The 72089-nt window shown below is 30.4% G+C and overlaps 6 protein-coding genes and 1 long non-coding RNA gene across 11 annotated transcripts; 2 read left to right on the top strand and 5 right to left on the bottom strand.

Annotated features, from left to right (window-relative positions):
- Positions 1–21271: 21271 nt before the first annotated feature.
- Positions 21272–22071, bottom strand: LOC128294074 (uncharacterized). Its single transcript, XR_008284274.1, has 2 exons — positions 21957–22071; positions 21272–21631 (listed from the first exon to the last, which is right to left on the bottom strand). It is a non-coding gene; the product is annotated as an uncharacterized LOC128294074 (long non-coding RNA).
- LOC108465440 (cytokinin dehydrogenase 5-like) lies at positions 21626–26107 on the top strand. Its single transcript, XM_017765764.2, has 5 exons — positions 21626–22492; positions 22620–22747; positions 23178–23450; positions 23873–24135; positions 25614–26107. The coding sequence occupies exons 1-5, from the start codon at positions 21934–21936 to the stop codon at positions 25951–25953; spliced, it is 1563 nt and encodes a 520-aa protein (XP_017621253.1). The 5' UTR covers positions 21626–21933; the 3' UTR covers positions 25954–26107.
- Positions 25835–31464, bottom strand: LOC108465441 (uncharacterized). 4 transcript variants are annotated; one of them, XM_053029815.1, is made up of 12 exons: positions 31210–31464; positions 31051–31118; positions 30155–30251; positions 29932–30060; positions 29732–29840; positions 29497–29641; positions 28887–28929; positions 28410–28583; positions 28157–28311; positions 28006–28069; positions 27196–27264; positions 25835–26273 (listed from the first exon to the last, which is right to left on the bottom strand). In XM_053029815.1, exons 1-9 carry the CDS (start codon positions 31393–31395, stop codon positions 28207–28209), a joined length of 1056 nt encoding a protein of 351 aa, XP_052885775.1. In that variant the 5' UTR covers positions 31396–31464; the 3' UTR covers positions 25835–26273; positions 27196–27264; positions 28006–28069; positions 28157–28206. The 4 variants fall into 4 exon arrangements, with proteins under 4 accessions (XP_052885775.1, XP_052885773.1, XP_017621255.1 ...); XM_053029813.1 differs by having other exon boundaries at positions 25835–26285; positions 27196–28069; XM_017765766.2 differs by having other exon boundaries at positions 27196–28069.
- A 1540-nt stretch (positions 31465–33004) lies between these two features.
- On the bottom strand, positions 33005–36117 carry LOC108465443 (BEL1-like homeodomain protein 11). Its single transcript, XM_017765768.2, has 4 exons — positions 35533–36117; positions 35089–35447; positions 33213–33273; positions 33005–33124 (listed from the first exon to the last, which is right to left on the bottom strand). Exons 1-4 carry the CDS (start codon positions 35965–35967, stop codon positions 33005–33007), a joined length of 975 nt encoding a protein of 324 aa, XP_017621257.1. The 5' UTR covers positions 35968–36117.
- Positions 36118–37187: 1070 nt separating this feature from the next.
- Positions 37188–40586, bottom strand: LOC108465435 (BEL1-like homeodomain protein 7). Its single transcript, XM_017765758.2, has 5 exons — positions 39981–40586; positions 38778–39359; positions 38318–38694; positions 38174–38234; positions 37188–38105 (listed from the first exon to the last, which is right to left on the bottom strand). Exons 2-5 carry the CDS (start codon positions 39318–39320, stop codon positions 37506–37508), a joined length of 1581 nt encoding a protein of 526 aa, XP_017621247.1. The 5' UTR covers positions 39321–39359; positions 39981–40586; the 3' UTR covers positions 37188–37505.
- Positions 40587–45052: 4466 nt separating this feature from the next.
- Positions 45053–47065, top strand: LOC108465436 (protein TIC 20-I, chloroplastic-like). Of its 2 annotated transcripts, XM_017765761.2 has the most exons (4): positions 45053–45215; positions 45923–46078; positions 46200–46434; positions 46646–47065. In XM_017765761.2, the coding sequence occupies exons 2-4, from the start codon at positions 45934–45936 to the stop codon at positions 46647–46649; spliced, it is 384 nt and encodes a 127-aa protein (XP_017621250.1). In that variant the 5' UTR covers positions 45053–45215; positions 45923–45933; the 3' UTR covers positions 46650–47065. The 2 variants fall into 2 exon arrangements, with proteins under 2 accessions (XP_017621250.1, XP_017621248.1); XM_017765759.2 differs by having other exon boundaries at positions 45058–45215; positions 46200–47065.
- Positions 47066–53211: 6146 nt separating this feature from the next.
- On the bottom strand, positions 53212–54414 carry LOC108465438 (bZIP transcription factor 11-like). The gene has a single exon (XM_017765762.2). It carries the CDS (start codon positions 53912–53914, stop codon positions 53429–53431), a length of 486 nt encoding a protein of 161 aa, XP_017621251.1. The 5' UTR covers positions 53915–54414; the 3' UTR covers positions 53212–53428.
- Positions 54415–72089: the final 17675 nt, after the last annotated feature.

Here is a 72089-nt window from a genome sequence, read left to right as displayed (position 1 = left end):
GTATTAAGGTTGATCCGAGCAAGATTTCAGCCATTGTTGATTGGAAGCCTCCTAGAAATGTATCAAAAGTTAAAAGTTTTCTTGGTCTTCTTTGGATATTATAGGCGATTTGTAGAGGATTTTCCATGATAGCTACCCGTGACAAGATTGCTGCGAAAGGATGTTAAGTTTGAATGGATGAGAAGTGTCAACGAGTTTTGACAAGTTAAAAGCATTGTTGACTAAAGCTCTGTTTAGTGCAACTAGAACCGGTAAGGAGTTTGTGATTCTGATGATCGTCCATGAATGGACTTGGTTGTGTACTTATGCAGGAAGGGAAGGTAATTGCTTATGCCTCTAGACAACTAAAGCCACATGAGAAGAACTATCCGACACATGATTTAGAGCTAGCTGCCATTGTTTTTGCGCTGAAGATTTGGAGACATCATTTGTACGGTGAGAAGTGCCACATATTCACTGATCACAAAAGTTTGAAATATTTGATGACTCAAAAAGATTTGAATTTGAGGCAAAGAAGATGGTTAGAGTTGATTAAAGATTATGAGCTAGTGATCGATTATCACCCAAGTAAGGCAAACGTTGTTGCTGATGCTTTGAGTAGGAAATCTTTATTTGCATTAAGAGCTTTGAACACTAGTCTAGCCTTATCAGATGATGGTTTTATCTTAGCTGAGTTGAGAGCTAAACCGATGTTTCTTGAAGAAATTTGTGAAGCTCAAAAAAAAAATGACAGTGAGTTGTTAACCAAAAGAGATCAGTGCGAGTCGGATGTAGAGTCAGATTTTCAGATCAGTTCTGACGGTTGTTTGATGTTCCGAGACAGGTATGCATACCAAGAATGATGAGCTTATTCGAAAGATTTTACAGAAGCACATAGTAGTTCTTTGTCTATTCATCCGGTAGTATAAAGATGTATAATGATTTAAAAAAAATGTCTTGGTGGGTAGGAATGAAAAGGGACATTTGAGTTTGTTTTAGATGTTTGATCTGTCGGTGGGTAAAGGCGAACATCGGTACCTTCGAGTTTATTGCACTGTGCTAGTCCACGAGTGGAAATGGGATCGAGTTACTATGGATTTTGTGACAGGATTGCCGTTTACAGAGAAAGAAAGATGCGATATAGGTTGTGATTGATAAGTTAACGAAGTCGGCTCATTTTATCCCGATTCGTATGGATTATTCACTTGACAAGTTGGCGAGTTGTATATGTCGAGATAGTCAAACTACACAGGTACCATTATCGATCATTTCGACGAGATCCAAGATTTACTTCACGGTTTTGGAAGAAATTACGAAGGCTTTGGGCACAAAGTTGAGTTTTAGTCTGACTTTCCACCCTCAAACCGACGGTCGATCGAGAGAGTTATTCAGTACTTGAAGATATGCTTAGATGTTGTGTATTAGAATTTCAAGGTAGTTGGGAAAAATATTTACCATTAGTAGAGTTTGCCTACAATAATAGTTATCGATCGAGTTTGAATATGGCACCTTATGAAGCTTTGTATGGACGTAAATGTCGCACACCTTTATATTGAATGAGCTTAAAGAAAGCGGATTCTGAGGTTGATCTAGTTAAAGAAAGAAGAAAAAGTGAAAGTTATCGAAATTGTTTAAAAGCGACAGACGGTGCGGAAGTCATATCAGATTTAAAAGAAAAGAGATCGAATATCAAGTTGGTGACAAAGTTTTTTTTTTTTGAAAGTATCCCCGTGGAAGAAAGTTCTCAGATTTGGCAAGAAAGGCAAACTAAGTCCATGTTTTATTGGACCGTTTGAAGTGATTGAGAGAGTCGGACCATTAGCATATTGGTTAGCTTTCCCGATTGAGTTAGAGAAGATTCAAAATGTATTTCATGTGTCTATGCTACGTCGTTATCATTCAGATCCGTCACATGTGATTTCTTAGACAAAGGTTGAGATTCAACCAGACATGACTTACGGTGAAGAACCGATAAAGATTCTAGCTCGAGAGGTAAAGCAATTAAGGAATAAAAGTATTGCACTTGTGAAAGTACTATGGAATAGACACGGGGTAGATGAGGCTACATGGGAACTCGAAGAGGCTATGCGAAAATAGTACCAAAATCTCTTCACAGGTAAGATTTTCGGGACGAAAATCCCTAAAGGGGGGGAGAAATGTAACATCCCGAAATAGGGCCTAAATGGAACAGTGGTTGCGAAACCACAAATCCGAGGTAGAATGTAACGGCCTAATTTTCAGTGGTGTCAAAAATGGTGATTTCAGATCACTAAATCGGACAAATAAGATTGAACAAGATAGTAACTTAATATTTATGAGTCAAGTAAGAATTTAGAAGAATTTGTGAAATGGTGAAATTAGTGAATTAAAATAATTTATTAGGTCAGACGGGTCAAAAACGAGGTATCGAGACCTCGAATTTGAAAATCGAGCTATAAATATTTTTATAAATATTTATGAAGTGTCATTGAGTTAGTATTAAAGTTTCGTTAGAAAATTTTGATGTTTGGATAGCTAATTAATTAAAAAGGACTAAACTGAAAATAACTCAAAATTTATTAAATTGTGAGTAAATAGCTTAAGTATTTAAAAAGATGGATTTAAAGAGCAATTAGACCCAAAGGTTAATGGCTGGACGGTTTGGGTATGAAATAAGCAAGAAAACAATGTGAACAAGGGACAAAATTGGAATTAGCATAAAAGTTAATAGTTAAAAAATGATGTGATTGAAAATCTAGACATTTCTTCATCTTTCTCAGCCGAAACACCGTAATAGGTCTCCTATGCTGGTTTTTCATATTTTTGCACCATGTAAGTTCAATTTTACTATTTCTTAGTAATTTTATGTTTTTGTGACTTTTACAATTAGGTCCAATTATCTAATTCATTAGTTTTTGATTTGGTGGGTGAAATTGGAAGTTACCCTGGCTGAGTAAGGGTAGTTTATGATGAATTATTATGAAATTGAAGTTCTAATTTCATATTAAGATTGTTTTATTAAGTCATTTTGATAGAAAATGGTATTTAGGACCTAATTGTGAGCAAAATTGTGAATTAGATGTTGGTGTTGAAATTCAGAATATCAAAGGCTGTGAAATAGTTTATAATGATAAAATAAAAGTGTTAATTTAGAAAAATTAGTTAAATTGATGGGTGAATTGAGTAGGGACTAAATTGTAAAAGCTGTAAATTTTGGGGTAAAAGTGCAATTTCAAATTTTGAACAGCATAAATTGTGAAGTGAAATAGAAATCAAATAAATGCTAATGGGTAGAAATATTTTATATTATAGATCAAGAATCCAAAGAAGAACGAGGAAAAGAAAAGTAAAGGACTAAAGTGTAAGGTTTAGTCACATTTTGTATCAAGGTAAGTTTACAGTAAATAAATGCAATATTCTTTTATTTTACATTATTATTGTCAATTTCAGCATTTATATATTTATGTTATGAAAATATTTAAAGTCGAATTTAAGGTGAAGTGACAGAGGAAAAGTGTTAGAAAGCCGGTTGAACCCTAGGAATGTTAGGATATTAGGGTTGATAGGACGAAACGAAATGAGCCATGTAAGTCCATATTAGAAATATGGCTTTGGAGACAGGATTGAGCCATGTAAGTCCATATTATATATGGCATTGGAGCAGGAATAATTCATGTAAGTCCATGTTAAAGACATGGCATTGGCGGATATTGATAGAGCGAAGCGGCCCTAGTATCCTTAGTATTCCGAGTGGTTCAACGGGTCAGGATCTGAGTTAAATTACAGTGAATTAACAGCAAAGGAAAAGTAGATTATACTTATGAAAAGGAAAGGTCGGGTAAGAAAGAAGGTAAGGGAATAAAGAATAAGATAGAAATTGAGAAGTAAAGAAATTTATGATGTTAGATGATATTATGCATAATTATCCATTATGTTGAATGTTGTGATTTATTTGCTTGTAAGCTTACTAAGCCTAGTGCTTAATCTCTTTATTTTCTTCTTCTTATAGTACTTATCTAGTCACTCGGGGATCGAAGGAAATGTCGGAGGCCGATCACACTATCAAAGAAATAACTTCGGTATAACTAGTCGTTTTGTTTTGGGTATGGCATGTATAGAAACTTAGCTACTTTTGGTATAATATGAATAATGAATGATGTGTAAATACTTGCTAGTGATTAGCTAAGAAAATAGCTGATGATATACATGTTTATTAATATGTATGATTGAATGATGATTATCACATGAAAATTATGAAAATGTGAAAGTAACCTAAAACAGATTCAAGTAATGAAATGATGTAACTTTGAAAAATCACTGAAAATTGTAAAACATAGTTTGAAGATGAATAATATAAGAAATTAAAGCTTATTATGTATATTTTCTTATGGAATAAGCAAAACAGGTAAAAGTATTATATTTTATGATATATCTGAGTTTTAGTAAAACAGGGTCAGAGCGATTTCTGGATCCCCTATTTCAACTTTGGAAATTCACCATAAATTGTACAAAACTAATTAGAAGGTATAATTTATATGGTTAGAATGCTTGTTGAATCTAGTTTTGAGAGAAACAAACGACTTAGTCATATGAATTTTGTACAGGAAGAAAAATGGTTCGTAGTAAGAAGAGGTCAGTGCAGTCGAGTTTTGAAACAGGGAAAAATTTAACTAATAAACTGTACTAATTGGCTAAGTCAAAAATTCTAGAAAAAAATTAGTAGATATATATATGAGTCTAGTTTCATGAAAAATTTACGGATCTTAATTTCGAGTTTTGAAACTCGAGAAATGAATTTTTAAGTAACCATGATGCAGAAAAACAGTTTATTCCGAAAATTAAAATAAGTGATTTAGAGTTGTTTAAAAGGTAAGATAAGTTTAGTAACACCTCAAGCTTGACTCCGGTGACGGTTTCGGGCGTGGGGGCGTTACATTGGGTCGCATTGGTTGGTAAGTTGAGCGATAAATCGGGCGATGTAGTTTAATCTCCCTAAAAATCCTCTAACTTCCTTTTGCGTGCTCGGAGGTGGTAATTCTTGGATGGCTTTTATTTTATCTGGATCAACTTCGATACCTCTTTCACTGACAATGAAGCCTAGCAACTTTCCGAGGTAGCCCCAAACGTACATTTGGCGGATTAAGCCTTAGCTGGAACTTTCTCGGTCGTCGAACAATTTCTTGAGTTCACTACATGCTCTTCCTCCCTGGGATTTAGCAATCATATCGTAGACGTAGACCTCTATTTCCTTATCGTCATGTCATGGAATAACGTTACCATAGCCCTCGATATGTTGCCCCAGCATTCTTTAACCCAAATGGCATCACCTTGTAGCAGAATGTTCCCCACATTATTACGAAGGTAGTTTTCTCCATATCCTCAGGGGCCATCTTGATCTGATTATACCCCGAGAATCCGTCCATGAAAGAAAACAATGAATGTTTTGTGTGTTATCCACCAACGTATCAATGAGTGGTAAGGGAAAATTATCTTTAGGACTTGCTCGATTCAGGTCACGATAATCCACGCACATTCGTACTTTGCCATCTTTCTTTGGTATCGGGACTATGTTAGCCACCCATTCTGGATATTTGGAGGCTTGTAGGAAGCCAGCATCAAATTGCTTCTTGACTTCCACTTTTATCTTCAACAACATCTCAAACCTCATTCGTCTTAGCTTTTGTTGAATGGGCTTGCATTCTGGCTTTAATGGGAGCTTATGGACCGCTATATCTTCATCCAATCCTGGCATGTCCTGATATGACCATACGAATACATCTTTGTATTCGCGGAGCAAAGCAATCAAATTATGTCTGGTGCCCCCTGAAATAGAAGTTCCAATCTTCACTTCTTGCTTCCTTTCTTCAGTTCCCAAATTTATTGTTTCAACAGATTCTTGATGAGGCAAAATCTGTTTATCCTCTTGTTTCACCATTCTTAGCAAGTCAGGGGACGAAACATAGTCTTCAGCATTTTCTTCGACTTCAAATTCTCCTAAACAAACAGCCTTCTCAAAATCGATTTCAGGACTCGTAACGGGTTTGTTCATGTTGTTGATATCCGAGCACCTGAAAGTTGAATGGAAAAGGAAACTATAGAGGGGCATCCAAGTATTGGAACCAACAAACGAAATGTTATGGCATGGTATGAGGCAAATGTATAGATAGGCTATGAAATGAGGAGATGATTATGAAATTAGTGATAATGCGAAAGATCGTGATAAAATACATCTTCATTGATATTCATTTAAATGATAAAGAGTGAATGCAAGCTCTTACAAAAGAATTCTATTATATCTAAGGACACAATAGAATGTTAATGTTTGAGCATTACTCTGAAGACTTATAAACTACAAGAAGGTCCTCGGCAGTCCAATTGTTCAACATAAAACCCGGAGAACAATGGCGTATCGTTGAAACATCTTTAATAGCCTCACTTCCTTTGTCAATAACATTTATACTGACATTCTGAAGACCCCTTTCAATTAATAACAACGTGCTTTGTATATTATCCTGTCAGGATATATCATTCCCACGATGTAAATGTTTTTGACAAAGGAGGGTATGTTATGGGCTCCCATTCTACTTCTCGGCCCAAAGTTCTCGCAATCCTTCTCTCCTGATCTTTTTCCCACTGTTTTCTTCTTTGACGCATGTCCGGCTGGAACCCCAAACCGTATCGGGCCTTGTGGTGCACTGGATTTAGAGCCCTGACTATTCCTTGCAAATATCTCCCTAAACCTTTTCTCGCTCGAGCTCGCCTTCCTACAGTCAGTTTGACACCCATCCTGGTATTTCTTGACAATTTTGGCGCGGAAATTCTGTTTCCCTCAGCGACGAATGTGGCATTGACAAATTCAAGAGATTGGAAGGAACATTCCATAGCGTCTTTACTCACTTCAATATATGGTACGTCGGCAGAAATAGATGCTACAATGTCTTCTTCTCCCTCGATAGTGACCAAACAGCCATCCATGATAAATTTCACCTTTTGATGGAGTGATGATGGGACTGCTCCAGCAGAATGGATCCAAGGTCTTCCCAAGAGAAAATTGTATGATGGTGTAATGTCCATGACTTGAAACTCAACATCATATATGTAGGGACCCACTTCAGAGGATCTCGATTTTTTCCCATAACTTCTCGTCTTGTTCCATCGAATGCCCTTCTGTAGAATGGCAGGGCTTTAGATAGGACAAATCTATCGGCATCCTGGAAAGTGTGGCCAATGGCATAACATTTAACGCTGACCCATTATCGATGAGCACGTTCGGTATTATGTAGCCCTTGCGTGAGTCGTGATATGCGCGCTTTCAATCGAGCCTCTACCATTGGGCGATATTTCATCATCACTAAAAGAAATGAAATTATCCGCATTCAAGTTGTTCATCCATCTAGCCGGTTTTCAACGGATACATTGTTTGCCACATAAGCTTGATTTAACACTTTCAGCAGCGTTTGGTGTGGTTCGAATTCAACAAAGAGAGATATCTTGAGGTTCGCCTGGTCGCTTACTCAATTATTCTACCACTATGCTTGATAAATTTTAAGAATTCCTGTGCTTCTTCCTCGTCCACAGGATTTTTAGCTTCTTATTCAGGCGCAGTTTCATGCTCATCATCAGTCACATGCATCGGTGCTTTTCCTTTCTGTTTCAAGTCACTGTTCTTCTTTATCTCCTTCGAATAACATCTTCCACTAAGAGTGAAATGACCTACTTCCCCGACGTTTCCAGTCATGGCTTTGGGCTTTTCATCTTCAGGTGTGACAATATTAACGTCATATTTCCATGGTACTGCTTTATTGTCCTTGTAAGGGAAAGGAGACGGTACTTTGATTATCATTTTTGGTTTCACCAGCTCTTTCGTCGCATCGTAATAAATTACTAACAGGTCGATCAGCGCTATAAGGGGGACCTGATGACTGGCTATCAGAGGCGCATACTTCTCTTTCATTAGTCTCTTCCCTTTTGTTAAGGACCTTAATCTCCTTATTATCCATCCGGTCTTGAAGCAACCTTTTAAATTCCTCACACGATGAATGTCGATCCCACAATTCCATGGAAATTGCAAAACTTTGACCTTCTTCTCCGAGAATTCTATCGGGTGACAAAGTAATCCTTTCTTAACTAGTACCTCCCATTCTCTGCAGAGGTGTTTTTATTTCAAGAACCCATCTTCGACTTTCCATTCGTCCACTTTCCCCACTATGCTCATATCCCTTTCGGTATGGTTAGGGAATGGGTTCCCAGTTGCATTACTGGCACTATCGAATCATAGGACACCTGCATCAATGAGTCCCTGAACTCTTCTCTTAAAGGCTAGGCAGTTTTCTGTGGAATGTCCCTGGTTTCCCGTATGGTATGCACAACTAGTGAATTGTATGTTTTAACCTCAGCGAACGAGTATGGAATATGCAATGAATGAATGAATGCATAAATGAATGCATGAATGTTAAATGAATGTCAGTCATGAATGAATATGCAAAAATTTGGTGTTAATTTCAAGATAGTCCCTATTTAGGCATTTCCTTAATCAAAGGAGTATTACACAACGTTTCGGTCACTCGTATAATTGACTCCTCCATTAGAAACCCATTTTTGGCAACCAATCTCTAATCAACACCTTCCTAACAAGATGCCTTCGATGCATGATGAAAAATAAAAATACAGACAAACGACCTTGGTTAGCGCAACACATATAAACAGAGAAAAAGCGTGAAAAATCTAACAAATTAAGCTACTTGGTCCAATGGACTCGATTCCTTGCTTAGAAAGCACAAATGTAAAAGAAATAGAAGGTAAGATGTGCTTTTCCGTGTACTTATTTGGTGACTACTAAATGAGCGGAGGTTCGGCATGGCTCTAGTTAGGTGGCTCGTATAGTTTATTATATGCGGTTTTGGTCTAGATAGGTACTCGAATTGTCCGTCTTGTCATCTGCTAAGATTAGTCTGAAGCCTCGATCATAACCCATCACAGCTCACGAGTTCAATTCGAGGATTACATTTACTTATGCCTATGCGGAGGGACAAGTTAACTCACGAAAGCATAAGTCATATGTAACCCGAAAGTATTCACTAGCTGCATGACGGAGGGACGAGTTAACTCACGAAGGCGTAGGCGTTTACTTTCACTTAAGCGGACGGAGCCGGGTAGAGAGCTCATGTTATGCGAAAATGCAAGTGCACGGTGTGTGGGGAAAAACTCATAAACCTTTACGTTTTACTTAAAGAAACTAAACCAAAATTAAAACCATAAAAATTGAAAACTGAAAAACAACCAAATAACAAGTTAGAAGAAATATTTACAACACGATACAAATGCATGAATTTTGAAAACGAGATTTTCGGATCACGACCAAATATTTACTTTGAACAAGGAAATTTGAAAATTTTGACAAAACGTGTTTAATTCGACTCGACTCGCAAGTTTTGTCCCCAGTGGAGTCGCCAGCTGTAGCGACGTAAAAAAAAAATTAGTTTCGCTTGGTCGCTAATTGTGGCGATTTATTAAACATTTGAAAACCAACTTTCGATTTTATTAACAAAGGGAGTCGCCACCGATCCTTTTTTATAGGTGTGATCGGACACCTAATAAAATTATTTTAAAATAAAAAGAAGGCCAAATTTAGGTCTACGTGAAAGTCCAGAGAAAAATTGGGGTTCGGGAGTCAGTTACGCGCGAGGAAGGTATTAGCACCCTCGCGACGCCCAAAATTGGTATCTCATAAACATTTGTTGACTTGATTTTCAAAAATACGAGTTCAATATAATATTTAATCGTGATCCGATTGAAAAATGAGAATTTTTAGTTTTCGATTTCTTTTAGAAAGGGTGTCCGTTTTTAACACAAGCCAATGAATTTCACCCAACATAGCGATGAAATCGATGGCTTAATATTAAATCGGTACATTGCCTTATTTTTGAAATTAATTAAAACATGAGAAAAATATTCCTAAAGTGAGAAATTAAAATAGATAAAGGACGAAAAAAAATGATATCATTAATGAAAAATATTAACATGGAATACTAGAATATTAGAATAACAATAATAATGATATTTACAAAATAAAAACAAATCATGTACTAATAATAAAATAGGAAAAATGATATATTTGGTAATAATAATATAAAATAATAATATGTACATAAAAATACATATATATATATATGCATATAATAAAAGTATGTAATAATAATAATAATAATATCTACAATAAAAGAAAATATTAGGAAACGTACCTAAAAAATATATACATAAAAATTTACAACAATAATATAAAATAATGATATGTGCAAAAAATATATATATATATACATATGTACATAAAATATACACTAATATAATAATAGTTATAATAATACTAGCAATAGTAATAATTTGTAATAATAATATATACACAATATGGTATTTAAAATATATATATATATATGTATATAATAGTATTTAAGAATATATACATAAGAAATATATAACTAATGGCATTAAAAATATATACATAATATATATAAAATACCTAAAAAAGAAGGGGAAAGAAGAGATAAGGGAGGGGAAAAGGAAATCCGGCCAAGGGGCGGTCACTGGTTGATCGTCGGTCATCACCGTCAAGTCAAACACACCGCCACCGTAAGTGATGGCGGAAAAGTTAAATTTTTTAACAATATATGTATATATAAAGAAAGAAAAAAACAATACAAAAAAAAAAAAAAATTGAAGAAGAGGAAAAAGAAAAAGATGCAACCTTTTATTGATGTTTCTTTTGTGTTCAAAATTTGAAGGATTTTTATGTTTTTTTTCAATCTTTGTAAATCCCCTCTTCTTTTACATGATTTTGAATGGCTTTTTATAGCCATCTTTTACATGATTTTCTATTTTTTTTCTATTTTGTAGGTGGTGGTGGTAGACAATGGGAGGAAAAATGGGGCAAGTGGGAAAGTGGTTAGGTGGCTAGGTTTTTTATCTTTTTTGTTAGGTTTTTCTTTTTCTTCTTTTTTTTTTTGGGGTTAGGTTTTTTTGGGGTAGGTTTTTCTTTTTCTTTTTCTTTTTTTTTCTTTGTTTTTTTTTTGGGTTAGGTTTTTTTTGGGGGGGCTTAATGGGCTTTTGAATTGGGTTTGGGTAAATGTAAATGGGTCATGGGTTAAGGGTTTTAGTGGGTTTAGAGGTTTGGTTGGGTTTTCATATAATTGGGCCCGGGCAATTTAGGCTTCTACAAGGATAGTGATCAAAGTATATGCCAAAATTTTGGTATGCCATACCACATCACATTCATATGTCACACAAGATCTAGCTACTTGTTAAATCCGCAATGAATGCCTTTCTATATCATGAGATAATCCAAATAAATTGTAAATGATTTACACCCATTTTCTCACACAAAATTGTAATAGAATAATTCATACATACTGAGTTAGAAATGGATAAATGAACTAAATAGGATTTAAATTAGTATGAATGTACATATTATTAAATTACTAATATTTTAATAAATAATATTTGGTTCATTGTCATTAAAATTTTAAACTTCATAAGTAAGGTAAGAAGGTTAATAAGTGTCTTATAATGGTAAGTTTTAATGTTGTTTGTGGAATAAAAAAGTATACTACCAATGTATCAAATATTCATTACTTAATATTTATAAATTGTAATATATTTTTAAATTAAAATAAAATTATTATTAATATAATAAGTTTTGGTTTTTTTTTTGGTGGATTACAATAATTCAAGGGCAAAGCCCGAACAACCAACACAACTAGCACGACTCAAACTCAAGCCACACTTGAGGCAGTGAACACCCTTGACCATTAGACCATCACATGGAGTTTAAATTTTGGTTTTATTTAAGTTAATCAAGTTAATTAGAAGAGGGTTTTTTTTTTTTTTTGAAAGGAAGCCAATTTCTATAAAAAATGTTTATTTTCCTATAATTAATAAGTCATTTTCCTTTAACCATACATACATATATGGCAAAGGACCAAAGGTAGAAAATTTTCTTGGGTGCTAAAATGTGAATTTTTTATTGTATTAATTTATAATATTACAAAATTCAAAAAATTAATATAATAATTTTTTTTCATTTTAAAGGCCAAAATCATTGCGTACACGGCCTTAATCAAGCCCCTGCATGCATACATATATATACATGTATTTGCTCATCCATACATACATATACACATACAGAAGCACCATATCAGTTGTTTATGCATCTTTCATCCTTATCACTTCCAACAGAAAAATTATACTGAAAATAGTTATTGTGGGTCGCTATTGCAATAAGCATGCGCAGTACGAAATAAGAGTAGGGGACATGGCAAAATTAAATTGTTGGTCCCTCTAAGGATGTTTTCATATGCTACTGCTAAGCTAGTCATTTCCCATTGTTTTGTTTTTGGCTTATGTTACAACTTTTACCTAATATTACATGAAATTTCTTTTGACATTTTATTAGGTTTTGCTTGTGCGGTCTATTTGATGTCTTCCGTATGGATAATGCTATGGAATTTTGTCTTTATGCATAATGTTGAAATGGTGTAGTTGTAAGGGTTTAAGTATGATGTTTATGAGATTAATGGCATGATTTAACTGTAATTATTGGCTATGGATTACCTTTTTAACACCAACAAACAAAACCCATTTAGGATTCACATGATTTTATTAAGATTTTATACCAAATATCAGTTTTTTTTGTCAAAATATAATCATAGTGTCCTCATTTCTTTTATGGTCTGAACTTAGCTCAATTTGAGTTAAGGATGGTATTTAAGAAAAGCCCTCTCAACAATGTCGATTTCAAGATTCGAACTTGATATATTATTATACGTCAATGATTTTACCTTAAGATGGAAATAGTAAAATGAAAAAAAAAACAAATTTTGTTGTTAGTCCCTAACTTATATGTAAGTTGTAGATTTAATTTATTTACTCTAATTTAATTATTTTTAATCTTATACTTTTTATTTTTGAAATTTCAGTTTTAACTCAAATGGTAGTCATTATATTTGTTAAGTTAAATTATGTAATTTCTTCAAAAATTTTATGTAATAGACATATTATCACATGTGCAATGTGATGCCAACTTATTGTTTCCACGTATTCATGGAAAGCTACATTCTTTTAGTTAATAGATTTATTAACTATCATTAATTTAAATTAGAACTAAAAATTTTGGAATTTGAAAAGTATAATAACTAAAATGATCAAATTAGATAACATGAATTAAATCCATAACTTACGCATAGTACATGACTAGTAGCATAATTTGACCTAACAAATTTAACCGCTACTGTTTGGATTCAAAAAATACAATGATTTAATATTAACCAAATTAGACTAAATCTACAACTTACCCATCGTATAGAAGCTAATAGTTGAATTTGACCTAAAAAAATTATCCTCATCTAGATAAATATGATCTAATTATGATTTTTAATCCATCCAGTATACTGAAATTTGAGATTTAATATCTTTACTTAACGTTGGCATAATTTGATCCCTCTAATTTATAATGTTATTAGTATGTTCAAAATAGTAACATTGTTAATTGCTACCACTAAAGTTTTTTGTCATGTTCAGTTGATAAAAGTTTTTATATATCAAACAAATGCTTGTGGTTGATTTTAAAAAAGTTTTCACATCATCACTTAAATGGTAGGTAATTAATGATGTTATCAATTTGAACCTACTTATAACATTATAGCCAATGATGTGATATTAGAACTCGAGTTCAATCCCTAGGAAGTTCATTCCTACCCTCAATTATAAAAACTTTTTTTGGTTCTATATAATTAGAGACTTAGTATCAGGTTAGTACTCACATACATATGGTAAGGACATCACATAGTCACGCGCACACACGCGCACACACTACATCTTAAATAAAGGCCTACCATTTACTCCTCAAAAGTTCAAACTAGAGTAAATTTTAAGAATTAACAGCCAACAATAGAATTTCACTCTCCATAATAATAATAATTAAGAAAACTATTATTTAAACGAAACCTTCAGCTTAAAGCAGCATCTACGGGATGAGGCTATATATATATAGTAATAATGATAATGAAAACAATTGGATTTTGAGCTGTAAATAGAAGAAAAGCAAGATTTTCTAACTTTTTCCCCCATAATATTCCATGCACTGTTCCCTCCTTTTTCTAAAGGCTACTATGGATCCCCCTAATCCCTTAAGTGATATACAGTCAATAAGTGTAGTATGCTATTTATATATACATATATGTACAGAAACTTGAAACTTGGGGCCAACCCTACCTTATAAACTGAATCAAAAGGTGAAAGAATCTAATCTAAGGAATAATTTAGAGGCAAGTAAAAGAGGATGATTCTCTCATAAAAAATATTCATTTAAACACACACACAAAAGAAGAAGAAGATAAAGTTGATTTGTTTGCTCCTTAATTCCACACCTTTGTCTTGCGAAGTGACAGTGGTGTAGGTCCAATTAATAATATTCATTCGCCCACTGCATTGCACCTTTCAGAATAAGTTTTAGGGTTTACTTTTACAAAGACAATAGAGATGGATGATGATGTTATCATATACTAAAAGACAATCAATTAAAGAGAGTGTAGAGAGATACAAAAGATAACTTTCTTTTGGGGGGTAATTTGCATTAATATGATGATTAAAATAGAGAACAAGCAAATGCATTGAAACTTCGTGGAAATGATAATGTCCAAGGAACAAAGTGTAAACGAGAAAAAGAAACCGACCAGAGAAGCCAAAGTTCCGGGGTGTTTTTTGAAAAGTTATATCAAGTCATTATGGAAATCGCCCTAACATTTGCCTTATTAATCATTATTGTTGGGTGAGACGTGTCTATTATGGCAAATGATTCTTTAATTCCTCATCTAATGTCCAAGATTTATTTATTTGTAATTAGTAGTAGTAAATATGTATTTATCTCTATTTAATATTCCTAGTTTAATTCAACATAGTTTACTGATTTATTTTTATAATCCAAATTGATAATACCTTTGGTTATTAGTAGATTCGATTACGAGCAATACCTTACACATAGAGATTGTTCATCAAACTACGTTAAAAAATCTTTGGTGCATATTTGCTTTTGTTCATTGTTCTCCATTGTTACAATCACTATTATAGCATACCTCATAATATTAGTACAACTAGACGTTTCCAATAACATTATGAAAGCAGAAATATTAAATTCCAAAATCCAGGAGGACTGAAACTACAATTACACCTATATACACACGTAAAATTACACATGGACAACATAATTTCGATAAAAAAGAATAAATTCAAGAATAAATACTAAAACAAGGCAATGGTATTATTTTATTTATCAAATTGAAATTAAAATAAGAGAATCGAAAATCTAGCAAGGAGGCCGTAAAGAGGGAACCCACCAAATTGGTAGCTATAGATTATACTTGAAAGATTCTTTTTTAATGGAATATATATTTCTCTCACAGGTCGACATTATTACATAGATTGGCATAATAATTATGTTCATGCTCTTTTTTTTTTCATTTGAACGATTACCAACCAAAGAAAAATGAAAATATTAATACAAAATAAAAAAAAATCATACAGAAAAAAACATTAATTACACGTGCTGGCTGCTAGAAGAACTAACAAAAATTGCAGTTAATGTTGCAAGCCATCAGCAAAAAGAAAAAAATTCCCCCAGAATACTCCCCTTTTCCAGTTCATTGGTGGGCCATTTCATGTACCAAAAACTTGTAGTAATTCCAAATGATTTTAGCTTACTACAACTATACATATTAGGCATGCCACTTGTTTGAAATACTCAAAGAATTATTCGGTTTTTACTTATCGATAAATGTAGAGTGTAATGATAAAATATATTACACATTTAGAGAGAGAATTTGATTTGAATTCTAAAAATGATACTATTGGGAGGAGCATCCACGAACCTTGAAAGAATTAGTTTAGATACCTTAATAAGTCATAGTCGTTAAGGCACATTGCGCACTTAGAGAGAGAATTTGGGTTTCAACTCTAAAGACAACATTGTTGAGAGAGATAATTACGAACCCTAAAAAGATTAATCTTCATAAATCATAAAATAAACATGAAAAGTATTTAATTTAAAAAATAATTTGCACCAACAACACCAACCCATAAATAAATGTGGCTGAGCACATCTATGTATAAATGATAAGCATATAATATATATATATATATATATATATATTCCTTGTTAGAAGAAGAGAGCCCTTATTCACACACATGAAACTGATAAAATCCAAGGCAAAACTGTTGGTTGGTTTTGCATTCCAAACCCTAGATAAATAATTTATTATGATGATATAATAATAATGTGTATATATATTTTTTTTTTGCTTCATTCAAATTACACTGTTGTCAAAGACAAAACAGAGGATCAACCAAACAATTCAAACTTACAGCAAATAGAACTTGGAACACTGACCATGAAAAGAAATAAAACAACCTGTTAATTCTACAAAACAAAATTTCACCACCAAACTTTAAATATTTACGCCCGATTAACACCTACCATCGCCAAGGAGAAAGCCATATCGTTACCATTCTTTTCCGCCAATGAGAAAATAATAGAATTCCCACCTTAAACATAGAGATCTCAATATATATTATAAGATTATTGTTATAATATTTAATACAAACCATATCTAGATTAAACCAATGAGATGAGAAAGGAACATATTATATAATGCATAAAAGCCAGAAGAGTCTTGGTCATGCAAGCTTTGTAGTATACTTTAAACGGAATTAATTAATCGTATAGTTAATCAAGTTTGGCAATGCCTAACCACTTTTGTGTGTGTATATATATAAATATATATTTATTGAATTGAATTTTCAATATGTCAATAATGGAGAATAGGGAATACTAAAATATAAAAACAAAGGGTGGATCACAATTTGGATTGAGAAATTGACAAGAGTTCACAAAAACCAAAACTTTTTTGGAGTTGGAGTAAGGTTTCGGGACATCCATGCATATATATATATATATATATATATCAGCTATTTACAATGAATATGAACGGATTGTGATGTGTCATCCATTGTTAGGTCTAATCCCATTGTCAGGATGAAATTTCTTTGTGTTTGACTACATATATATGTCAATTATGATATGAAAATTTAAATTCAATTAATTTTAATTTAAACGATTATAAAAAATTAATAATTAAAACTTGAAATTGATCCTAAATTGAAATAGTCTGTTGATGACAAATGGATGGAGGAGGTTGAGAAATAGCTCACCGAAAGATTGCGAGCTACACGAGGTCTAATATTGGACAGCAAAAGAGGAGGAGAGTCGAGTTGAGAGAAAAGAGGAAGTTGGTTGTTGGGATGATTGTTCTAGCCCCCATTCACTTTCAAGAGGTTTTTAAGGAAGGAGACGTTTATGAGTCATGTGTCCTCCTCTGATTGGTAAATCGTCACTCAAGTCAAATAATGTAAGTCTTTTCTTTAAATCAGCAACGTGACTTAATATGATGCAGTTGTAAAGTATGTGAGTGGCTTAACATGACTTAATAAACAAATAACTTGAAATGATTCCAACTTGAATTGACTAAAATTTAAAACGAACCCTATCCGATTAATCAAAGTGACCCTAAAACTTAAAATAACTAACTCAAATCCAAGATAGAACTCTAACAACCTAAAACAAAATAACCCAAAAATTTTAAGATTCAAACTAGTTTAATTCAAATTCAACTTAGTGTGTGGTAAATGGTGACGAACTATTGCATGGCAATATTCCAAACATAAAAAAACAGATGTAAATTTGGAGGAATTGTACCTAAAAAGATGTTGGATTTAATGCACACTTGGAAACCCAGAGTTGATTTCTTTGTTTATTTATTTATTTACTCGAAGGCAACAACATTGTTATATCATGGGGGACTTTTTTTTTTCTATTAGGAAAAGAGAATCATTTTTGTATATACACAAGAAAGGATGATATAGCAACATTGAGATATGCGGAATAGCTACAGTCTCCTCTTTTAAGGAAATAAAATAAAGAAAACCAAAAATTTTAATTGAGACTGCTGCCCACTTGAAAAAAAGGACATGACAACAACTCCTTTTGTCTGATAACATTATATATATTTCTCAAAAGAAAAACAATATATATTTATAGAATCTTCTTTCATATTATAAAGTATATGGCGAAAATCTTTCATGGAAGATTTTGAGTTTTGAACCCTTTAACTTTACTTTTTTATTTAAATTTCATGGGGCTAATTAATTAACATTTTTTAGAAAGAATTTTTTCCTATGATGATATTATATTGCAAGTGGTGTTGTCTTAAAAACAACAACTAATTTGATGTTCTAATATCCAATATGTTGAAACAATAGCAACTTGTCTACATGAAATCTTGGTTTTTGTTTCAATTGTGTTTTGTGTATGAAATGAAAAGCACAAAAAAATAAAAAAAAATAAAGAGAATACAGTTAGGATTGATGCAAGGATATGAGACATGGGTCATGGATGTGTCATATGGTTTGACAATGAGCCATGTATTGCCATGTCTTTAGGACAAAAATCACTGTGAAACATCATTTCATGTGAAGTGAAAAAACAAAAAACAAAACAAAGACATTTTCTTTCCTTGACCATAGTGACCTGGGTTTTGGTTAATGTTTTGATATTTGGATATTTGAGAGAAATTTTTGTCATGTTGTAGGGTGAAGTGGAGATTAGGAGACAAAAATTTGAATATGATTTGAATAAATAATCTAAAATGACTCAAATCGAAAAATTAATTGGTAAACATAAAATTAACCCAAACTTGAAACGATTTGACTCGAAACCTCAATTAATTAAATAGAATTTGAAACAAATCTATTTTAATTTTATCATGAAATGTCAACAACTTGAACCCGCCTTAACAAAGGCTGAACTAAAAAGGAGCCAGAGGAGACTTCAAAATTTTGGAAAATTGTCATGAATCCCTTTAAAATTTAGTCCTTGTAAATTTTTTGAAAAATTTTCTAATTAAGCTCTACAAAAGTTTAGAAAATTTTGATTAAACCCTCTAAAATTTTCAAAAATCAAATTAACTTTCTCTAATTAAAATAATAATTTGGTTTTTTAAGAATTCACATTAAACCCCAATATTTTTAAAAATAATTACAACTCTCAATTTTTAAAAAAATTTACTTAATGCTACATTCTATCACTCTTGCTTAACTTAATTTAAAAATTTTCCAAACCTTAAATAACTTGAACAAGTAATTTAAAATTATTAAATTCAAAAAACTTGATTAATAAACCCGAATGATCAAAACCCAAAGTGTCGAAATAATTTAAATTTTTTGAATCATAAATTAACCCGGTCTAAATTGATGAAATCCAAAACCAACTTTACCGCTGGTCTAGAAACACAATGGGATAATAATTTTCCCTCATGTAAAACATTGATTTGACCTAAAGAACACGTCTAGTGAAGATTGGTTCAAAATCCAAAACGTACGTAGGACACCCAATTGGCAATCGTAACGAATCATCCAAGAAAATAACACTTCATTTCGACTTTCAAGTTCAACAGTTCACATTCAATGGAATATTTAGAAAAACACAAAGATAAATATAGCAATCAAAAGTAAACACGTTTACGTCAATGACTTAATTGCATTTAGGTTGCTTTCGACGACATTGTAATCCCCACATGTTCCCTCCATGCAAAAAGTAAATATATATATGTATATATAATTTACTCATCTTAGATAAATTTAATATTTTTTAAGTAAAGTTTTGTTATAAGGATGATGAAGGTGATTATATTAAAATTGGATTATATTTTATTATTATTTTTAAAATGAGTAAATGAGTTTTAATATGTTAGATCAACGAGTAAATTGATCATTTTGTTAAAAATAATTTTATTTATTTTATTTTTAAAAATTGGTCATTATATATCGCATGAAGTACACATAACATGCCACATTATTTAATTATTTTATCAGTCCTGTTTGTTTTTAATGGTAGAAATAAAATTTTTAATCGAAAATATCAATTTTCTTTTTAATCTAATATACTAAGACTAATTTGTTTATTTTTGTATAGAAAAAGTAAAATGTAATCTAACATCTAGTACATAAACTTCTATAATATTTTAGTGTAAATTCTTATTTGAGTATTGTAGATAAAAAACAGTTCAAAAGAGTTTTTAATTCTTATTTAAATTTTGATTTGACTAAACTTTAAATTTAATCGAAAATTAAGGTAAATAATTAGAGTAAAAATAATATAAAATAGGTAAATTTAGACGTGAATTTTAAGGCATATATGCTCTTCTTTCTTCCAAATCTTTTGATGAAATTAACCCCATATTCGCTGCAGCTGCAGAGAAACAACAGCACCAACAACAACGTAGATTTCATGGAAATTTGTCCATATCTACTTATATTCTATGTACCTATATATTTGTAAATAATTTAAAATTTTTAAAGAAATCGGATTTTATTTAATTTATTTTAAATTTAGTCAAAATTTAATGTCAATATCAACTATTAAAATTTCAAAAAAAAAAAACTAGGATTAATTACTTTGATGTTTATTTACTTGTTTGGAGTTGCAAGAAGTGTGTGGTTGTTTAAATACTTTTAAAATCAAAGAATGGTCCATGGAGTCAACTTCGAATTGAATTTTCCTCGAAAAGTACATTAAATTTACGAGTGGCCCATATTAATTTTCCAATAATATGGAAATTAATGATTAATAGTGACCTCTCAATAATGAAAATCCATTTGGAAATTTGGCAAATTTCTGAAATATTATGATTACTAAATTGGTATAATTTTTTTATAAATAAAATGGTATATAATTAAATTGAGTAGAAACCAAAAAGATTACAAATAACTGGTTGATTTGGATTATTGTATGCAATATGTAAATTATAGCGATCATGAAACTATATCAAGATTGGGTTTCAAAATCTTATTTTATGAAACAATTCACATGATTATTGATTTAGTTTGATTTCAAAATTCAATTAATTGTTGATTTAATTTTAATTTGATACGGTTGTTGTTACAATAATTATAATTAACATGAATGTCAACAAATTTAAATGCATATTATTTTTCGATTTAAGGATTTGAGATGTATGAATAATAGTAGAACTTGTATTAAAAAATTTAGGTGATTAATTCGACTCAATTTAATTTAATTATAAAGATATATAATCTGAAATTAAAATGACTCGAATACAAAATAATTTGAACTCAAGATGTTCGACTTAAAAATCAAACTGATAAATTTAAAATAACTTAAACTCGAAATGACTTGAATCCAAACTCCAAATAATTCAAATAAAAAGTAATATAGACATGAATTAACTTAATAAATAATTTAAAATGACGAAAAACAATATAAAGTAAAAATTTTAAAACCCAAGTTAACTTCGAGAGTTTGTAATTAGATGAAAAAGCACCGGGTGTAAGGCAGCCGAGTAGGGCAGCAGCACCCACGTGAATCCATCCGCAGCCTGGGACCCTATGTAGATCCTCCGTATCCAAAACATGACCCCACCACCGTATGTAAATTGCAAGACAGGGAGGAGAACGGTGGTTTCCTCCTCCTTCTCTCACATGTGCTTCCTCCTCTTCTCGCACGTGACTCTCCTACCCCCCTCATGGCCACCCTTTTGACCTATAAATTTAGAACCTGTATGACACCAAAAAGAGCAACACCACCATTACCAACAACACCAGCTTTGAAAATCCATTGTTTTGGTTTCAACCCACTAATTTTAAACCCATTTCCCAACGTGAAAAAGAACAAAGAATCTGTGCTTTTGCATGTTGTATTGATTGTTGGGAGGAAAAAGAATAAATAAAATCTTTGAAGTTTTATCCTATCTTACGTTAACACTGCCACCAAAAGATTTTGTTCCTTTTTTTTCACTTTCTCTCTATATATATTCACACAAACCAAACAAGAGGAAGCATTGTTTCATTTTTTGGATAATGGCTACAAAGCTTCTTTTAACCTTTGCAATTTGTAGATTAATTGTTACTGTGGGATTAACCCTTGAACCCACGGAGCTTCTCCGTTTAGGTCTCACCGTCGACCCCGTCGACGTTGAGTCAGCTTCTGTGGATTTTGGGTTGATGACTAAAGTTGAACCGCTTGCGGTCTTACGTCCTTCTTCGGCTGAAGACGTGGCTCAGCTCGTTAAAGCAGCGTACGAGTCGAGTCACGGGTTTACTGTGTCGGCCAGGGGACACGGGCATTCGATCAACGGGCAAGCTCAGACTGGAACCGGGGTGGTGGTTCAGATGAGTGGGGTTAGGTCCGGTGGTAAACCGAGTGTGTGGGGTGGTGATATGTATGTGGATGTGTGGGGTGGGGAGCTTTGGATTGATGTGTTGAAGAGTTGCCTTGAGTATGGATTGGCACCTAAATCATGGACCGATTACTTGTACCTTTCCGTTGGTGGGACTTTGTCAAATGCTGGTATTAGTGGCCAAGCTTTTCATCATGGTCCACAAATTAGCAATGTCCATGAGCTTGACGTTGTTACAGGTTGGTTCATCAGCTCTTTTAACTTTGCATGCCCTTTATCCCTAATTTCTTGTTCATAGCTCAGTTGGTACTATTGCATGAGTTCGAGCATGTTTTCACCCACGTGTATGTATTTGTGGTGAAACAGGGAAAGGTGAGCTTATGACATGCTCAAAGGAACAAAACCAGGAGTTGTTTATTGCTGTTCTTGGTGGTTTAGGACAATTTGGGATTATCACAAGAGCTAGAATTTCTCTTGAACCAGCTCCACAAAGGGTATATAATATTGTCCATGATCTCTTTATACATATTATCATTATTTATATGAACTTGGTTTAAAATGGGTTGCCTAGATTTATCCTTCTCTATAACGATAACACGAGTTTAAATTCTATAAAAAAATGGGGTTTGGGGTTATTAAACGTAAGTGAAACCCCAAACTTTTACAATTTCCTATAGAATCATGGGACTGTATGAAATAAGATTAAAAAGTACCTTTTTCACTTGTTTGAAAATGGGGTTTGCCAAGACTTGTTGTAACAGTGATTAAAGCTCCATCCGATAAAAAATAAGCTTTTGAGATTAAACCTAATCATAATTCTATTTGAAACAAGATAATAGAAAACATGCTTTTTTACCTTTTTTTCAAACACATGCGATTGCTATCCAAACACATTTTTTTTAATTGTATTTACAATATTTGTAGGTGAGGTGGATAAGGGTCCTATATTCCAATTTTTCAGCTTTTACCAAGGACCAAGAGTATCTAATATCATTACATGGTAACCAAAAATTCGACTATGTCGAAGGTTTCGTTATTGTAGACGAAGGTCTCATTAATAATTGGAGATCGTCCTTTTTTTCACCTCGAAACCCTGTCAAAATTTCATCCCTTGGTTCCAACAACAATGGCGGCGTTTTGTATTGCTTGGAAATTACCAAAAACTACCACGAATCTACGGCCGAGACCATCGATCAGGTAGGGTTAATATTTAATACATTGTTATCATAATATGATTTTAATTGAGGCTAAAATATGTTATAAGTTTTTGTATTTTTGAAAATTTTACGTTTAGTCTCTTTATTTTTAGATTTTAAAATTCGTGTTCAACAATTAATACTATTAATTTTTTATTAGATATAAAATTTATTACAATGTCATTTTTTAATTACATGACTATTGATTTATTTTATTTCAAAATATCACTCCGACCAATTTAATAATGGTAACAGTTGGACTTTAATCTTGATATCTAAAAGTATAGAGACTAAATTTAAAATTTTTGAAAAGTATAAAAAATTAAGTAATATTTTAACCTTTAGTTTATAACATTTAGGGACCACTTACCACATTATTCTCCTACACAACTAAAATATCTTTTTTTATTATTTTAAATGCAGGAAATTGAGGCTTTGTTGAAGAAATTAAATTTTATACCCACATCAGTGTTCACAACTGATTTACCATATGTGGATTTCTTAGACCGGGTTCACAAAGCCGAGTTAAAGCTCCGGTCTAAGGGTATGTGGGAGGTTCCACATCCATGGTTGAACCTTTTCGTCCCTAAATCAAAGATTGCCGATTTTGATCGAGGGGTCTTCAAGGGCATTTTGGGAAATAAAACTAGTGGGCCTATTCTAATCTACCCAATGAACAAAAACAAGTAAGTTTCTTAAATCGAGACTTGTGTAATTTTTTTGGTTCACGGTAAAAGTATTATGAAGGTGTTTATATTAGGAGTAAAATTATTTTATTCTCTTTATTCAAAAAATAGTAAATTAATCATTATACATTAGATTAAAGAATAAATTGGTCATTCTATTAAAAATTTCATCAATTTTTACTGTTAAAAACTAGTCACTATACATTATAATGAGATATACGTGGCACACCATGTATAATTATTTGGTTGTTCTATCAGTCACACCATTTTTTAACTGTAAACATGGATGAAATTTTTTATAGAAATGATTAGTTTACTCTTTAATTTAACATATAAGGATTAACTTGTCTTTTTTTAATAAAAATTACAAAATACAATTTGACACTTAATACAAAGGTTTTTATGATACTTTTATCGTTGAGTTTTATCTTGAGTGGCAAATGATATTGTGTTTATTACACACTAAAAGCATTCCCATGCATGAAACATGCAAATATTTAACATCATTTTCCATCATGGTCCCTTATAGCCACCATATGCACATCATGAAAGATGTTGGTGTCACCTTTTTATATATTTATAACATGATTTTTACATGTTTCACTAATGGATAAACTTAGTTAATTATATTAATATAATATAACATGTAATGAATGATGTCTATGAAATTATATAATGACATCATCATACATGCATGATATTTGCTAATTAGAGTGTCGGCAATAAAATTTCCATTGTTTTCGAGCTTTCAAGCGAGGGTTTTTTTTTTTTTTGGTACCTCTATGCCATGTAAGGAAAAAAATGCATATTTGCATTTAAGGTCAAAAAAAGTATTGTCCATGTCTGGCAACCGTAGGTTAATTTTACGTTGGCATTGAGTTTTCGCTTTCAATAGAAGGTTTAATTTGGTTTTAGTCCCCAATTGTGTTGGAATATAGAATTCAATTCTTAATTTGATTCCTCTACTATTAGTAAGTTCAATTAAAATAACACCTTTGGTTAGTAATAAAGTTTCACGTCAACTAATGGTGTTATCAATTTGGGCCTACTAAAAACATGTCAAATTTTAAAATAGTGGAAGGGACTAAAACTGCAATTAGACCATTTATTGGTGGTCCTGGCACAAGGACATGACCCATAGCACGTGGGGAGCAACATGCAAATGCTCCTATCCCCAAAGCCAAGGGATTTGAATGTTTTTTAGTCATGAAAAAAGGCCAGCTAGGATTTTAATAAAAACACACCCTTTTAGCTCTTTTTGTTGACTGGTAATGATCATCCAAGTGGGAAGATTCTGGTCTGTCAGGAGATCATGTCTTAAGGTCCCATGATGGTAACTATCCTTGTCTTGTTACTAAATTTGTTCCACAAACATAGCTACTATAACCACTAAGCTGGGTGGAGTCATTTTAAATCAATTTTGAAATATGCTGAATGTTAAGTTGATGTAGTGTTGTTGTTTTTGTGATGTGGTATAGATGGGATGATAAGAGCTCGGTGGTGACACCGGATGAGGATGTGTTTTACCTAGTGGCGTTTTTGAGATCGGCGTTGGATAATGGTGAGGAGACGCAGAGTTTGGAGTACCTGACAAATCAGAACCGTCAGATTCTCAAATTTTGTGATGAGGATGGGATCAAGGTGAAGCAATATTTACCTCATTACAAAACACAATCAGAGTGGAAAGAGCATTACGGCAGTAAATGGGATCGGTTTCAACGAATGAAAATGAAATTTGACCCGAGGCACATTTTGGCCTCGGGTCAAAACATTTTCACTCCCACCTTTCTTTCCTCTTCCAAGATGGCTTCATGGTGATGGACACACCGATACCAATTAAACAAAAAGCTAGAGAACCAATAGATTTTTAACGTACTGACTTAGGAAAATACCACTAGTTCTTTATGTAAATACAAAATGGCATAAACAAAGTAAAATATTTATTAATCACATTACATCTCGTCCAATCAAATCAATTCTCTAAAGAAGATAAAGCTTTTCAAATGTTGTTTGTTATATTCACAAAACTAAAATCAGCTGTAAAAAAAGATGCAGTTTTTAATGGTTTTACATATGATACAGACTAAAGAGTAGTAAGATCTTCAAGAATCTTTGTTTTGTGTTATCCCATGATTTTCCTGCTGGGGACACTTAGGGATTGGAAACATCGCAGGAAAAAAAAAATACAAATAAAAACAAAAATACTTTCCAAGCACCGGTAATAAATAAGACATGACTTGAAAGAGACATTTATTTGGGATTGGTTTAACTTATACTACCGACAAGAATTTTAGATTGCCAACAATAATGTAAAGATTATAATGTTTTGTTGAACAATTTTTCTTCATTAACTGTCCTTTCAATGACAAGTATCATAAATGTCATTGTATGATAAGTCAAATTATATTTTATTTTTTTACTTTAAAAATAAATAAAATTAATTTTATATATAAGATAAAAAAAGTAAATTGGTCCTTATTCAGTTGTATAAAGACCAATTTTAGCAAACAAGATAAGAGTAATCTTTGATCTAATATGCAAAAAATTAACTTATTTATTTTTTAACAAAATAGATCAAATACAATTTAGCTCCTAATATAAGTGACTCCATAAGTCAATAATGCCAAAAATTATCATCAACAGGTACTTTCATTGAATATAATATGTAAGGCTTACTTTACCATTTAAACGAGATGTTAATACCAAAAATAAGTGAAACTAGAGCTTTATTCACTTCCTTCCTTGAGTTGTTAATGTCTATTAGAATTTTGTCAAAGTACTTATCATGAGTTAGAGGCTTATTTAATTAAAATATAGTCTAATAGCTGTTTAAAGGCTTTGTTAGTATACTAGCTAAAAATGTTATAAGATTAAAAGGAAGCCAAAATTTTTGTATAGGAAGGGCCAAAATGAAATTGGGCCAAATCTAAAAATTTTGGGTTAAAAGATACCAAAATCAATTATTAATTTTGAAGGGAATACAATTGTAATTTCCCTTTTAACCAAATGCCATAAAAATTTAAATTGAATTTTTAAATTTGAGGGGCTAAAAAAATTTACCTATTTATTCAAAGAGGCCAAGGCCGCTAGCTGCTTGCCTACTTCCCCAGCTTGGCTATAGTAGGTTGTCTTATACTCAACAAAAAAGAAATGTTACATTGTGACACGGTCATAGTTCGCCACAATAAAAAACAGAAAAATTAAAGTGGACAAATTAATTTCTATACATTACACCAAAGAGTAAATTAAAATTTCATCATTTTGTACTGTTAAAAACTGGCGTGGCTGACGAAATAATCAAACAGTGACATGTGACATACCACGTGTAACTCATGCTGACGTACAAGAATCAATTTTTAACAGCAGAAATAGATGAAATTTATAATAGAAGAACGAGTTTGCTCTTTGATCTAAAGTAAAATACAATCCGCCTCTTAGTACAGAAATCTCTATGATACTTTTACTAGAAGGTAAAAGTACATGTATATTTGAGCTGGTATCATACATAAACCTAAGCAATTGGTGAAAAATTTTGGGGATCCACCTAACAATTTCAATGATAATTTCAAATAAGATATAATAACAAATCGCGAGAAAAAAAATATAAATATAATACCTTAAGTACCATTATGACATGAAAATAGAAACAAGAAATGGCAATTACCATAAGTGAACTGGTAAATTCAGATGAATGGTAAATTCCAGAGATGAAATCAGCGACATGCCAATTAAACTTGGGCAAACCAATAGTACTAAATCTATGAATTACTGCTTTAACATTGATATGGCATGCCCATGTAAACTAGCATGCACCTCGACATGTAAATTACAAGGGTTGTAAACTACTTTGTTTTTAACTTTGGGGCTTACCATGGCGACCCTCGACATCCGAAAATGAGGGTGAAAGGGAGAATAACCTAGCACTGGATATCCCCTGTTAAGGCAAGATGTCAAAAGGGGTAAGTTTTGTTCTTAACTTTAGTACATTCGAGGTATCGAACTCTTACAATTTTAATCTTACCGGTATGAGTTAGAAGCAGCGAGGATATAATGTCACAAGCATGCTTGATATTAATCTGAATCGTCTGCTTTGGTTTTCTTCACGAATTTTCTCAAGGCGAGTGAATATATTCTTTTCTTTTTCATCGATGTTCCTTCGGCCACCAATTTGACTGCCTGAAATGTACATCATATTCAATTATTTTTATAATACAGAACCGATGGATGCAAGGTATAAATTTGATCAAATGTGAAGATGGTGAAATGAAGCATACCGAAGAAAGACTATGGCCATTGGAGATCAATTCTCTCAGGTCATTTTCTAACTGACTCTCTGACGGAGTTTCCACGCTGGAATTTGAATTGCCCTCAATCAAGAGGGTAATTTCTCCCTTTGGCTGGCGAGTTGAGAAGGCTTCCTTTGCTGTCCCTAGAGTGCCCCGCCAGAACTGCCGGAATTAATCATTTTCGTTACTAAATGATCACATAAAGAAAATTCCACAAAGTAAAACGAGGACAAACTGGCTAATAGATTTAGAACAAATCATTCAAGGCATTGGTCTTTGCTACTGGTTTTTTTATCAGAAGCATGAAAACAGAACATGATATTACTTATTGAAGTTATAAACATTGATAATTTAGTTATTGAAATGACGAAAAGAAAAAAAAGAAGCTATGTTATCATACACATGGTAGGTAAAACTACGAAGTAGCATACAAATGCATAATGAGAAAAATAAATACAGACCAACCTCTTCGTGAATTTTTGTTAGTTCCCGAGCTATGACACATTGTCTGTAACGAGGTCAAATAAACTGTCACTGTAAGCCCTAAGATTTGACAAATACAACTAAGATTTCATATAAGTATCAAACGACAGAAAGCTAACTGAAGCAAGGAAAAAGCACATAATTTCAACCCCGCAAGCAGAGGCTCATGCACTTAAAAGATGACAATAAACCAGATTTCTTCACCCTCTAACCCGATTGCCTAGAGAACCGCTGATACAGATTCCTATTTGATATTAGAGGTTTCAGCTATTAATCTGATAATAGGTTACCTCAAAATTACAGCATGTTAACTAACAAGCTTTACATAATTGGGGCCATCATGTGTTCTTTCCCCTCTGAAGACTTCCTATATATGTTTTTGAGGAATGAAGATAAACAGATTCATAGGCTTCCAAAAACAAAGATCCACCCAAAAAAGAGGATTTCTCCGCCACGATAAAACGTACATTCCATATTTTGTACTGAATCCCTTCACCTAGACTGACTTGCATGTTCATCCCTTTCCTATGATTCTCACCATTTGATAGTAAATTGATCACAGTTCATGAAGTAATGAAGACATATTGTTTACCTTGAGTCACCAAAAATCAGGGAACTTTCTTCAAGAAACTGGCCAAGTTTGTGAGGAGGAACATAGAAGATTTGCGTTGTTGTTTCACTTGCAGAAGCAACCAACCTCTCCTTCCGTGAACCAGCATGTTTCGGAAGAAATCCAACTGCAACATTATATGACATATAAGAGTCTTAACTTTACAAGAATTTGCAGAAGAAGCATGTTCAACCACAATAATTTACAAATGAGTTACCAAATGTGAATTCATCAGTGGACAACCCAGAGGCAGAAAGCGCAGTTAAGAAGGCAGATGGTCCAGGAATTGGAATCACAGGAATGTTTTCATCCACACATATCTTTGCCTAAACAACGATACCAAACATCAATAGTTGCATTCTTAATCAAAGACCAAGCATTCTATAGAATTCAGCCAACAGGGATGCAAAAACTAACCAGTTCCGTACCAGGATCACTAATGCCAGGCATTCCAGCATCACTGATCAAGGCTACAATCTCCCCTTGCTTTAACCTCTTTAAAACTGTGTGTTCTCTTTGAGATTCATTATATTTGTGGTAACTTAGCTGAAATTCTAAAACCCACACAATCAGAATTGTTGAAAGACGTAACAAAAGGGACCAAACTGATCAAGGAAAAAATTGGCTCGATCTCACTTACAAGAGGTGTTTTGATGTTGTAATAGTGAAGTAACTTCCCAGAATGTCGCGTGTCCTCCGATAGTATGACATCAGCTGATTTCAACACCCGTAGAGCACTGCATTGATGAAATCACCAATAACATGATAGTTATAGGCTAATCGATTTGATGGGTCAAGTTGATTTTGGATCGATCTGATTTTGGATCGATCAATCTGGCTCAGATTGATTGGAGTTTTAAAATTTTTAAGTCTTTGTATCAATTTTAAGTTTGAGCCGTTTTAGATTATGGCTGGTTCAAATTTTTGGTTCAGATAACAACAACTTCGAATCATTTTAAGTTTTGCTCAGTTCAAGCTCTAGTATTTTCGAGTTACTTGTTCAAATCATTTGACTTCATGTTAGACAAGTTCGGGTTTGAGTTCAGATTGATTGGCTCCAGTCTTCGATTTCAAGTTAGAGATTGTACTCGAGCTGAGCCAATCCCAAATACTAGGGAGCTTGACTAGAAATTCGGAGCTCTATTCTCGGCTCAAGCTTGATCGAACATTTATTTTTAAGCTTGAGTTCAGCTCGAGATATAATCAAGCTGTCTTGAGCCCGATTAAGCTCGTTCACTAATTTTTATATTCAAGAAGCTCGTACATATTCAACCTCGAGCTTGGCTCAATAATTAAGCTCAATAACTCGCAAACAGTTCGAGCGAAGTATTACTAAGTTCAAATTCGGCTGTATTGATAGCTCAAACTTGAGCTCAGCTCGATAATTATCTAATCAAGTTTAAGATTTTTTTAGTCAAACTCGAGCTTGCTAGCACAATGTATCTCATTTACGCCCCTACATCAGGTCAAGATCCACAGGAATATACATATATATATATATAATAAAAATAAACTAAAAGAATAGAAATAAATTACCGTAAAGTTATATCTTCAAGGTTTCCAATAGGTGTTCCGACGAGATACAGTCCAGGTTTGAGAGGTCCCTATAAGAAACCAAAACTGAATTAAACATTAATCCAAATAAATTTGAAAAGCAATATTAAAATAAAAAGTCAAAAGGAGTGGAATTTTTACGCGTTTGGAGGACTGATCGGCGATTAAGTCGGTAAATTCCGGTGATATTTCGGAGGACGAGCAAAAGGAGATGGAATTGAAGGATTGAAGGCCTCGCTGAGAGGAGAACAAGTAAGAAGTGTAACGCCGGGATAGAGCGGCGGTTGCGAGGGAAACAGCGGTGGAAGGCAGTCGTCGGAGCAGCATTATCACTTAACTGAGTAGAGAGTATAAGGATTTATCCCTCCGAGAATTTTGAGTTTAACGAATGCCCATCCAAATAATAGTTTGCATTTGAATACTAGGCCTAAAAGCCCAACATGGCCCTTCAACAAGCCCATTTGTTCTACTTTTGTACTTTTTTTTAAGCATAATAATAAATTTAGCTCTTAACTTTTACGTTTTTATCAATTTGATCATTATTCTTTTTTCAGTTAAATTTGACTATTAACCTCTTAAAAGGAGTTAATTTTTTTTTCTCTTAACTAAAATTTTGACTAAAATATTAATCTTTTAGTGGCGGTGTGGCAACTCTCATAACAATCCACGTGTACTTCATACTAACATGACATTATTTGTCTTATATGTTATAGTCAACAAATAATTTAAAATTTATAAAAGTATTAAAAATAAATTAAAATTTTAAAACATTAAAAAAGCATGAATTATACTTGGGTTGTCATGGAGGTTGCAATATTTAAAAAATTTACATTTTAGTTAATATTTCTATTAAAAAACAACAATCCAATTTCTTTAAAAGTTGATAGTCATATTTAATTTTTTTTAAAGGTCGGGTCAAATTTAGCTTTAAAAAGAATAAGGTTTAAATTGACAAAAATATAAATGTTAATGGATTTATTTATCATTATGTTTTTTTTTATGAAATCAATTCACAAATATGTTTTGATTCTAAAATTATATTGAATTCGAGTATTACTATTTGAATCATTATTATTTATACTTATAATAAACCCTTAATTGAGTTCTCACGAGTCAACCAAGTATTATTTAAGCTATGTTATTATACGAGTGTTTTGTCGTTTATTTTTGATATAAAATCAATACAAATACAATCGTAATGATATTTGAACAAGTGACACAATACATTTTAAACATTTAAAATTATTATTTCAACCAAATATAAATTTTAATAAATATGTTTATTACATAATTTTTTACCTACATCATGGTTGTGTCGTAATCTAATAATTAATTAAATTATTTATTAGATATTTGAATTCGTTAAATATTTGGATTTAGTAAGCTTGAAAACTTTTAATAAATATTTGCCGCAAAGTTGGGAGTGCATTGATTTTGTGTACTTACAAAACTTAAAAAGATATGTTAGTACACGATGTGTAATAATTAAAGCTTACTTGCATATAAGAGGACTCGAACATCAACTTAAGGCTTAGAAGACACTTAACTCAAATGATATCGCGATTGCAGATAAGTGGCTTATATGCCTCAAATTAGTGGTTCAACTCTCTGTACGTCTAACTCAGTTTTAGATTATTATACGTCCTATACTAACACCTCTCCCTTAGACCTTGAGTCTTGCAAGTCTACCAACAGAGATGCTTCAACTCTTTGAATCAGGCCCACTAGACAACTGCTCATGGAACATTGACTCTTGACACAGTACAGGAGATAAAACCCCCCATTAAGGGATAATACTTTCGATTGTTTAGGGATTGGTTGAATATCCGATAGACGACACTTTAAAAATTTCTCTCGAAAGAGTTGATTCCTCAACAAAAATTAAGTCTCAAATCATATAATGAGAAAGAACAGAATTTTTTTCCCACTGCTCGAATCAACCCTCAATAAGATCATGAGAGACGTGTTGTGGAGAATCTGCAAGCTCCTTTTCGTATATTTCTTCAATCATTGGTTTCCATAGCCGAACTCGAGCATTTATAAACCAATTCGATACCTGAAATTAACAACAACATCAATTGAAGCTTAAACAAATTGATAAATTTGTGGGTAAAGTTTAAATAAGATTATAAAAGAATTAATACTTGGTTCTTGGTCAACCCTGTTTGTGATGACAACGTTAGCTTCTCAGAGTCTGTTGGATACCTGTTAAAACACCAAACAACAAAATTGGTTTAGGTAATGATTAATCTTAATCAAGTTATTTGAGGTTTAGGTATTTGCAGGTTGTTTTGGAGTTTGAGGCTTGAACTTTTCGATAGTTTCATTACGGGTTTGAATAATTTTTGATTATTTATTCGAGTCATTTTGATTCAGGTTAATTCAAGTTTAAATTAACTTGAGTTGGATAGTTTAGACTGTTGATATTTTATAATCAGTCTAATTATACTTTCAAGGTTATAATTTATAAATTCTGTTAAAAAAGTAATTTTATTATATTAATTTATAATTTTATATTTTTTAATAGATTTAGTAAGCAAATTTACTATTTGAAGGGCCTAAATCACCACGGATGAAACCAGAAATTTTGTCAATGGGGAGACAAGATAAAACTTTAAAACATGTTGGTCAGTTCCGCATCGGTTCCAACCATTCCAGTCGGTGAGCATCGTTCTAGTGCTAAAACAAAACATCAAAAACACCCTTTTCGCACCAGTGAAAACATCAAATGACTATTTTGTATAATTGATAAATATTTTATATTTAATATTTATTTAATATTTTAAATATTAAAATATACCTATACTAAATATTCTTTAAAAGTTATAAATCCAAAACAATATGCCGAACATGTTGATACCTATATATATATATATATATATATATATATATATATATCAATTCTAGTAGAAAAACGCTACATCCATTAGTGTGGTACTAACTACCTTGCTTTAAAATTTTGAGGGCCAACAATAAAAATTTTAAAAAATTAAATTATATTTTTATATATATATATCAATTCTAGTAGAAAAACGCTACATCCATTAGTGTGGTACTAACTACCTTGCTTTAAAATTTTGAGGGGCCAACAATAAAAATTTTAAAAAATTAAATTATATTTTTTATTTTTAGAAGGGGTTAAAATTGCAATTTTTCTATTTATTTAAATGACTAAAAAGCTTAGAATGAAAATTCAGTACTTAAGGGGGACTATAAATTATTTTTTTCCATTTGACAGGGGGTCAAGGCCCTTGTCTGCTCCTTAGCTTTGTCTTCACAGATGACTTCCTACCCCTTTGAATTTTATGGCCGTCGTCTATTATGCTCAAATTTGATATTAAATCAATTCAAATAGGTAACAATGACTTTTTTCAACTTACAATACTATCATGAATTTTTCATTTTTTTTTTTTAAGTTGAAAGGGATAGTTTTAAGAAAAACCTAGCTCGGTGTTTTTAATAGTCAGGCTAACTAATAGTGTTGTCAAAATAGAAAGAGAAATTTATGCCAAAATTAAGATAAAATTATTCTGGAGGTCTTTGTATTAGGAGTCGAATTGCATTTTGCTCCTCCAACTAAAAAATGGACAAATTAGTCCCTATATATTAGATTAATGAGTAAAGTGATCCTTCTGTTAAAAATTTCATCTATTTTTACTGTTAAAAATCGTTCATTGTACATCAGCTTTTAATAGTAAAAATGGGTGAAATTTGTAATAGAAATAATCAATTTACTCTTTAATCTAACATATATGGACAAATTTGTCGTTTTTGGGTAAACAAGTCAAAATGTAATTTGACTCTTAGTATAAAGGCTTCCATAGTATTTGGCCGAAAACTAAACTATAAAATTAAATCTCAAATTTGAACATACTAGAGAGACCAAAGCAATAATTTAATCCTTCACAGCAAATGGAGTTAGATGAAGCTTAGCTTAAACTTAATCTAATCGAGTTTTGGAATTCGGATCAAAATCGGGATGGAAAAATGAATTGATTGAGTAAACAAAAATCCACTTACGGGTGAAGGAAGTGCTGGAATAGCCAAGACCGAAGTATTGCAACAGAGGTTTGAGGCAATCCTCTAACAGGTCTCCATACTTGTCTTTGAACACACAATGTGTTACTATGCCTAAAACCTCTATCAAACAAGCTCATCCGCGACAACCCTCGGTTTATTCTCGACAAATCGTGCCGAACATTCGTTCTAGTGCGATTTATTCGAGTCAAGATGGTATCTCTAAGCTTGCCAAAATGTCTACACATGGCTTGCAATGTCAAAGCAGTGTAACACCTTGCTGCTCCTACACCAACAATCGATTCGAATAACGAAACCAGTTGTTCCATTTGGTTGTTATATTTCTCGTATTGGGTTTCGACCTGTAAATGAACCGATAATCGATGTTAGAATCGAGTTTGAATAAAAAGAAAATCATGGTAAGTTGGTAATTGGTTTAGTTGTTACCTCCTCAAGTAATCCAATTAGCTTCGTAAGTGTGATGTGAAGTTCGTGTTCATCGGGCGATGGTACTATCTTGCTTCTGAAGAATTCGGAGGAAAGCTTTGGCGTTTCGTCGATATTTTTGAATCCGACATTGACGAGTTCGTTTAAGAGGGATTGAGCTGGTATTAGGTACCTCCAGTTCCCTATAACATACGTAGTTGGATGGCCTATAAAAGGGTAGTCATCACTTGTATCTTCTGCCCCATGAAACGATGAACCGAGCATGCAAAAGCCGAGTGATAACGAGAGAGTTTGAGTTCTGTGGTGACGGTACGAGTCGTTAGGTGCTCCGAGAAGGTCCATCAGGTGTCTTGTGTGGCTAATCTCAGTGTTATAAGCATCAAAATGGTGTAACATACGACTAGTTAGATTCGGAGTCGAATCCCAGGACACCATTGTTAAGAGAAAATCAAGAAAACTAGCCTGTGAGGAAAAAAAGAAGAATGATGAACACTTTTATTACAGTATCAGATGACAATGACTCACTGAGTCGACTACTCCATGTGACAAAACTGAAATGAGAAATATGTATGTATGCATGTATGCATGAATGTATGTATGTTATTGGCTGTGAAGAAGTGAAGAAGATGACAATGGAGGAAAAGAATGGTCCCCCAAACTTCATCCCTGATTATAAAACAACAACCATAAGGCATCAAATTTTCAGCTTTTTTTTTGCTGTCGTAAGTCATGCATTGGGATGTTGAAATGACAGTGAAAAGCACGCAATCTTTCAAGGACTTGCAGGGAAAATATATATATATATAAATATGTATGTATAAATGGGATTCTTTTGCTGTCAGAGAAAAGGGGGACGAGGTTGAAAATAGTACAAGATACCCATTTTTAAATTAAATTACACTTTTCTTTTTATTAAAAATAGATAAATTAATTAATGTATATTAAATTAAGAGTAAATTAATTCTTTTGTTAAAAATTAATTTTGTATATTAACAACATACAAAGATTAATTTATTTAATTTTTTGATAGAAAGAAAAAAATACAATTTAATTTTTAATATAAAAATATCACTAAAAATAAAATCACATTTTAACTATGATGAAATCTTTTGTGCCTAACAAATGATTGGAAGAAACGAAAGTACACATTTTTTAGTGAAATTGTGGTCATTAAAAGGGGTTTACTTGCATTCACTCGAATCACGAGTACGACTAATCTCAAACTATAAAACCTGCAATTATAAAAGACAGATGTTGATGTTTTGGGTGGTCCTGTTGGATGTTTTTTGTGAAATGATTGCCGCTTCCTTTGACATCATTCTTTAAGTTGTCACCCCACAAACGTTCTCTCACTACTTCAAAGGTTAAACTTTAAAGCCTGCATAGTCTAATTCATGCATTAATTTTAGCTGCATGGCATTGAGTTCATTAGCAACATTCATGTCAACCTGTCAATTGTGGGTAGTTTCGGAATGAATGAGTTTAATTTAATAGGAATTAAATTGAATCGAATTTAGGTTTGGATTAATTATATTTTTTAAATTAGATCAAAGATGATAAGATTATTGTGTGTGTTAGCAATATACGTGATTTTTCTAGTGGAATCAGCGAGCGTAATTAAGGGTTGGTAATATACGTGATTTTCCGAAATTCAGTTTTACTTCTAATCATATGTATTTCCAAAAATAGCATACATCAATATCACAAATGAGAATACACTTATACAAAGAATCTTTATTCATACAGAAGCTATATATATCAATTTTTTTCTTACCATATCTTTACAATATATGTATATATATACCTGCTACAACAATATATTTGTATGTTACAGATGAGTCTATCATATACCCATATCTATATTCTATCATGACAATGCTTCGATCGAAAATGAAACACATGACAATGCTTCGGTTTGTCATCGTATCGTGTGTCCCCCACCCGGAAAGCTCGCTCGAGGCGAAAGTTCTTCATCAGACTACAAAATCATGCAATATATGAGAATTTCCAAACCTGTCTTGTTGATTTCCTGGTTCCATGAAACGGAAATCCACCGTCTCTGATCCTACCGACGAATCCACCTTGTGGTTAGTTGATCCGGACATGGTAAATACTTTGTTTTCATGATTCTGTAAACCGAGTGCAAGTGAAACTTGATTGCCAACCGCAAAACCGTTCAATTCTGTTAAGTCATACATGGTATCACCGGTCATAAGGGTACCATGACCATGTTGGTTGGATGGGATTACAGTGTTGGGATAAGGGTTAGCAATGTTTTGGTACATTGATCTTGCGGTTGGCCTGTTCGGTTCTACATCGGGGATATGATCCGGTTTCGGGTATTGAACTTGTCCTGGTTGGATATTATCAGCACAAGCAACTTTGGATGTAATATTCTCGTGCAACTCTTCGCCTCTATCCTCGGATGCCGAAGAATTCTCACCAGTTGCTTTGGCTGCATTTTCCAAAGAAGATTTGAAGTTCGAGTCCATTTCACCAAACTCTTCTTTGTACATCTCTTCGATCATTGGTTTCCAAAGACGCACCCGAGCATTGATGAACCAGTTTGCAACCTGATCCACACAAACTGTTAGCTACTAATGATTTACGGGTCAGATAATTGCATTTTTCGTCTCCATACCTGGTTTCGGGTCAGACCTGTCTGCTTTGCAAGCATTATTTTCTCCGAATCCTTTGGATACCTGGCCAAAAAAACAAACTCGGAAAGGGTTAACAAAACAGAAAGTCTCAGTATTAACATGAAAATAACGATCTGAGCACGTACGGATGGAGAAAATGCTCAAAAAGCCAAGCGCGCAGGACAGAAACAGAGCTTTCAGGAAGTCCTCGTTGAGGCCTCCAAGCGTTTCGCATCACACCGAATTGTTGAAGAGCTCGTTGTTGTCTAAGCTGATGATCGACATAACGTAGACGCGGTATTACTGATCCTTGATTGTTCGATGAATTATCGTGCTCTCCGAGACTTCTTTGTGTCAATTGAATTTGGTTGCTGATTGCATCACGTAAACAACGGAAATGTTGGGAAATTGTTTGCAGGGCAAGTGAAGTGTACGGTTTAGCCGCCCCACAACCAGCTGCCGAGTCGAAAGACGACACCAAGATTTTCATCTGATGGTAATATTGCCTGTATCGTCTATCAACCTATATAACAAAAAAACAATCATTAACAATCTTGCGAGACAAGCAAAGTTCAATTAACATCGAAAACACTATTAAAGGCGCACCTCATCAAGCATGGACAAGAGCCTTGTCTTCTTGTTCTGCAATTCTTGTCGTTCCGTAGGTGATATCTTGGAAAGGTTATTAATCGACTCGTTAGACTCGGATGATTTCAGTTGAGAGCTCATGTTTTTATCGAAATCGGGTTGTCTCAAAGCTTGTTGTACATTAATCACTTCGTTAAGCAAATCTTGAACAACCTTGAGATATTTCGAGTTCGAAATAGTACTCGTAAAGCCCGGTTGAAACTGATATATATCAGAATAAGCCTGGTATTGACACGGCAACGAAGGCAAAGAAACATCTGGTGGTATCTCCGATCCAAGACTAAGAGATAGTCCCTGAGATTGACAATTCACCACGCTTGTTGTAATGTTTAACCGCCCGTTCACCGTTTGTAACGAGTCACTACAAGGCGGAATCAATGAAGTACCAGACAAGATCCCTGTGAATTCCCCCATTGAAGAAGCTCGGTAAGGTACTGGTTTTTCGTCCTCGATCGATAAATCATCTCTCCGATTGGTAAAACTTGGATAATAAGTAGCCATTAAAGCATCACCAGTTTCCCCCAGAAATCAAAATGATTGCTGCATAATAACATATATATATATATATAAATCAAAGCTATTTCAAAGTTCTCTAATTCTATCGATAAACACAAAATCCGAACATGAACCAAATAATGCCGAAACAAAATCAATAAAACAGAGAAACAAGCAAAAAGAAGCATAAGCAAAGCCTAAAATTCAGATAAAAACAAGCAGATAATCATGGAAAACACATAATTAAAGAACAGTGAAAACCCAGAGTTTAAAAGGGAAAAATAGTACAAAGTTTACAACTTTTTTGCTCTTTTTTTTTCAATTTCATCCCTCATCACTATCATCACTATGTACCCACTGTTACTCAAATACCCAGAAGAACCATAATTGAAAACCCAGATTTCTATAAGGGGAAAAAAGAAGAAAAAAAGTACAAAGTTTACAACTTTTTTGCTTCTTTTTTTTTTTTAACTTCTTTTCAGTTTCATCCTTCATCAATCATCATCACTAAGTACCCACTGTTACTCAAATAGCCAGAACAACCAAATGAACCGTAACAAGCTTAAAAAACTTTCGAAGTTATCATCTTTTTTTCATTAAAATCAACCATTAAAGCTTCTTAAAAACTAAAGATTCAGAACAAAGAAGGATTAAAAGTGAAAATACCTGGAAAAAAGGAAGAAGCTTGAAAACAAGGAGACAAAAAAAAAAAAAAAACAATCCCAAGAAATATAATCATAAACGAAACCAGCTCTCTCCCTTCTTCCTTATCATTGGAACATTGACACCAACCCAAAAGAAAATATTATTAATTTATTATTAAAATAATTCTATACCCAAAATAAATAAATAAACAAATAATAATAATAATTGATGACAACAACTGTAATATTTTAATTTTAAGAAACGATGATGATGAAGAATATTTGAGAAACCAAACAACAATAGTTGCTTAATTTGTCAAATCTTCTTACAAAGAATATCTCACGTGTAATAAACAAAAAAAAAATAGGGACCAAAAAACACAAGAGGCAATAAAGATGGGTCTTTTATTATTTTCTTTTTTTGGGTGTTGGTTTTAAGCAAAAATGGAGGACCAAAAACAAAAGGGTGGGTGTTGGTTTTTTTTTTTTTTCATTGCTTAAGTTAAAGAGAGTTCAAATGCTAACTACCAGTTGGTAGACCTATTACCCGCCCTTAAACCTTCTTTTAACGCATAAAAATGGCGACTTTTTTTAGGGGTTTAATTCTGCTCTTAGTGTTTATACTTTTTGGAATTTAATTCTTTTATTTTTTTTATTTAATAATTGAAGTTTATTTGATACATGGGTTGAGTCCAGTCGAGACCCGCTTTTTAAAAAATGTATGTTTTTTTATATGGAATCATACTTGGTAGTAGTGTTACGGTTTGACAAGTGTTATGTAAGGTTATTGTAAAATATTAAAAATATATATATTTTTAAAAAGAGACATGATAATTTTTTAAAACTATTTGTGAAATAAAAAATGTGCGCTATTGGTGTACAAAATACTAATCATTTTTATATTAGTATTTGTATATATTTAAATTTGTGGTTGTTTATAGACAAAACTTTTTATCCAACCCCAACCCAAGTTAAATCAGACAGATTGTGCTGAACAGGTCACCCAACTTATGAACAACTTTATTATCAAAGAACTTCCGTCCAATTCTATTATATGCTTTTTTAATTCATTTTTAAAAAAATTACTCACACGATGAAAGTTGATAAATAAATAAAAAATATCGATTTTTACTTTGTTTCCCTAAATCAATGTCGAAATATCTTACAACCTAGATGCAAAAGAAAAAAACCTTTAAATTTCAGATTCAACATTTTTATTTGCTTATTTAAGCTTACAAACGTGTAGTATTGGCCAGGTGAGTAACTTTTATATTTCAAAACTATCGCATAATTTAATTTAGCTGAAGTTTTGTAAAAGTGTTATCAATTTGACTTCAATTAATAAATTCAAAAGAAAATAGAGGGGTTAAATAAAAGGATCAATTCAAAAATGTATAAAGAGTACAGGTATTAAAAGTAAAAGTAGACCAATTTTAGGATTATTTTTTTAAAAAAATGGGTAGGAAACATCTAAAGCTATCGGATATGGTTGTTTTAAAATAATTAATAAACTAAAAAACAAGCAATAAAAAAAAAAATAGTGAGAGAGAGACTAAAAATGTTAGCTGTACTTTGCAGTTGGTGAGAGTGACAAACACACACGTTATTACCACGCGTATGCTTCTATACGCTTACCGGCATTTGCCTAACGAACTCTCTTTTTCTTCAATATATTTTTTTAAAGTCTTTGTTTTATATATTTTTTTCTGGATTAATTGCAATTACATCCTCCATTATGCTCTACATTTTAATTTCATCTCTAAACTTCAAAACCTATGTTTTGAATATCAAATACCTTCTTTCAGCTTAGACATTAAATGTTAGACGTGGAGCATTGTGGTAAAAGTATCATGAAGAGGAATCAGATTGCAATTTGCCCCCTTTTCTCAAAAGAGCACATTGGTTCTTTTTGTTAAAAATTCCATTCACTTTTGCAGTTGAAACATGTAACCTTATTCTGAATAACCATTTTGCTCTTTAATTTAATGTACAAGGACTAATTTATCTATTTTCTAGTAGAGGGAGCAAAATACAATTTGACTCATTATATAAATGCCTCCATTGTACTTTTACCATCAAATTTGATTTGAGAGGTTAAAATAATAAGAAAGAGTCCTCTTTGATTTTATCGATGTTGTATTTTCTTTTACTATGTGATATTCAAGTTGTGATTACAATAGATATTTGTGTCATATTTGAATAAGCATTTAATTCCTAAATCAACGGCTAAGCTGATGGAATAATTTGATTGATATGGACTTAATTAGAGTATTTTAAAGTTCATTGTCCAATTTAGGACACCTACAATAATCTAGGGACGTTTAGTGGAATTAGCTGATCTTTCTTTATATTTTTTAAATATTATTTTTTGGGTTGGTGATTGAATATTTATGTGCAATTCAAGAACACATGAATCATGGGATTCTGTCTAATTCCCAATTTTTAAAAGGTGAAAATTATGTATATAGTATTTGGTCAAAGGAAAAATTATATGCATTGTGTTACATAACAATAATTTACCCTTTTAATAAAATATAAAATAAACATCATTAATATTATTAAAATATATTATTCATTTTTATAATATTTTTTCCAATTTTAATATTTTAAATGTATAATAATTTGTGATGTTTCCATTTTTACGTGATTAGTATACATTCAATTTTAATCTCATGAATGAAAAAATTAAAAGAATTTTTTTTTCATTTAAAGATTTAACTTGAGTCGACTTTAAATTTAATCAAAATCTGATATATATATATATATATATATATATATGTATGTAAATGGTATCTAATAAGTTCATACCAAAAATAAAGTGCAACTAATTTTGTTGTCATCATTCTTGCCTTTTAAAGTAAAAAAAGAAAGTGAACCTAAAATCTTCCCTTTTATGTTTTTATGACTAAAAAATAAGTTTTGTTTCTTAAAATGCAAGTAAAATTTTATTCTCTCTTAACAATAAAATCAAAATTAAATATTATATGATGCCTTAAACTTGTTGCAATCAAAATTATTTATATTTTTCGAGAAAAATTTGTAAAATATTATATGTTCGATATTATCTTTAATAAAGATTTTGTTTAAAGATACGTCAATGACAGGTTTATAGAGCAGCAACATGGTTTGATTATAGACCATTTTCAGGCATTCGAACTCTTAAAGGAGACAATAAACAAAGCTCCCACTAGAGATAATACAACTCGTTTAAAGGTCTACAAGCTCCTAGTAGATGACACTACACAAATTTCTTTTGACAAAATCAATCTCATGTCAATAATATCAACAAATTAGGATTCTGGTTGGTTAGCAGAAGGAATATAATATTATGCACATGGAATGTGTTGAACATGTTTTTATGTACATTTTTTTTTTCATTGGATTTGTAATTTAAATGGACAAATAAGTCTTCATTGTGTCTCTAATTTTCTAAGTTATTTATTATTTCTTTAGACTATAGTAGAAAAACAAAGAATATGGGATTATTGAAGAATAATTATATAATTTTTTGGGAATAGTAATTTGTTAAATTAATATATTCAATGAAATGGAATATATGTTTATTTTTTAATTTATGTGAAAATAATTTGAATTGCTTTTATTGTGTTTGTTATATCAAGAAATAGAACAAGACAATAATGCAATACATCAAGTTTGTTAACGTAGTTCGGATTTATGTCATTTTGCAACTAGTCATCTAGTTTGGTCCCTCTAGGAACATTAATAAAAATATTATTAAAAAAATAAAAAAAAAAAGGGACTCCCTTATAGCATCAAATGAAAAACAAATTATTAGATTAGAGAATCGAAATCAAGAAGAAAAAGAATTTATAGGTGAAGGGGGCCTTGTATCAAATGCACAAAAATAAAGAAATTTTAAATCCGTTCTCTCAAACTAAGAAAAAATTGTTGAAAAAGATTATGATAAATCAAACAAAAAAAACGTAGAAAGAAAAAACAATACAAGAGCATCACAGAAGCATAACTTAATTTCTTCCTAAAAGTGTATTTGCGTTTTCAATTTGACACCAATTTAAAATCCGAATCCCATGCCACAACTTTGTTCCAAAAGCATTACCTTTTTTTATTTGGTCAAATTCTAGTTTTAGTCCCTGTACTACACATAATCTAAGGATTTAGTCTTTATATTCTAGTTTGATCATTTTTAATTCTTGCATATCTTGAAATTTTAGTTTTGTCCCAAGCAGTAACTATTAACGTTTGCTGTTTTCAAAATTATCATACATGTAGTGCCATGTCATCTTACTATTTTCACATAATATTCACACAATTTATTATTATTATTTTAGTTAATGAATTTAATAACTACCTTTTAAATCAGGATTATTCAAAAAGCATAATGACTATAGTGGTAAATTGAAGAATGGAGACTAAATTTACAACTTATGTATAGTACGAGACTAATGGTAGAATTTGACCTAACGGAGTATACTTCTACCGCTTGTATCAAAATTCAAAATTCAAAATTCAAAATTCAAAATTCAAAAAATGTATAGACTAAAAGTGATTAGACTATACTATAATGATTAAATTCATAATTTAAGCATGGTACAAAGACTAATAAAAAGTTTTGACATCCTTTTTTAATTAATTTCCACGTCAGTTTCTGTGACCAGTAAATAGAAATGGCAACGAGGTAGGGGTAATTTTTTGCCCACTTCAATAGACCTCTAATACAACCAAACCTGACTCGAAATTAAATATCAATTTACTTATCTCAAATTCACCTTGACTCCAATCGCCCTAATCCTATATGCCATAAATATTAAAATTATTAAATATTTTGAACAAAATATAATAATATTTTTTTTATTTTTAATTATCTTTTAATGATATTATTAATTGTTTTCTAAGTATAATTATATTAAAACATATGTTTATATAAAATTTATTATCATACATATTTAAATTAGTGTTATATATAAAGAGATATTTTGATAATAATATCGAGACGAGCGAAATGGATTTCCCAAAACCCGATCTGATTATTTGAAAAACTAGACCCAATTGGACCTGAAACCTGGACCCTATCGGGTCGGATCGGGCCAAAAGCCATGCCCATGTTTTTTTCCCATCCCTAGCCACAAGTAAAGCTAAAAAAGTTGGCCCTTCCTTTCCCAGGAAAAACAAGATAGAATTTACGATGACGAAAATCCATAGCAGGCAGTCATAAAACACTACCCATTTAGCTATAGCATTTCAAGCTGCTTTGCTTCGTTGCTTTTTTCAATTCAAGGTAACTTCTTTTCCTGTAATTCTACCCGGTTAAGCAAAATTTTTCGTTGATTTTTTTTTGGGGTTTTTGTTTCTTTATCAAATGAGCTTAGCATTGGGTTCAAAAGATGGTTATTAGGTTTTAAATTTGAGGATTTTATTTGGATTTTTCTTTTAATTGTTGGGTTGAAAGCTTTTAAGTGTAAAACATTCATTTCAATTGCTTAATTATGTAAAAGATTTCTCTTTTTTTTTAGTATTATATTTACTTTGTTGCTGGGATTGAATAATAAATTAGTGTTATGTTTTTTCTTTTGATTTGTTTTGTAATATGTTTTAAATTAGTGTTATGTTTGAGTAAGCATGTTCCTCATATGTTTAAGAACCAATGATAAAAAATGTGAACAATGTTGAACCAGAAATACTAATGCTTGTATTGGTACTAGGAATTTACTGTGATAGTTGCAGAGGATTTTTTTTGGTAGTCTTTACTAAAAAATTTTCATGTGCAAGTGACGATTTGGGGTCCGACATTCCTCGATTAGTACAAAGATACATCCTCCGATACGAAATTTTAGATGTGGTATAGTCTGGTGTGTTTTCACGACTTTATGTTTTGGATCATTTGAATGAGTGGGATTTGATAGTTGATCTTGTTCTGTTTTAACATTTTCCCCGTTTTTGCTCTACCTATCCGATAAAAAATCACGAACATTGTCTCTTCAACAGGTAGTGCTGCCATGATTCTGAATGGCTTTACCTTTCCGTTGAGGTCTGTTTCGGTGAGTTCAAGGCTTCGTAAGCCTGTGCCGTGTAGCTCTAGTTTTGCATGCTCTCATCATTTGACTACCACAGCTCTATTTCGAAGCAGCAGTGAATCTGGAGGTATATGCAATGGCTTACACAATTTTTGGTTTTTCCATTCTGTGGTCTTGCATTGATAAATGCCTCCATTCCGAACAATTTTTCTTATTTTTTCGTTTGTACAAACTGTCCAATCTCGTAGATGTGCCTTTCTTGCGCCTTTCTGCTGCATCATCTCCATTGTTGAGTGGGGATCTAGGTGGTCTATCACAAGCTTTACCGTCATTACCTAGGCGTCGTGGATCTAATTTGGTGCCTCGAGCTTCAAAGGATGTCCCGTACAGTTTTCGTTTTCCACCGATGACTAAGAAACCCAAATGGTGGTGGAGGACTTTAGCGTGCCTTCCTTATTTAATGCCTCTTCACGAGACGTGGATGTATGCAGAAACAGCATATCATTTACACCCATTTTTAGAAGACTTTGAGTTTTTGACCTATCCGTTTCTCGGAGCCATTGGAAGTTTACCGAGCTGGTTCTTAATGGCATATTTCTTTGTTGCATATCTAGGGATAGTGAGAAGAAAAGAATGGCCCCATTTTTTCCGATTTCATGTTGTGATGGGCATGTTATTGGAAATTGCCTTGCAGGTAATAGGGACCGTGAGCCGGTGGATGCCACTCGCAATATATTGGGGTAAGTTCGGGATGCAATTTTGGACAGCCGTGGCATTTGCTTACCTCTTCACCATTTTGGAGTGCATAAGATGTGCACTTGCCGGTATGTACGCTGACATTCCTTTTGTATGTGATGCTGCTTATATCCAAATTCCATATGATTAATAATCAAAAACATACGGTAGAAACTGTTCTAAATTTGCATTATGCAACGTTTATCTCGAATGGAAAACTTTTCATGCAGATATGAATGTTTTAAGTTGAACATCATTCTCTTTTTTCCGATGACAATCGTGCTAAAGCTGTTCCGGTTTTAGTTATTATTAGTGTTATCCTGATTACCCTTTCTTATAACAATGATCCTCTTCTGATTAACGTTACCGTTATTGACAATTTTGCTTTCGGTGTTGCTATTTTTAATGTCCAAATCGTTTTGTTTCGTCTATTTGCTTGCAATCTAATAGCTCCATGGTGTAGGAATAGTCCAATGTTGGTTCGGTTAAGTCGGTTTTTCGATTTTTTTAAACCGAATCGAGCTATTGTTGTCCTCTAATAATACGAGGCCTTTCCTTTTATGGTAGACTCTATGACAAACATGTATAAGCTTTAGTTCCATGTTCCATTAAAAAAAAGAGGTAAACCACCCAACTATTTATAAATTTCTTTTTTTGTTATCCAATTGTGAAAAGTTACAAAATGGTCATTCAACTATTCGATTTTTTCTTATTTGGTCACCAACTAATGGAAAGATGACATGACGGTTTTTAAAATTGGTAAAATAACAACTTTAACCTTTAACATTTACCCATTGTGTAATTTAATTTTATTTTTCTTTGTTACCGTTTTACCAATTAAAAAAATTATCAACTAAATTTGATCGAAAATATAACAAAATTGGAAACACCAAAAATTCAAAATAATAATTTTATTTTCTCATTTTTTTAAATTAACCTTTCAATGTAAAAAAAACTAAATTACAGAAGAAGTTAAATTACACAATTTGTAAATGTTAAGATGTAATTTTTAATAATCAACAGCAAATTGATACGATGTATAAATATTGAAGATTAATATTGCTATCATACTAATTTTAGCAACTGTCAAGTTATTTTAATTGTTCACAATAAAAAAATTGAATAATTAGATGATAACAAAAATTACTAATAATTGAATAATTATTTATATAATTTACCTTATATAAAAAAACAAAAAGAAAAACAGATCTTACTTTGATGCTTGTCGGAAACCCACTCATCAAAGTGGTGATTTGAGATGATGCAATTGTACCCTACAATACTTTTGGATGAATTTTTAACACAATTACTTGGATTTATTTAATGTTTTAGGTGGGGATGTCATTTTAATCTTACATCATATTTTGTCTTTTTGTGCCTTTCTTGCTATTTTCCATTCTACCGAAAGCCCCCATAAAGTCTTTGAATTTAATATTTTTTTTTCTAATTTAATCCTTAAAATCAACTTAATTGAAATGACTCGAATTTTTTTTTAAAACGGTTACTATCACAAATAGAGTATATGCTCGAACAATTACAAAAAGGTATTATTAGTACAAATAAAATATATTCACAAGTACGATATAATTACTAATACATGTTAAAGTAATTATAATGTAAAATGAAGAATGAGTTTTTTTTAAGTGTTGGTGCTACAAATAGAATACATTCACAAGTACAATATAAGTATAAATGCATGTTCGAGTAATTACAACATAAAATTAAATCATTACAAATCATAACAGACAAAGAACCGAAAAGAATCTAGATAAAATTCATACATGAGACACGCACAAGATGAACTTAAGAGACACAAACATAGTGGTGCTCAAGAACCTAAAGCCTTTATCTTAACCAACAGTGCAAGTCAGTGATAAGAGTATCGTGTTACATGATATGAGAGTTTAAGTTCAATCCTTAGTAACTCCACTTTACTCTCAATTATAAGAGAGACGGAAAATGATTCAAAAATTTTAAAACTCGAATTTTCTTAATTTAAATTAACTTGAACTAAAATTAATTTGAAGTGAATAAATCTAAATTAAGATAAATGAATCATAGTGGGAAAAATATAGTGATTCCAACAAAGATGTCTTCTTCTAATATGGAAAGACTTTCCACCATAGAAAAAAGTAAAATTAATATAAAGTGCTTATGTCTTTGCTTGCGTTATGACAAATATATAATTCAAATAAACACATGAAAGTTATTTAAAACTATTGGTCTCTCCCATTAAGCAAAAGGAAAATGACACTATTTTCTTCAAATGGATCCCCGCCCCTTTTTATTTATTTATTTATTTATTTATTTATTAAAGCTTCATGCTTTCATCATTTCTTTGGTTATTAAATTAAGCATGCAACTGCAATCATGCACAACAAAGCAATTTGAAAGGGATTCCAACGGGGTTTGTTCGGTAAAAATATTATGGAGGTCTCTGTAGTAAAAGTTAGATTGTAATTTTCTTTTTTTTATTAAAAAAATAGATAAATTAATCAATGTATGTTAGATTAAAGAGCAAATTGATTCTTTCTATTTAAAATTTCATCTATTTCTACTGTTAAAACTCGCATGATTGACAAAATAACTAGATAATTATACATAGTGTGCCATGTGCCCCTCATGTTCACATATAGGGATAAATGGATGAAATTTTAAATAAAATGATCATTTTTTTATTTGATCTAATGTCCAGGGACTAATTTGCCTATTTTTTGAATAGATGGGACAAAATACAATCTGACTTTTAATATAAGGGCCTTCATGGTGTTTTTACTAAGTTTATTTGGGGTTTTGGTTAATGTGGATTCGGATTAATCAAGATTCAAATTAGTTAATATTTTAGTCAAATTATGGTTTAGTATATTCAAATTAATTTTTTTGATGAAAAAATTGACTAGACTCTTAAAATTTCTTCGACATTGATTTAATAATCTACATGATAATTCACACGTATTTCTAAAAGAAATAAAGAAATGTTCATAATTTTTTCTAAAAAAAATTATCCCAACTAGTAATGAAGTACACATGGACTATCACGTGAATTACTACATCAGCACCATAAAAATTTTAACAGTTCAAATAGGTTTTCAATCCAAAACAACAACTTAACTAAATTTAAAAGGTTGTGGGACAAAGTGATAACAAAAGAATTAGGACCAAAGTGATAAAAAGAGAAAATATGACTGGCTAAATTTATCATTATAAAAAAATAAAAAAAAAGGTAAAAAAGCTTATAGAGAAATGAGACATGATTAAGTGTAAAATAAATATAATAAACTTAAGCACCGCCAATTAAGTTAAAGTAATGATAAGTAGGATGGCATCTCAATTAAACTATAATAATCAAAGGGGAACATGACAGCCCATATCTCTGTGCTAAAGGGTCACCTTTAAGCCATTAAATGGCTTTTATATGCTCAATCTTTGCTTATATCCTTAATCAAATTATAATTTAAAATTTAATCCCTATACTTTTATTTTCAAAAATTTAATTTATCTGCTTTTTAGATTTCAAAATTCAGATCCAATTGTTAACACGGTTAAATTTTTATTGTTAAATTCATTGATGTGATATTTGAAAAAAAAAACTACTCACTCGGCAATAATGCAACTAAAAAATGACTTTGTAATGAATTTAAATTTAATAAAATAATTTTAATAGTGTTAATAGTTGGATCTGAATTTTGAAGTCTAAAAAGTATATGGAGTAAAATTCAAATTTACAAAAAGTACAATAATTTATATAAAATAAAATTTTGTGAAAAATTATATAAAAGTTATATTCATAAAAAATGTAAAATACAAATGAAACTTTGATTAAAATGATAAATATGAGATTTCAAAGATTATGGTGTTTTAGGTCTATATCCCATCATGTGTGAATGTCGTTTCTAGATTTATTCCGTGTATAAATTGGTTTTATATACTTTATATAAAAAGACAAAGGTATCTTCTTAATAATATTTATTATTTTGTTGAAAAAATTAATCATTTCTCAATTAAATTGATATCATATTGACTTGTAACACCTAATGTTCTAATAATCGGATCGTTAATTGAATTGATCATACTATTATTTTTAGTTCATTTGATTTTATTACTAATTCAACAATAATTAAAAATATAAAAATTTATAAAATCAGTTTAGTTAATTTTCCAATTTAATTGATTTAACCACTGATTGAATATTAAAAAATACATCAAATTTTAATTTAAGTTATTCCAACTTGAAAATACCTAAAACATTTAGATAATTTTAATGAATTGAAGTCCTAAGAAAAATTTTAGAACTTTGAATTAAACATTGTACATTGAACCTTTACCAAGAAAAAAAAACTATAGGTGTTTCTATAAAGTGGCACAAGAATCAAAAACAAGAAATTAGTGGCACTCAAATTGGGAGATTTAATTTTTTTAATTTATTCTTTATAATTTTTACTAATTCCATGATATCATAGTCAATCTTATCTGGATATTGATAATGTTTAGTGGCAAAGCAAGACGATTAAAAGTGTCACGTTCTACAATATATAGAAATTTGATTTTAAAATAATTTAATAAAAGAATTTATGTGAATGAAAATTGGTTTTGAAAAACATTTGCTTAAAAAATAAGAGGTTGGTAATGAATTCAAAAGTTTGAGAATAAATATCTTACTAAATAATAACACTAATGATGGCCATGCATTCAATGTAATTGAGTAGGTTTATTGTATGTGAGATTTTTATGAATAATATCTATGATTTTGACAAAGGTGTAAACAAGGGTCAATTTATAAATTTATTATTTTAATAAAAATTTAATAAAATTTTTATTTTTGAAGTTAAAGTACAATTTAACTATATATTAATTTATAATTTAATAATTTGTTAAAGGACTGTATATAACTTTTCTCATTTCTTGGAGGCTAAGACTCCTTTAAATTTGTCCTTAGGTGGAAACAATGTTCCAAAATCTCTGTCAAAATTGTATTTTTGATGGAATCAAAGTAACTGTTCGTTTTACAGTCCGTAGACTATAGAGATTAATCTTTTCAGAATTTATTAAATAGGTAAAATATTTTAATTTCTGCCGTTGAAATTATGGTTTGACAAAATCATTAAAAGAAGTAAGGACAAAGCTAATTTTTTCCCTTAGGATTGGATTTGAATTATAAAACTTTTATAGTTACAATATAATTTTATTATTGTATTAACATAAAATTTTACAATTTTTCAAGGATTAAGTTTAAAACTTTTAAATTTTGAAAGGATCAAACTTAAAATTTTGAAATTATTAAAGGAATTAAAAGATAATTTTTTTGGGTCCACAGTGCCTCCAATAGAAAAACAGCTTTTACCGTTTTATCTAATATAATTCAATTATACAATATGATTATAAAAATATATCAACATTATCAAATATGTTAAATTACATTATCTTTCTATTTAAAAATTAAAAAATATAAATATTTTTAAACATTCTATTAAAAACAATATATATATATAATAAAACCTATAACCTATTTAATTTCCAATTCAATTTTTCAAACCACTGCATACCATCATGACGAAGGCAAGATTTTCAATGTTGCCTGTTGGAATAAAATGTATTTGCTGAACAAGCAACAATTGTCTTAAATAAAGGACGACCTTTTTCCCCTTTTAATTATTTTTTGGCATTAGCAATTATTTGCCACTTTTCTTCACACAAAAAACATAGAGAGATAGAGAGAGGCATCCATAAAGAACAAAAAAACATCATAAATAATGACCCTTTCAAAGGAAGAAGAAGACAACAAACAAGTGAAATAAAACTAATTATATGGTAAGGGACACTGCATACATGCATCACACACACATACATACCATATTTTATATTTAAAATCCCCCCTTCACAAATCGACTCCTAATATTATATGATGTTATTCGTATGTCCACAAAAATTAACGTGTCTTTATTATTGAATGAATCGATTTAATTCTTTTATTATTAAAAATTTAAAAAGTCAAATTAGAATAGAGTTAACTCTATTATTAAAATAAAATTTTATGTTAATTTTTAAACAAGACATGTTTACCTTATTGAAATTTGACTCTATTTGATTCTTTTAATAATTTAAAGACTAAATTTAGCGCTAAACAAAAAAAAATTATTTAAGGACTGAGATAAAATTAATGAATATTGGAGAAGTCAAGGTTAAAATTGTTTCGTTAAAAAGCTTAAATTACATTATTTATATTTGTAGAAGGACCGAAATAGAAATTTTCTATTTATTAAAAAGTTTAAAAAAGTTAATTTGAATAATTTATATTTTGGAAAGTGTTAGAAAGAAAATTTTCTATTTAACTAAGCAAACTAAAACTCTTGTCAACTCTTGGACTCCGTTTTTAATTAAATTGATTTATTTAATAGTAAATTGACTAATTTAATATGATATCTCTTATATAAAGACTTGTAAAATACTTCATAAAAAGTTAATAACATGGTTAGCTGTTGTCAGAGAAATTAAATTCTTAATTTCAAGATAATAAATAGACTAAAATTATAATTTATAATTTGACATTTTAATTACTAGATGTCAAATTCACTTGCAGTCGTCTTGTACATCATCATCTCATTTGCTTGGCACCACCAAAACATTTTTACTACAAATTTCAATAAACACCACCAACACAAAACAGGAGACAATAAAAACAACATCTCAACACCAACAAATCATTGCAAATATACATTTTCACCCAAATTTTTTTCAATAGAATTTAGTATTGAAACATCATCATATCACTTGATGCCATAATGGGTTGGTTCATAATAACAAAAGGATTGTTGTTGTGGTTGCTGATAATGGTGGTGAAGCTTTCATCACTTGTTGTTTCAAATCCCTCACTAGTTTCAAACCCATCGTTGCTGTTGTTGCTATTGGTACCACTATTAAGATAATGGAGAATCTCATTGAGTGACTCCAGTCTTTGACTCAGTTCCATCATCTGAGCTCTCAAAACCGAGTTCTCAGCTTCAATGTTGATGTAGTGTTGAGTGGTGAAGTTGATGGTGGTTAAGATTTGATTATTATCTTTAACCAACTGAGTCACTTGTGCCATTAACTCGTCCAAGTGCTTTTGTTTCCTCATCCTAGACCGCCTCGCTGATTCTCGGTTGGATTCCATCCTTTTCCGTTTCCTTTGATTGTGCAAATCCTCTTCGGATACTGAATTGGACATGGAGTTTCCACTAGAAGAAGCCATTAAAAGGAAAAAAAGAGAGACTAAATTGTAAGCTAAATAACTACTTATTATATATATATATGTATATATGGTAAAATAGGACAATTTATTTATGAGAAAACATAAAACCAGTACAGAAAAACAACAGAGAAAGATTGAACAAGATGAGTCCTTCGTCTAAGTGAAGAATTTATCATAAACCCAGAACGGAGGATTTCACTAACAACCGGAGACATGAGTCTCAAACATGAAAATTTTCATAACACATAAGACTTCAAATAACACACAGGAAGAGAAGAGAGAGATTTTTGCATGAAAGGGGAAGAGGTTTATGAGAGAAATGAGAAGAGAATTTATAGAAGAAAAATGAAATGAAATTTTGAAGAAGTGAAATAGAGTGGTAATGGAATCTATTTGGTGATGAGAGAGATGATTGGGGGTGTGGGGTGGAGACGAATTTCTCATATACGTCCAGTTCTTCCAGCTGGTATCCATTATACACACCCTACAAATTATTTTAATCATTACTTATTTCAGGTTCTTCTTTATTATTTAATTTATTCATTGTTTGGACCCCAAGGTTTCTTTTCTATATTTATTGCGGCTGAACATACATATATCAATTTTTATGTGAATGAAAATTCTCATTCGATTTCATTTAAAAAGTTCTTACATTTAACATAAAAGATTTCGAAAATAAATTTAAATCTAAAATGATTGAAAATATATATGAAATTTAAAAATGATTTGAAATGATTTCAGCTCCTATACATGGGATTTCATAAATATTTTTGTTCTAAAAATAGAAAGATGGAAATAATTAAAATTTTCTTTTGAAGATTGAATATAGTTATTAATTCATGATTTAACATGTATAGAATAAAAATTTCATTCTCGATACTAAGAGAATTTTATGAAAGTCTTTTATTTGCTTCTCTCCTATAGAAGTTTTATTCTCCTAGAATGTATCTTAATTTTGACCTAATTTTCCTTCCGATTATCAATTCAACCTTTGATAAAAAATATATCTTAGCTATATTTTATCTCTTTTCAAAATGTCAAATCAAAATAATAATAATAATAATTTGAACTTAAAGTAACCTTAATTAATAATAATAATAATAATTTGAACTTAAAGTAACCTTAATTAAAAATCAAAATTAATCAAAATTAGAATTACCCAAAACTCTTAAGGCTAGAATTACAAAATATTTCTCAATCATTTTGTTTATTATAATAATGTAATTATTCACCTACAACATAAAATTAGGTAAAATTTATATAGATTTTTGTATAATATTCTTTTAAGAGGTTAAAATTCAATGTATGTGGTATAGCTAAAGAGGATAAAGCCGGCTGTGGAGGAATTTTGAGAGATTTGGAGGGGATGGCAAAAGGGATATTCTCTGATGCTGCAGGTACAAATGTTACTAAGGAAGCTGAGATTGAAGTGGTGAAAATTGCTCTTGAAGTGTTTGAATCGACAAGCTGGAAGTGTTCTAATTCACTGGTAATTGAAGTAGGCTCTGCGATGGTATTTTCTTGGTGTATCAACAAGGGGCTGAGACCTTGGTCGCTTCAAGCAATTTTTTTAGAAATTGAATCAACTAAGCGCAAGGCTGGATCCATTGTCTTCTCTTTGGTGGATAGGAATGGAAACGACCTGGCATTCTCCTTGGCTTTGGCTGGGGTAAATCGAACTCAATTGTTTAAAGTTTGGTGGTGATTTTTGCTTTGTTTAGTACTTTAATGCTGCTGGAACTATGCTTTAATTTTTTATGTAATTTTATTTGGGTACTACTCTGCTTTGTTACTATTAACAGAGCAGTGTGAATGTTGCGAAAAAAAATAGTGTAGGAAAGACACATGTTCAAATTTTGGAGATGCATTGTTGAAAGAAACAACTTCAGACCCTAAATATGAACAATAAAATCGAAAATGAAATATAAAAAATTATATATATAATTAATGGTATCTGAATAACTAAAATCAACATTATAAAATATTGATTATTTTGATAATTAATATTTAAATTTAAATTAGAATAAATATAGATAAAATGTAAATACAATAAGATTTAAATCAAATAAATTTGAATTAAAGATCCAATTAATTAATTTAGTGAAATTAATTATTGAAGAATCTGAATATAATGTGTGAAAATGCTTGAAGTAGTGTATTATTTTTTGCCCTTTCACCTCATTTTCACCGCCAGTACCAGAATTAACCGTTTAAGTCTGGCACTGTTGCTTTTCTGACAACTGACAGTTGCTTTGAAACTAAAAGGAATCTTAGGGATGGCGGTGTTATTTCAAGTTTTTCAAGGGGTATTCTAGTCATTAGATTTTAGCTGTTGCCAAAAAAAAAAAACCTTCCCCGAACCCTAAATAGTAAATAGCAAAATCTTTTAAGAAATTTTTTCTTTTACAAGCAAGCAATTATATGTATAAATAGCTTTGGTTAGGTTCGTTTCGAATCCGGTTTATTTAAATTTTAAGATTTTCATTCAATTTTGTTTTGGATGTATTTTAAGTTCATCTTCGTCTTGGGATTCAACTTGTCTTTCAGATCGTTTAGATTTAAGGTTTATATTTTTTTAATCAAATTATTATAGATATAGGTAATGTTTCGAGTGATTTTAAATTACTTATTCGAGTCATTCTATACTTGAGTTAATTTTTGAATTTAGATCCATTTAAATTGTGTTTAATAAATTTAAATTATTAACTTTTAAGATTAAATTAAATTAAGTTAAATTTAAATTCAATTTAATCAAATTAAATTCTAATCGAATTTACAAGTATAAATCAGAACAAACAAATAAAAATTGGTTCATTCCTCTTCCTTTGTAATAAAGCATAAAACCTTTATTTAATACTCAAAACACCATCACAATTTAATAATTAATTCTTTATATATATAATCTGACCAAACAATTTTTTTTCCATTAAACTTTTCAAAAACAAAAAGCATCTCCATGTGCATTAGTGCAGCTCCAAGAATGGTGCTAAAGCATGGGTTGAACCCTCAAAGTAACCCATCTAGGTTTTGACTTTAATTAGGATACCAATTGCTTTAAAGAATTTAAAAACACTAGATTTAATTATAGTTTATTATTTGATATATTATCAATTTTTATTATGTTATTAGTGTTAGTTACTGTTGTTAAAAAATGATATTAAATTTACAGGTAACGTGAAAGGAAAATCTAATTAATCATATTCAATTGATATTAAATTTATAGGTCAATCAAATGCTTAAAACTATGTTAAAGAAATTTCGTATCATCAATTTTTGGTACAAGCATCATGGAGGCACTTGTATTAAGAGTCAGATTATATTTTGTCTCATTTACACAAAAAATGAACAAATTTATCTTTTTATGTTAGATTAAAGAACAGACTAGTTTTTTGTCTAAAAAGTTCATCTAATTCTACTGTTAAAATCTTGCGTGATTGACGAAATAACCAAACAGCTACCTGAGGCATGCTATTATAGCTCATTCTAACATACAAGGATCGGTTTTTAATAGTAGAAATGGATAAAAATTTTAATATAAAAACTATTTTTGCTCTTTGATCCAACATATATAAACTAATTTACCTATTTTTAAAGTAAATAGACAAAATGTAATCCGACTCTTAATACAAAAACCTTCAAATTTAATGTCTTTCATAATATTTTTACCTCAATTTATTGGCAACAATTAACAACAAATTATAAAAGTGGCCTTGAACATGACCCAAACTAAACGAGATTAAATTAGAAAAAAAAAAAGGCAAAACATATACAAAATTTACATAAAATAATACTCAACTTTAAAAACTCGAGATTTTAAAATTTCAACACTACAAATGTTTAAACATATACTTTAGCATATTCCATTCATTATTACCTAAAAGTAAAACTAGTTGCCTAATTGATCTCCAACTTTTTCCCTTTGTGTTACCATAATTGAGTTAAGCTTATGGGAAAACAACATATGCTTTCGCTTTATTACAAAAATAGAACACCAATGTTTATTTTATCTCTTCCAAAAATGCAAAGAGAACATTAGTGTTAAAATTTTTCGATTCAACACGTTTATTTTTCATCAATTATATGCCACGTCATACAACAGTAGCAGGCTAGTAAATTTCAACAAAATATAGTAATATTTTAATGATTAGATCGAAATATTTAAATCGAAAATGTAATAGGAATTATTATTTTAAATTGTTTTAGTACTAGGCAAAATATCAAATTACTTCAACTTGGGGTGATAACAGTTTAATTTAAATAGGTTTTCAAAAAAAAAATTGATTCAGATTTAATTAATTACAATTTTTAAATATATGAATAAAAATTAAACCGAATCATATACATTTAATTAATAACCGGATTAACACCGAACCAAATACTACTATTCAAATAAAATGTTCGAAATTTTATCGATTTTTTTCTGAACCCTACTTCAACGGAGGATTTGTAGAATGCACATGATTTTTTTGTTTCGCCGACAACATTGAAACTTGATGGAACATGTTCATACCCCAAGTACAGCAGATCAAATCATCCCACAAAATGACAACAAAAAAATATATTTAATCCAAGGAAATAAGAAATAAGTGGAGCTAATCTAGTTAAATTTTGCTATTTATCTTTCTGATTTAACATCTATATATATAATTATTGAATTCATTATGTTTTGCTATTTTTAGAATATGATGGGGTATGCATTATATTATATGTGTAATAGTATGTTAGCGTGTTATTTCTTACGTATTACTTATAAAAATATTAGTTAATGGATTTAATGATTGTCGTTTACGTCAAGGTTGAAATATCGAAATTCGAAAAGTAATTTGAAAAATACAGGGACTATTAATTGATCCGCAAAGTATAAGGACTAAAATTGACCAAATTAAAGTATAAGGATTAAATTTACAATTTAATGTGGAGTATAGGGACTAATAGCATAATTTGACCCAAAAGAAAATTAATGTTGTAAGGTATGCTATAGTAATTATGAATGTGACATTGTGGATTTTCAAGAGAAAGTTAGGTCGAATATTTGGACCTTTTTGTGGAGTTGGTTGAATAAAGTCTATAAACAGTAATTTTGTAGATGAAAAATTAACATTGACATGCTAGAATAGCAATATATATATTTTTTGATATAGAGAGAGGACCTAACTTTGTTTTGTTTTAACTTGTGACCTGAAAAGTATATATTTATATAAATATTCTTCACTTTGAACATAAGAAAAGTGAGAAGCTAAAATTGACATTTCATCAAAATAAAGCAAAGAGAAAAAGACATCAATGAAGGGAAAATCAATCTTATTTTTACCATCATCCTTCTTTGTTATTCCCATGGTAGAATTAAAACTTTTTTTTTATAATTAGTAACATAAAAAAAATCATTTTATAAAGATAAAATTAAAAGTTTAAACTATCCAAGAAATTGAACATTGATGGTGTATTGTCGAAAAGCAATAATACTGTTGCAACTGGTTGAGTGTTAGAGACCATGATGTCAATTAGATGTATATTTTTGCTATGTGGATTGGGAAGGATTCAGTTTTTAAACTTGAGGTAAGAGTTATATTAGAAGGCCTCAATTTAGCATGGGCGTTTGATTTTAGGCAATTGGAGTTGGAGTGTGATAATACATTAGTTGTGGAAACTATCTTAGTTGGTAGTACGGGTACTAGTATATTATTGGAATTACGTTTGATTAGCCAACTTTTTTGCCAAAATTAGAGTGTTCATTTTCGATACATCCCTAGGGAACATAACAGATAAGCTAATTTGATGGCTGAATATGGAAGCGGGAATTATGATGAGGCCCCAATCTTATTACGGGAGCTTCTCAAAATTGATCTCGATTCTATGATTGTTACTTCTAGTTAATTTGTTATCTTTTCATTCGCTTTCTAATTATTTCTTTTTACAAAAAAGAAAAGAAAAAAACTATCTAATAAATAATAACTTTAACAAAAATATTCATTATTGAATGAGTAAATGTAAGAAAGTCAACTAGTCACCATGGTTCAAAATTACAAAGAAAAAAAGAAAAGAAAAGGAAATACAACAAATAAAACCCAAAACATATGAAAAATTGATTCGAATGATATTTTTTAACCATAGTTTTCAGATTTCGATTTTTGTATTTTACTTTAGGTTACTTATTAAAACATTATACGAATCTTGTCCAATCGAATTTTTACAATACTAATAAAGTGGAAGGCACAACTTGAGCCTTTACAACCGCCCCTAGATTTCAAACAAGTTGCTAGCACTTTATACCATTGATTGCAATAGAAAGGTGAAGAAAATCAAACTTAAAATGTAAAATAAAACAAAAGTCACCATGCATATTTGGGGAATATTAATTTGCAATAACAAAAGGACTATACATTAGATAGCTAAGTAGCTATATAGTATTATTAATTATTGAAAGAAATGCTTCCAAGATTTAAAAAAAGAAATGGGTTGCTAAAAATATCACATCTGCCTCAATTATTGCCTTTGGAAGAGTAAAGTGTTGTTAGTGTTTACTTCGTGTATATGTACACAATTTGTTCATGGTAATTTTATTTATGGGTCACAAATGCAAGCGGTCTCCCGAATATAAATGAAAACATGTATTAATAACTCTCAAGTTTAATCAAGAGGTGTAGAGTGGTAGTTATTTATCTTGTTTCATAATCATGTGGTTGAGAGTTAAATCTTTATTCATGAGAATGAAATATATTTCGTGGTTTATAGTAAGGGGATTAGTCATTAACACCAATAGTGGATACCTTAATTTCAACAAAAATAATAATTCTCGAGTTTAAGATTTAGAATTTATGATCTCAAATTTAAGGTTTAGGGTATTGAGTTTAATATTTAAGGTCTCGATTTTAGAGTGTAAAGTTTAAGAGTTTAAATTTATTTACAAATAATTATTATTTAGTTATATTTAAATGATGTTATCGTATTTATTTGTATATATAGGTTTCCCATTATTTTTGTTTTACTCATTTAAAATGTGTTATTATTATTCACTGATGATAATGTATGAAACTCATCTAATACGTTAAATATTCTCCTCATATACATATAATACAAGTTGGAATGATCCATGCAACCCAAAAGTAAAATTGCAAAAAAAAGCTAACAAAGAATTTATGGTTAAAAAGTGCTCAAGGGGATGGTTTGGGCTTTAAGGAAGAGCTTTTGGTCGGTCTTTGAAAGGTTTTTTCTCTTTATTTGTAACATAAATGCTTGGTGGAGAGGTAGGAGTAGCTTTCAAAAGCTGATATGTTTGTTGGGTGTTACTTGATAAATTTGATGTTACTTGAGAGAGCCCCAAGTTGCTTAGGCTATTGTCCCACTCGTGTCTTCAAATGTTTCAGAAATGGAGGGTGTGGATTTAAATATTTCTGAATATTTGATTTATTTTGATATTTGGATATTTTAATTACTATTCGTGGTGAATTCAAAAAGAATTAAGGGATATCAGTCTATATGTATTACTCAAATTCTTTTAATTTTTGTGGGTAATAGGTTTAGATAATTTGTATATCTATTAATCAAAACTATTTTATTTTTATGGATAATGAGTTTGAATACTCAAATTCATTGTCTATTTTATTATTTAAAATTTAATTTACTAAATGTGAATATTTAATGAATTCATATATCCGACAAATAATTTAATTAATTGAATAATAATATTTAAATTTAATAGAGATAATCATTGGCCTTTTTATCAATCCAAGTGTTTTATATGGATTAAGATTTGTATCGTTTCTTCTTTCTTAAATTTCCCACAAAGCACAAGTAAAGAGAGAACAAAATTTTCTTACTTTTGTAATTCTTCTCTTATAACCATTGAAAGATACAATCGGGGATCAACTTCAAATTAAAAATTTTGAATTCTTGCAGATAAAAATCCAGAAATCATATGTATGTCGTAAAAGTCATGTTCTCTCATTGAAAGTGTATATATATAATATTAAAGATATATACAAAATTCTTGTAGAAATAGAACATCACCTTTAAATCAGCCTTGCGTGAAATCTAGCCAAAAATTGGCGATAATTTTATAGGTGGCAAAGTGAAAACAGTTTGCAAGGACACAAATATTGTACACAAAAAGTCACAAATAATTATTTAGTTTTTGGGTCCATCTGTAAAAGGGAAATAATAACACTATTTTATGTGATATATAGATTCAAAAAGTTCAACCATGATAATTAACTCACTTTATGGTTTGTGAATATTAACCATTTTAAAATTGGTGATTATTCTTTTAATAATATTATTTTAATGTTTAAATTAATTGATTTTTCTCTTTAAAAATATAAAATTTATTGATTCGTATAACCTTTTTAATTACTACAATTATTAGTTTTCAAATCTCAAAATTCGTAATTTATGTTTAGATTGGGAAATTCCTTTTTCAATAATGATGATATTATTAATGAAATCACAAGTTTAAGAAAAATTATTTTATAAACCCTTCTATTTTTATTCTCCACTTAGAATTACCTGCCTCATTTAGCTAATTTCAGCCAGTGATTGAATCAAAGCAGTCACCATGAAATTATACCGAATACTATGTTTAGCTAACCAATTTGCAACAAAATTCTGCTCTCGAGGAATATGAAAGACATGAAAATTTTTATTAATTTAATAAGTTCCTTCTGTAATTTCTTTTTCAAAATTGCCAATCCGCCATTACTCTCTGTATTTTCACTCCACCCTTCTTCCTCAATTATCAAACAATATAATAAAGAATGGTCGGTTTTTGTAGGGTCAAGAGACAGCAGTCCATTTTCAGCTTTTGCAAAAGTGTTCAATTTTTATTTTCCCATGTAGTACTTCAACTTCTTATTATTTCTCATGTCTTTTCTCCTAGTGCTTTGGGTTATAAAGCATTGGTTAAAATATGCTTTGAGTTTTTGTACATTTGAAATTTAATTCCTTTACTTTTGCTTTTAAGAATTTAGTTTATTTATTTTATAGTTTTCAAAATCTATGCTCAATTGTTAATACCGTTAAATTTAGGAGCGAAGTTGAGAATTTTTTTTTATAGGAGTGAAATTAAACTATAATTTTTATGAGTCAAAATGCAATTCTTCCATTATAAGCTTATAACTTTACAATTCTAGCACGATTAAATCATAATTTTATTACTTTAGGGGGTCAAAATATATTATGTATCAACCTATAATTTTTTAGATTTTAAAGGGGCTAAGGCACAATTTTTCTATTTTTGAGGAGCTTTGCCCCTGATTAAACTTCTTATGTTGAATTTTCTTGTTTGAAATATTGAAAAAAAAATTTCACTTCATAGTCATGTAACAAAAAAATTGACATTGTAATGAACTTAAATTTAATAAAAGAATTTTGATGGTGTTAATAATTGACTTGCAATTTTAAATCCAAAAAGGTAATGGGATTAAATACCTTGTAATAAAGATAAAGGGGATAAATTCTAAATATACAAAAATTACAATAACTTAATCATATTTTAACCTAAAGCATTTAATCCAAGGGTTTGGTCCCAATCAGATTTTCCTTTTCGCCTACCAGCTGACAAGGTAGGGCTTCTTTCTCCCTTCAACTTGATTCTAAAGACTTCATAATTCAAATGCAAATTCTCCAAATTCCCTGCAATAGAATATGCAAAAGTTAATTACATATAATTCAACTTGCCAATGGGATATGCTGGTCTTGGATAGGATTAAATCGAGTTTTAAAATTATTGAATCATTTTTACATCAGGTTAATTAGATTTAAGTCATTTTAAGTTCAGATCTTTTAATTTTGCTAATTAAGATAAGGTATCTCAAGTTCTAGTCAATATTTCTGATTAGAATAAATATCAAATTTATGTATGAACTTTGGTTTAATATGCAGTTTGATATATTAACTTTGATTTGATGTAATTATACACATGAAATTTGAATTGTGGTTCATATCTATGCACGAAACTTTAATTTTCATTTCAATTGTACACATTTAAAGAAATAATACAAACATTTGTTTTCATATTGGATAGATATAATTGTTTGTGTATTCAATATATCAACGTAAAATAATACCAATTCAATAATGTTATTAGTGATTTGTGACAATTGAATCAAATCAAAATTTCATGTATAAAATCACACAAAATCGAAGTTCATATATAGCATTACACATTGAATCAAAACCCATGTATAATTTTAATATTTATCTCTTTCAAATTTACATCATTTTAGGCTTAGATAATTTTTGAATTTTAATTATTTTAAATTCAAGTTATTTTATATTATTTATTAATTCAAATTAATATTTCATAATCAAATCATGGATTAATCATATTACTACTAATAATTGTTTTTTATAAATTAAATGGTGCTCACTGTGAGAGAAAAAATAGAATGGTGCTCGTATTGTATTTTTTATGTACTCTTCTTAATTCTATTGTCAATCTTTTAATCTCATCAATTGATCTACAATATAATAAAAATCCGACTTTAATTTTTTTTTAAAATTCATTTAATTTGAATATTTTAAAAATTATGTTTAAAATTATCGACTGAGTATTAGTTCAATTGACATCAATATTATTATTAATATATATATTTAAATATATTATATTTTTATTTAAAGTTCGAAAAAATTATAAACAATCTTAAATCTTAAATATTGCATTAAAAAGATTGTGTTAGAAACAGGATCTCCAAATAATACAAAAGAGGACATAATCTTTAGAAAACGTGAAAAAGGAAATAAGACAAAATTTTGAAACTTTCAAGAAAAACATTACGATTACCTTTTTCTATGTGAAATTACTTTTAATTTTCAAAATATTCCAGTAGGAGGGGAAAAAGGGGAGTAGATTAAATCAGGGACGTATACAATGATTTTGACCCATTGATTAAAATGTTGAATAAAAATATTTTTCACCGCAAAATTATAAAATTTATTTAATTTTAATTTTATTTTAAATATGATGAAATTGAATTTTAATTTAAATACATTTTAAGTAGTTTAAATTAATCATATATTAATTGTGAGATAAATGTATTAATTTATTTTATTTAAAACATATAAAGTAATATCATTTTAAATTAAATAGATTAAATTAATGTTTGTTAATAAAATTAATAAGATTTACATTTTATTCAATGGCAGTCATTTCAAAATTTATTGTCGTTTAATGAACCAAACTTATAAATATAACTTTCTCCTGATTTTAATTAGTATTTTCTTATGAATACTAAACAATGTAATATTATATTTCTAGTAGTCACAGTCCCAACAATTACATTATTAGAATTTTACCATGTGAAAGTATCAAATATTATTGTTGGGGACCGATCCGTATAAACAACAAGATAATAAAAATGGAGAAGAATAAACATAAATATTTTACGAGGAAAACCCTCAAAGAGGGAAAAACTACGTGCAAAGGAGGCTTCCAGCTTTTCGCTAATGAGCAAACAAACGAGAGCACAATATGAAGAAAATAAATCTAGATGTACTAAACGTACATTACCCTAAACCCAAAATACAAAGCTCAAAATTCTATATGACAAACCGGTAAATAAAACCCTAAATCTCATAGGGCACTCAAAAAAAGGGTATAAAATACTCTCCATAATTACCACGAAACTCTCACCAAAACTCATATGTGACTACATCTTGTCGCCTTCAAAGAAAAACCCTTTTTTGATTAGCTTGTCAAAACATGATACAATGGCTCCTTTAAATATGCTTAGATTCGAGTTCTAATCATACTAAAATATTCTTGGAATAATCAGAGTGCAACTAGGAGAAGCAGTTTAGCTTGAAGTCTAAAACGCGACTATATAACTTGGAGAACCCATTGTGGCGTCCCATGCATACGTATCATGACGTCACTGCCACATTCGTTTGGGGTTTCGTTGCGACGTCACTTGTCTTCACGTCATGACATTGCCTCTATTTTACCTCTTCTTCGACAAATCGTCAAACATCTTTCTAAGTGCCTGCAAAACGTCTAATAATTATGAGGCACACCCTACAAATCTCCACATTGACTCGTATTTATCATAGCTCTTTTTCTATGCCCCGTCACAAGCCAAACTCGAATTTTACAGAATATTGAACAAGTTCAAACAGTGTTCGAACTTGTAAATTGAAAGACTCCTAATTTTCAAATCAAAGTTGTATAATGCAACAAAGGCCAGTAATACCCAAACATGAGAGAAAGCATCAACTCTCTCCTCCTGATTGTAATCCTCTATTAACGACCTTGCCTCAAACACTCTACGAACCATTCAAGTCCTAAACACCAAAAGGGATGTGATTTTTCTCTAAATCAAGCACATGCCTGACATCTAACGCGACTCCACCTTCAACCGGGTTATGTAGAGAACAAGAAATCATCACCCTTGTCTTCGGTCATGTAAGCTATCTCCGTAATTATCCAAAAATGCCAGAAACTAAAATTTGTGATCCGTCTAACATCTTGATATCCAAATTTGTTGTTGTGTATCGAACGAGTCAATCTGCGAAAGTTGAACTTGACTGTGATACAGATTTGTTGGGGATTGACCCGTATAAACGACGAACAAGTAAAATAGAAAAGATCAAACATGTAAATATTTACGTGGAAAACCCTCAAAGAGGAAAAAACCACAGACAAAGGAGGTATCGACTTTTCATTAAATAAATAATCAAACGATAGTACAATAGAGAAAATAAACCTAAAAGTACTAAATGTACTATCCCAAACCTCAAAAACAAAGTCCTAACTTGGGAACAAAATTTTATCTATAGTTACCATGAAATTCTCTCCAAAACTAATATGCGACTACATGTTGTCGCCCTAAAAAAAACCCTTGCTAATTGGCTTGTCAAAATAGAAATACATGGCATCTTTAAATAAGATTAGATTAGAGTTCTAATCATAAATTAATAATTTAATTGCTTAGAGAAAATCATGTAATAAACTATAAGAAATTAAAGTAGCTGGAAATTGTGGGAATGGAACCCAAAATTCTGGTTGTCCTTTCTTATTTTTAATTTGAAAAGTTCCATAAGGAGAATCACATTCAAAATATGCTTGATTAATATTCTATCTAATGAATATATATAAGCCCAAAAGTGTATAGATATATAGATATATATGGAAAATTTTACTGAATTTGAACTACATTCAACCTTTCAATGAAAGTAATGGGAATATAAAAGTATTCTAAACCCTAATTGTCTAAAGCAAACTGTTGTTTTTTAAATCAGAAAATCATGCATGCATGTGAACTGTACTTTTTTTTATAAAAAAGAATGACCAGAAGGTGACAAAGAATCCATGAACTTTAAGTCTTTAATAATTTTCTTTTACAAGAAAATTCCCATAGATCTCGCAGAAAATTTTGGTTCAGTCTCACAATAGTATAGTAGCTATTATTTAAAAGGTTAATAAGTATATTTAAAATATATGAATTAAATTTTAAATATAAATATATTTATTATATTTACAGTTTGGATTGTGTTAAAGAAACACAATGTAGAACAGATATTTCTTTTTATTTATTTATTTATGCATGGTGGATATTAGATACATGTTTACGTTTTGCTTTAAATATGTTTTACATCATACTTAAATTGCTATTTAATGTTTAAGCTAATAGTTAATTAATGAAATTAGACTATTTCATTTATAGTAATTGTACATGATAACGTCTAAGGTGAGATATTTTTATAATGGGATCTCATGTGATATTTATAGTAGTCATTTAATCAAGTCATGTCAGGAATTAAAAAATTGTGTTGGTGACTTAAAACATGTTAAATCGGTTGCTAAATATGTTGTTTTCTCTTGAAATCAGTCTTTCATTCTTTAGTATTGAAATAGATTGAATTGGTTTAAAATAAATTTATATTTTTCAATGCAACTCCTACATGGTATGATCAACAGTGATTTAAAAGGATCTCACAAGATTTCATTATAATAATATCTTTAAATAGATGTTCTGTAATACACTTAATTAAATTTGTGACATTTATTTAATTTTAAAATTGGAATGAAGATGAATAACAAAATAATTGAATAAGATTCCAATATTATATATGCAGTATTTTAAAATAGTGAAAAGATTATTTCATCATTATTTTAATAAGAAGAAGAATAATAGTACACTCACTAAGAAATAATAAGGGTCTTATAAAGAAGGTTTACATGCAATGGAATATCATTAATCAATAAGCTAATCGATTCTTTTTTAGTGATCCGATCTTACCTGCTTATTTGATTTCTTACAAGTGGTAGATAAAGCTAGAAAATGTAATTCTTCAAGCACAAAGGTGGGAGTTTGGGTTTAAATTATTTTAGGATTGAATTATTTTGGGTTGGTATCATTTAAAGTTTAGGTTAATTTTTAGATTCGAGTTATTTTAATTTGTTAATTAACTTTTTTTGTCAAGTTATCTTGTAGGCCATTTTGAGTTACTTGTTCGAATCATTGTAATTGTGAGTCATTTTGAGTTTAGGGTCATTTCAGATTTAGATTCTTTTGAATTTTAGTTATTTCTAATTTGGATTATGTTAGAATTTGGGTTGGTTTTCATATCCAAGTCATTTTGATTTCCAGTCGAGTTTTTTCAGTGGAGTCATCTTCTATTTTGGCCATTTTGGGTTACTTATTCAAATCATTTTGATTTTTGAGTTTAGATTATTTTGAGCTTGGATTATTTTAAATTTTTTATGATATTAGTTTAGGTCATTTTAAAATTTGAGTTGGATAAACTTGAGTTCTTTAACTTTTTTTTTTATATAATTAAATCAAGTTAAATTAATTTTACATTCAATAATTAAATAAATAATCAAAGTGATAGAACATTACTAGTAAAGTATCATAAGGCCATTTATTAGAAGTCGGATTGTATTTTGTCTCATCTTTTAAAAATTGATCAATTTAATTATTGTACATTAGATAAAAACGTGTTATTTTATTAAAAATTTCATCTATTTTTATTATTAAATACTGGTCTCTATTCGTCATCATGAGATATATGTGGCATGTCATGTGAAAATGTCTAGTTATTTTGTCATTATGCTAATTTTTAACAATAAAATAAATAAAAATTAACTAAAATGATAGATTTACTTTTTGATTTAACGTATAAAAATAAATTTACTCATTTTTAAAATAAAAGAAACAAATTATAATCTAACTTTTAATACAAAACCTCTATATTAATTTTACAATATTACCTACTTAACCAAGTGACATTGGAAGTACTTTTGAAGCTTTTTAACAGTTAAAGCCAAAGCCTACATATGTCATTGTCTTTTTAGGATATACTTCATAGGATGTGACCCCTCAAGTAAAAGGAAAAAAGAAGAGTAGTTGGGTTAAAAGGGGAACCAAGTTGAAGGGTTAGCAGTTGCCAACACAATACAAAGCTGAATTTTGCCACTTGTGTGGGTGGGTCGAGCAAATTCACCTTGCCGATTTGACTTCGCCTGCTTTGAGTCGGGATTGGATTTAATATTTTTTATCATTTGAGTGGCTGAACTCAAGCTTAAAATTTGTAAAATCAAATCTAGGCTCGATTTTCACAAATAAACCCTTTATTCAACGTCAACACATACGGGGTGGGAAAAGAGAGACACTACCAAATCAAAAGTGGACCCATTTCCCTCGTTAGGGATTTAATGTTTACCCAAATCTATCTTGAAAATTTAAATAGTTAAAATAAATGTAGAAGTATTTATGGATTCGAATCTAAAATTAAAAATTCAAAATGGACACAAAAAATATTCTCTAAAACCAAATGTGCCAATTTATCTTGCTAAGTATTTTTGTTTTTTTTTTTTTACTTTTATTTTACTTTGAAAGAGTTTTCAAATATAGATGTAGGGCGAATCCAAATTATTTTCGCAATGGCTAGAATTTAATTATAATTTTTTTATAGATCAAAATATAAGTTTATTATATAATAATTTATAATTTCATTATTTTTGAAGGGACTATAAAAATATTTTATTTTTATGGGGGCTAAAGTGTAATTTTATTATATATTAACTTATAATTTCTTTGTTTATAAGAGGATTAAATTAAAAAATTTATTTTAGGGGATCAAAATACATTTTTACTATATATTAATTTATAATTTCTTTATTTATAAGAGAACTAAATTGAAAAAAACCATTTGGGGGAAGCCCTGCTTACTCCCTTCAAATTTGCCTCTAGATATATAGTCTCGAATTTATGTGTTCTAATTAGAAATTTAGTTGTATTGTCAACAATATTTATATTTAACTTGTTTATTTTTCTTTTAATTTAACTAAGACAAATTTATTCAACTCGATTCAAATTTCATTTCACTCTACTCAATTAAAAAATTTAAATTAAGTTAAGATAAAAAAATTCAACTCATTAACTTGAATAACTCAAATCAGAGGAGACACCGAGAGAGGGCTAGCAGAAGCCAGGATCCCCGACTAAAGTGAAAAAATATCATATTGATCTTTTTATATTTTATAAACTTATAAATTAGTAAATGGTCAAATTGTACTTTGACCCTCTAAATAATATTTTTAGTTAAATTCTTTCAAGTTTATAAAATATATATTAATATAATAATAAAATTACATTTCAAAAATAATTTCTGACTTCGTGATTTACTCAAAATTTTTACTCAAAGTCTGTTGGATGGAAAGTTTGACCCCTTGCCAATGATCACTCCCCCCTCCCCTTCCGTTTTGTTGTTGGGTCTCATTATATAAAAAAGTGTAGTCTTTGTCATTGAGAACATAGTGGGCTTTAGATTCTAGACCAATGAGAAATGAAAATAGCAACCATGGCCGATGATGACATTGAATTCCTGGTCCAACCCAATATATTAGATTGTCTTGTGGAGAGAGATAGAGAATTAGAATCATCAATTTGGACTGTCAAATGTAATGCCTCTAAATGAATCATCAAAATTAGTGACCATTGAACAGCTTTAGTAGGTTAAATTTCAACGGCTAACAATGAAACCCTTTTTTTTTCCTATTGATATAATGTTTTAGTATGATAGGACAACGGAGGTTAACACAACGATGCTGATACTGAGATAACTGAACATTAATTCAATTGGATAATAATCAAAATTTTATTACTTTATAAAATAAATTATATTTTTTAAAGGTGTTTTTATCTTTTATATCTTTTATATAAAAATAGAAAAATACATATACTTAATAGGTTTTGAACCCAAGACTTTATTATGAAATTTTTTATCATTTTGCATTACTATTTTGCATTTTTTATTGACCATACAAGTGTTTCGTGCAAGAGAATTTAGGATAGAGTAATGGAAGGCCCTAAACACGTGCTACGGAATATGATTGGAGAATGTATTTTTTTATTGATAGGTCCACGCATCGGTCTCAATGTAATTGGTAAAGATTTATATGTCTATTCATGTGATATTTTGTTATATTTAAGAGGATTAATATGTATAATCATAAGATTAAACCTTACTTAACATCAACTGAATTTGAAAACCTTACTTAACATCAACTGAATTCGAAACTGATGTGAACTGTGAACTAAAACTCCTAAGCATAAATCATTTTTCACGTTACTTGTGGTAGGATTCACTCTTAACTTAAAACTTCAAGAAGCATCTCCACATCTATAATCACAAATCTAATCCAATCCGCCCAACTAAATTGACTTTGATCATAGGCTTAACCAATCTATAGGTTGAATTTGGTCTCCATTCACTTCACCCGTATGCATTTGGGTTTTGGGAATCGGCATCGCAGCCATGTCTTTTCTTAGGGGAGAGGAATATTGGGTTTGGAGATTGCCTTGTCTCCAACATAGAAGTGATATTTATTGGGAGGAAAATTTGGTTGAAATCAATTTAATTAAATTAATCAATAGTTTATAGTTGATTCGATGGAATCAATTAGGATGGTTAATTCAATTTCATAAATTATTAAATTAAATTATTTAAGTATTAGATAAGATCAATTATTAATTATAAATTTTGATTATTGATTAAATCGATGCGGTATAATTTTTATGTTGTATATAAAATCTCCATGGATCATATAGCATATACTTTAGAACTTATTCTCTTTTGACCCCAATGTCAAATTATAGTTAAAAAAGGGAAAATCGAGAGGTCTGATTCTTTTGCTTTCCATGGAATGGTGAACGAAGTTCCCTACCGAAAGTGGATT

The sequence above is a fragment of the Gossypium arboreum genome, chromosome 6, assembly GCF_025698485.1.
Source record: "Gossypium arboreum isolate Shixiya-1 chromosome 6, ASM2569848v2, whole genome shotgun sequence".
Lineage (NCBI taxonomy): Eukaryota > Viridiplantae > Streptophyta > Magnoliopsida > Malvales > Malvaceae > Gossypium > Gossypium arboreum.
The sequence above is the reverse complement of the archived record's forward strand: the minus strand, read 5'-3'. Positions and strand labels throughout refer to the sequence as shown.

What these genes read in the sequence shown, in the direction of transcription:
- LOC108465435 (XM_017765758.2), bottom strand. Translation starts at nt 39,320, where the DNA reads ATGGCTACTTATTATCCAAGTTTTACCAATCGGAGAGATGATTTATCG. An exon ending in TCTTGTCCATGCTTGATGAG is followed by an intron (nt 38,695 to 38,777) that starts GTGCGCCTTTAA and finishes TTTGTTATATAG; the next exon opens with GTTGATAGACGATACAGGCA. An exon ending in CAGGTCTGACCCGAAACCAG is followed by an intron (nt 38,106 to 38,173) that starts GTATGGAGACGA and finishes TGTGTGGATCAG; the next exon opens with GTTGCAAACTGGTTCATCAA.
- LOC108465438 (XM_017765762.2), bottom strand. Translation starts at nt 53,914, where the DNA reads ATGGCTTCTTCTAGTGGAAACTCCATGTCCAATTCAGTATCCGAAGAG.
- LOC108465443 (XM_017765768.2), bottom strand. Translation starts at nt 35,967, where the DNA reads ATGGTGTCCTGGGATTCGACTCCGAATCTAACTAGTCGTATGTTACAC. An exon ending in TAATTGGATTACTTGAGGAG is followed by an intron (nt 35,448 to 35,532) that starts GTAACAACTAAA and finishes GTTCATTTACAG; the next exon opens with GTCGAAACCCAATACGAGAA. An exon ending in TTCCAGCACTTCCTTCACCC is followed by an intron (nt 33,274 to 35,088) that starts GTAAGTGGATTT and finishes GTGTTTTAACAG; the next exon opens with GTATCCAACAGACTCTGAGA.
- LOC108465441 (XM_053029813.1), bottom strand. Translation starts at nt 31,395, where the DNA reads ATGCTGCTCCGACGACTGCCTTCCACCGCTGTTTCCCTCGCAACCGCC. An exon ending in ACAACATCAAAACACCTCTT is followed by an intron (nt 30,061 to 30,154) that starts GTAAGTGAGATC and finishes TTAGAATTTCAG; the next exon opens with CTAAGTTACCACAAATATAA. An exon ending in TAACAAAAATTCACGAAGAG is followed by an intron (nt 28,584 to 28,886) that starts GTTGGTCTGTAT and finishes TAATTCCGGCAG; the next exon opens with TTCTGGCGGGGCACTCTAGG.
- LOC108465436 (XM_017765759.2), top strand. Translation starts at nt 45,934, where the DNA reads ATGATTCTGAATGGCTTTACCTTTCCGTTGAGGTCTGTTTCGGTGAGT. An exon ending in AAGCAGCAGTGAATCTGGAG is followed by an intron (nt 46,079 to 46,199) that starts GTATATGCAATG and finishes CCAATCTCGTAG; the next exon opens with ATGTGCCTTTCTTGCGCCTT.
- LOC108465440 (XM_017765764.2), top strand. Translation starts at nt 21,934, where the DNA reads ATGGCTACAAAGCTTCTTTTAACCTTTGCAATTTGTAGATTAATTGTT. An exon ending in TTGAACCAGCTCCACAAAGG is followed by an intron (nt 22,748 to 23,177) that starts GTATATAATATT and finishes CAATATTTGTAG; the next exon opens with GTGAGGTGGATAAGGGTCCT. An exon ending in CGGCCGAGACCATCGATCAG is followed by an intron (nt 23,451 to 23,872) that starts GTAGGGTTAATA and finishes TTTTAAATGCAG; the next exon opens with GAAATTGAGGCTTTGTTGAA.